General features: G+C 49.7%; 4 protein-coding genes across 4 annotated transcripts in view; 1 reads left to right on the top strand and 3 right to left on the bottom strand.

The window, feature by feature from the left end:
* The first annotated feature begins 1,491 nt into the window (after window positions 1–1,491).
* Window positions 1,492–19,500, top strand: LOC113893780 (keratin, type II cuticular Hb5-like). The gene is made up of 9 exons (XM_027543636.1): window positions 1,492–1,914; window positions 4,393–4,601; window positions 6,980–7,040; window positions 7,959–8,054; window positions 8,938–9,102; window positions 9,337–9,462; window positions 15,296–15,534; window positions 18,578–18,609; window positions 19,319–19,500. The coding sequence occupies exons 1-9, from the start codon at window positions 1,492–1,494 to the stop codon at window positions 19,468–19,470; spliced, it is 1,503 nt and encodes a 500-aa protein (XP_027399437.1). The 3' UTR covers window positions 19,471–19,500.
* Window positions 19,501–24,966: 5,466 nt separating this feature from the next.
* On the bottom strand, window positions 24,967–33,032 carry LOC113893171 (keratin, type II microfibrillar, component 5). Its single transcript, XM_027542946.1, has 9 exons — window positions 32,014–33,032; window positions 30,105–30,313; window positions 29,471–29,531; window positions 29,232–29,327; window positions 28,410–28,574; window positions 28,022–28,147; window positions 27,410–27,630; window positions 26,650–26,681; window positions 24,967–25,967 (listed from the first exon to the last, which is right to left on the bottom strand). Exons 1-9 carry the CDS (start codon window positions 32,431–32,433, stop codon window positions 25,774–25,776), a joined length of 1,524 nt encoding a protein of 507 aa, XP_027398747.1. The 5' UTR covers window positions 32,434–33,032; the 3' UTR covers window positions 24,967–25,773.
* Window positions 33,033–43,243: 10,211 nt separating this feature from the next.
* KRT84 (keratin 84) lies at window positions 43,244–51,077 on the bottom strand. Its single transcript, XM_027542947.1, has 9 exons — window positions 50,317–51,077; window positions 48,903–49,111; window positions 48,239–48,299; window positions 47,677–47,772; window positions 46,589–46,753; window positions 46,346–46,471; window positions 45,627–45,847; window positions 45,167–45,198; window positions 43,244–44,391 (listed from the first exon to the last, which is right to left on the bottom strand). The coding sequence occupies exons 1-9, from the start codon at window positions 50,836–50,838 to the stop codon at window positions 44,042–44,044; spliced, it is 1,782 nt and encodes a 593-aa protein (XP_027398748.1). The 5' UTR covers window positions 50,839–51,077; the 3' UTR covers window positions 43,244–44,041.
* Window positions 51,078–58,334: 7,257 nt separating this feature from the next.
* KRT82 (keratin 82) overlaps window positions 58,335–68,890 on the bottom strand; it is a 13,168-nt gene continuing 2,612 nt past the window's right edge. Inside the window, exons 3-9 of the mRNA XM_027543638.1 lie at window positions 66,612–66,672; window positions 65,949–66,044; window positions 65,417–65,581; window positions 62,772–62,897; window positions 60,780–61,000; window positions 60,539–60,570; window positions 58,335–59,573 (exon numbers count right to left, since the gene is read on the bottom strand). Coding sequence (XP_027399439.1) covers window positions 59,344–59,573; window positions 60,539–60,570; window positions 60,780–61,000; window positions 62,772–62,897; window positions 65,417–65,581; window positions 65,949–66,044; window positions 66,612–66,672 — 931 coding nt within the window. The 3' untranslated portion in view covers window positions 58,335–59,343. The remainder of the gene's footprint in view (window positions 59,574–60,538; window positions 60,571–60,779; window positions 61,001–62,771; window positions 62,898–65,416; window positions 65,582–65,948; window positions 66,045–66,611; window positions 66,673–68,890) is intronic.

Genomic DNA, 68,890 nt, shown 5'->3' on the forward strand with positions numbered 1-68,890 from the left:
GGAGGTGTCATCTTATGAGGTGGGGGCGGGAGGCCAGGACTGAAGGCCTTGGTTTGTCGAGGGGCCTCAAGTACTGAGCAATTTCTCTGGGTGTCTGGCTTGCCCAGTGCCTCTGCCTGGCACCCCTGCCTCTGTTCTCTCTGCCAAATCTTACTGTCTTCCAGGACCTGCCTTGGCTCCCACCTCCTTTGTGGTCCCCCCACCCCACCCCAGCCTACCATAAGTAAATGGCCCTCCTCAGAATGCCAGGAGCACCCCCTTTGCCTGATCGGTCATCTTTCCCTCTCTTGCCATCCGTCTTTCCTGCCTCTGTCTGGTCTTCCCGTGAGAATGAGGTTCCTCATGGCAAACTCTGTCTACTCTCCTTATTTCCCACAGCATCTAGACCGGGGTCCTGCTCTGGTGGGACATCAGCACTCACCCCCAAGAAGGAAGGCACCTCCTCCAGGCTGGCTCCCAGGCTTGGCACACAGCGGAGGGTCAGCCAGTGTCTGTGGACTAGATGGAGGAGCTCTCCACACATTGGCCCTTCCCTCTGTGTCCGGGCTATTCAAACAATGCTTCCTGAGGAGCTAGTATGTGCTGGTTGCCATGAGGGCTATAAAAGTGGATAAGGCATGATTTCTGAATCGAGAGGCCACTACTAGCTTCAGTAACTCTACTATAAGAGGGGATGTGGCTGTGCACTGAATGACCTGCATGACCCCGCAGTTGTCTTCCTTGTGCCAATGGAAGGGATTAGTGGCTGGCCAGCCAGCAGCACCTAAGAAGAGAGGCCAGCACCTTCATCCATGCCGGGCTTCCCTGGTGGCTCAGCTGGTAAAGAATACGCCTGCAATGCAGGAGACCTGGTTCGATCTCTCTAGGTTGGGAAGATCTGGAGAAGGGAATGGCTACCCACTCCAGTATTCTGGCCTGGAGGATTCCATGGACTCTATAGTCCATGGGGTCACAAAGATTCGGACATGACTGAGAGATTTTCACTTTCATCCATGCCAGGCAAAGGCTCAAAGACCACCCCTCACCCGCGCTCACCTGGAAGGATGCTCCAGGCATCACGTGCTCTGCTGGGAAGGACAGGCCCAGGGACCTTAGTGGGACATGGGACCCTTCGAGTCTCAAGAATGCACTGGTACAGGCCTCCACTCGCCCATGTGGGATCATGATATCAGGTCTGACCCCAGGGCTGCAGGGGAATTAGGGGCTTCATGGATGTGTCTAGGCCTGTGGGGCTGAAAAGGCAGGGGCAGGTTTATTGTGATGCAGGGTCTCCTTGATACATCTATTAAGGGAGGCAAGTTTCAGCTTTCTTCTCAGCCTGCCTAGCGGGAGATTCCCACGCTTGTAAATGATGTTAATGACTTTCTCCTGACTTTTATGTTGTCTGGAGGCCTGCTGTCTGCCTGATAAAAGGCAGGAGGGGTAGCGGGTCCTAGCATCCTTGGATTCTCCCCACTTCCCCATCCTGGCTCTGGCCTGGCGAGCAGAGGCATGGCGAGCCATTCCTACCACAACAGCTCCAGCTACAGGGTCAGGGACTTCAGCTCCTGCTCAGCCGTTGTGCCCAAGCCTGGGGTGCATGGCTTTGCCAATGGCCTGGCCTTCCACGGGGGCAGCCCCGGCGGCCCCGGCTACCGGCGTCTCGGGGGCTTCGGCAGCAGGAGCCTGTGTGCAGTGGGGTCCCCACGGATCGCAGTGAGTTATGCGTGGCCCCTCCGAGGAGGGGGCAGCTTCGGTTACCGGGCAGGGGGCCTCTACGGGCCTACCCCACCCTGTATCACCACTGTGTCGGTTAACGAGAGCCTCCTCACGCCCCTCAACCTGGAGATCGACCCCAAGGCGCAGTGCGTGAAGCATGAGGAGAAGGAGCAGATCAAGCGTCTCAACAACAAGTTTGCTGCCTTCATCGACAAGGTGGGTGTCTGGGTTGTCCCCTGGGCTGCGGCTTAGGAAGGGAAAGGTACTTGGAACCTGGTGACAGACTGGGTTCAAATACCTGGGGACTGCCCTGTTCCGAATTAGCACATGGCCCTGAGAACATGACTGAATCAGGGTCTCAGTTTTCAAATGTTGCCATGAGACTCCAACGTAATCATGGATGTGAAACCACCAGAGAGAAAAGAAAGGTTTATCGCTGCTGCTCACCTTGCCCAGCAGGAGCTGATTGTGTGTCTGGGGCCCCATCTTCTGGATCTCAGCCATCAAGGGGGTTGGGCGGGGTGGGCCTCTCTACTAAGGCTGGTGTCTCACCCTCTCCTAGAGGAGATGCTGCCATCTCCCTCGTGGACAGGGGAACCACGACACAGAGAGAGGCCAGAAGCTCCTGTCCTGCTCCTGTCTGGTGGGCACCTTGTGGGAAGCCTGGGAATTTCTAGGACTTCAGGCCCTGATGCACTCCCCTACTCAAAATATGCACAGATTAAAGACAGTGAGGTGAGAAACAGGAGATCCATGGGGGCCAGGTTGGGGGATGTAGCACGGTGCTCTTCCGATGTTGCAGTCTCCAAGCCGGACTTCTGGTTGGATATGTAGCTCTGGTTTCTCAGTGAAGCTCCCTCTGTGAGTCTGATGGCTCTGGGAAGGATAGCCACCCATGTCCATTGGAGGAAAGCCCCCCTTTCCAGGGTGATTCCTGTGCACATCTGCACCTTGGACTTTGTAGTAAGGTGCATTCCAAGGGGATGGGGGTGGGAGGGGTGGAAACTTTGTTCTTAGACAAATGCTCTCATCAGGAATAGGCAGGTCTGTAAGCAAAAGTCCTGGACACCCGTTCTTAACATGCTGTTGGCTGTCCAAACCATTCTTCCCTCACATCGGCAAAATGAAGGTGACGTTGGATCATGCAGGTCACTCTTTGCCCAAGGCCACCCACCAGGGGTTGGGCAAGGTTGAAATCCAGCTCATACCCAGCATTGTCCAAGTTTCAGGGTTGTTAAGGTGAGGTAAAGCTAGATTCTTGCCCCAAATCACTCTCTTATTAGATGCTGGTGATGAATCGAATTTTTATAAAACAGTGTGAAGACCAAATAAAACATGCCTCTGGGCCAGATCGCACCTGGGGGCTGCCAGTGTGCCATTGCTGATGTGTTCTCACTGCCTCAATTTAAAATGAGGCTCAGAGGACTTCCCTGGTGATCCAGTGGTTAAGAACCTGCCTGCGAGTCCTGGGGACAGAGGTTCGATCCCTGGTCCAGGAAAATTTCGCATGTCTCAGCACAGCTAAGCCCGTGTGCCACAACTACTGAGCTCAGACTGTGGAGCCCATGCTTTGCAACAAGAGAAGCCACCGCAAGGAGAAACCACACACTGCAACTAGAAAGGAGCCTCTGCTCACCACAACTAGAGAAAGTCCTCGAGCGGCAGCGAAGACTGAAGGCAGCCATAAATAAATAAATAAAAATTTAAAAAATGAATTGAGGCTCAGAAAAAATGAGGCACAATGACATGGTGAATGGCAGAGTTAAGCAATGAAAAATCTTCAAATTCCTGATCCAGTCCCTCTGGACCCCTTGCCTTGGGGTCAGAGCGAAGGAGAGTCATGGTAGGTGCATTTTTGAATCACTGCCATAAAAATGTCCACAAACTTAGCAACTTAGAAGAACACAAACCTATTACCTAATGAGGCCAAAATCAAGGGGTCAATAGGGTTGTACTTCCTCTGGAGGTCCTGGGAAAACTTACTTTCAGGGCCATGCAGATGTTGTACAGAATTGAGGTCTGTTACTGGAGGACTGGAGTCCCTGTTCCTTGCTGGCTGACTGCCAGAGGTTGGTCTCAGTGTCTAGGGGCCGCCATATTCCTTGACTCAAGGCCTGATCTCTATCTTCAAAGATGATAGTGGTCCAGAGCTTCTCATGGTTCAAATCTCTCCTCTGCTTCCTTCTTTTGAGGGTATCTTTTACGCTTCTGCCTTCCCTTCCAGTTTAAAAGGCCTGTGTGACTATCTTGGAGCCACCTGAATAATTCAGGCTCATCTCTTGATCTTCAGTTTCATAACCTTAATTCCACCTGCAAGGTCCTCTTGCATGTAATGTGACCTATTTACAGGTTCTGAGGATTGAGACATAAACATCTTTGAGGGGCCATTTTTGTCTTGTCACATGAGGTCTGGGATATTTTTGCAGGATGAGGAGTTATTTCATTCTGTGCAGAATAAATAAGTCACAAATAAATTGTGTATTCTTCCTGGAAGGAGAGATGGAGTGAAGGGAAGTTTTTTTGGGGAACAATTGTGTCTTTCATTTTCTGACTTGGCCAGATCATTTGGCCTCTGGGGGAAGGTCATGGGCTGCTGCGGGTCAGGGATCCATCCCCAAGGGCAGAGGGAGCTCTAGGGGACCAGTCACCTCCTGGGGCTCCTCCTGAATCTCTTTCTACCACTCTGGATGGCAGGTGCGCTTCCTGGAGCAGCAGAACAAGCTGCTGGAGACCAAGCTACAGTTCTACCAGAATCGCCAGTGCTGTGAGAGCAACCTGGAGCCCCTGTTCAATGGCTACATCGAGACACTGAGGCGGGAGGCCGAGTGTGTGGAGGCCAACAGCGGGAGGCTGGCCTCAGAGCTCAACCACGTGGAGGAAGTTCTGGAGGGCTACAAGAAGAAGTGAGTGTGGCCAGGCTGGGAGTGGTTATAGGTGTGCAGTGGGTCTTGACTGAGTTCATACAACCTTCCCGGAGATGGAGGTGGCTGAAGATTAGGGTCATCGCAGCCTACTTACCAAGGTGCTTCTGCTTTATTAGTCTGCTCTGTCTTGTCTCAGCTCTCAACACTTGCAGCCCCATTCGGGGAAAGGGGGAAAGCTTTGCAGGGAAGAAGAGCTCCCAGCCTGGGAGAGGTGGGCACACATCCAGAGCACAGACTGACCCAAAGATGGAGAAAGTGACAGTGAAAGTGTTAGTCACTCAGTCGTGTCCAACTCTGTGTGACCCCTGGGCTGTAGCCTGCCAGGATTCTCTGTCCATGGAATTCTTCAAGCAAGAATCCTGGACTGGGTAGCCATTCCTTTCTCCAGGGGATCTTCCTGACCCAGGGATTGAACCCCGGCTTTCTGCATTGCAGACAGATTCCTTACCATCTGAGTCACCAGGGAAGCCCAAGAGAGATGGAGAGTGAGGAACAAAGGAAGCAGGAGGATGGAGAACAGACACTTGGGAGCAGTCAGCGCTAGGACGGGAGGAAAGGAGAGGTCTCTGGGGAGTTACCTTGAAGATGATTTGGCAGATACCATTCAAGTGTCTGATGACCTTGGATCATTCTTCTATTTATTCTGCAGATAAGTTATCAGCTCTTGTTCTGCCAGGCTCCACAATTCAAAGGTCCATGTAAATCTTTTGTTTTCAGACCAGATCAGATCAGATCAGATCAGTCATGTCCGACTCTTTGCGACCCCATGAATTGCAGCACGCCAGGCCTCCCTGTCCATCACCAACGCCCGGAGTTCACCCAGACTCACGTCCATCGAGTCAGTGATGCCATCCAGCCATCTCATCCTCTGTCATCCCCTTCTCCTCTTGCCCCCAATCCCTCCCAGCATCAGAGTCTTTTCCAGTGAGTCAACTCTTCGCATGAGGTGGCCAAAGTACTGAAGTTTCAGCTTTAGCATCATTCCTTCCAAAGAAATCCCAGGGCTGATCTCCTTCAGAATGGACTGGTTGGAGCTCCTTGCAGTCCAAGGGACTCTCAAGAGTCTTCTCCAACACCACAGTTCAAAAGCATCAATTCTTTGGCGCTCAGCCTTCTTCACAGTCCAACTCTCACATCCATACATGACCACAGGAAAAACCATAGCCTTGACTAGACGAACCTTTGCTGGCAAAGTAATGTCTCTGCTTTTGAATATGCTATCTAGGTTGGTCATAACTTTCCTTCCAAGAAGTGAGTGTCTTTTAATTTCATGGCTGCAGTCACCATCTGCAGTGATTTTGGAGCCCAGAAAAATAAAGTCTGACACTGTTTCCACTGTTTCCCCATCTATTTCCCATGAAGTGATGGGACCGGATGCCATGATCTTCGTTTTCTGAATGTTGAGCTTCTTTTGTTTTAATTCGATTTATTTAGTCTGGCCATTACCTTGTTTAAACTTACTGGGTCACTTGCTCATCTTTACATGGCAGATATGGACAGAGTGATGAGTGATTTTGACATAACCGGTGCTGGTAATTTCACTGGGAAGTAATTGAAATTCTGGTCTTGGAAGATCAGGCTCTACCATCCAGATGGATCCAGCAATGGGTTTTTAAACTTTGCCTGGGGGGATGCAAATGCAGACACAATTGTGTTTGCAGGTGTCAGGGTCTGTCTCCCACTCTGGGGGTGTGAGGGCTGGTAATTATAGAGCTCAGAGTTTATAGCAGTCCCAATTACCCTGTCATTAAAAAGTTGTGAAAACCATGTTCTGGGAACTCTGGTGCTCCTTGTCAGGTTGGGGCAGGACTGCTCCAGGGATAAAACCTCACAGGCAAGAGAGAGAGACTAGACCAGGCTGGCAGAGGAAGGCTGTGGAAATGCTCCCAGCAATCTGGGCACCATAGATGACTTCTCTGATTTCAAGGTCTTGGATGGTGGGGGAGGAGGGAGAGAATGGCCTCCCGGTCGCTACATTTTTTACAGTTTTAGAGTTGAAGGGCCCCCTGGAGCATCTTTCATTCATTTGAAATGAACAAATAATTACTGAGTACCTGATCACACATCGGGCAATTTATCCCAAGACCAGAGAGATTCAGTGACTTGCCTGAGGTTTTGCAGCGACTAAAGCCCAAACTTGGACCAGAAATCAGGTATCTAGACTCCATATCCGGTGTCCTTTGGTGGTTTCTTTGTGGCTGAGAAACAGAAGTATAGAGAGGCCCAGACGCTTCTCCTAAGACACACAGAAAGTCCAGGGCAGGACCAGGGAGTTTTGATAACCTAGGACTCGGCTGGCTAGCCCGAGGCCCTTACCCCTTGGGTGGGGCCTCTCCAGCTGTGCTGTCTCTCCTCAGGTATGAAGAAGAGGTGGCTCTCAAGACTACGGCCGAGAATGAGTTTGTGGTGCTGAAGAAGGTGAGTGACTCGTTGCACGTGGAGAGGAATTAAATATTGGATGCTGCATGCTCGGACACTGGGCATCTTGCTAATTTTGAGTCAGTCCAGTTGTGGTCAGACCAGGTTCCTCGGCAAACGGAGGCTTGTCGGTGGGTCAGGCTGCCAAAACCATCTTGGTGCCGTGCAGGAACCTAGCCTGTGCTGATGGAAGCTTCTTAAAAAGAGACCTCATCATGCTGCTGTTTGGCTTTTTGTAAACTTCCCGAAAGCTGAAATGGTCGCTTTCAAATCAGTTTCACTCTCCTATGGCCTTTGCCTCCCAGATTGGGAAGTATTAGTTCTCAGCTTGGTAGTGACTATGGGAGCTGTGGTCCTTATTCAGTGCAAGTGGAGACGGTGGAAAAACCAGGGGAGAAAACTATTAATGATTTCTCTTTGATTTCAAATTGGTGAGTTGAAGTGTATGCTAATGCTCTTCATAAATACTGTGCTTACCTTACACACCTCATTTGTTAGTAATCACGGAATGGAGAGAGGGCTGGTAGAAAATCTGCCAGGACAGGTGTGGCCTTGGTTTCAGATGGGAGAGCCAGCTGCTTGGGTGTTGAGTGGTGCCTGACCTGGGCGCCAAGGACCACCCCTGGCTCTGTGCTCACCACACGGCCATGCTCTATGGACCAGTTTGGCTTGGCGGCTGCAGCCTGACATGTTGGGTTGTCATCTTAGGCTACCTGCTTCTGCGGGATCCCTAGTTCCGGAGGAAGTGGAAAGAAGTCTCTAGGAGTCTGACTCTTCCCCACTTCTATCCCAGGGGGTCCCACTGATGTTTGTGTGATGGCAAAGGGGTGGGCTGGGAGATGGCCTCAGGGCCTCCACAGAGGCTGACGGCTCCCCTGGCCCACTCTCCTGTCCCACCCTCCTGTGTGTCTCCACCAGGACATTGACTGTGCCTATCTGCGCAAGGCTGACCTGGAAGCCAACGTGGAGGCCCTGAAGGAGGAGATGAGCTTCCTGCAGTCGCTGTACGATGAGGTGAGCCTCTTCCCATCTCCAGAGGAGGGTTTTCTAGGTTTTCTGTCACGGTTCCTTGGTTCTAGGAAAAGTTATGCATTCCTTACACTTCTAGGGCCTCAATATCCTTTCCTTTTATGACAAGAGATTTTTCTCTTGCTCAGATCTTTCAAAATAGAAATGAGTAATGCCCTACCTTTTTGGAGTGAACAGATATACACTACTATATCTAAAATAGATAACCTACCATAGAGCGCAGGAAACTAAACTCAACATTTTGTAATAACCTATAAGAAAAAAAAATCTGAAAAAAGATATATATGTATGTATAACAGAATCAGTTTGCTATACATATGAAGTGATCATAACATTGTAGATGAACTATACTGCAATTAAAAAAGATAAGAAACAAAAAATAATTTGAAAGACTGTGATTCATTGCCTATCTACACAGCATAACATGGAGATCTGACACTGTAAGTTTAGGTATATGAATATAATAATCATATCTTATTAATTCAAATAGTGTGAAAGCCCAATTAGAAAATTCAGGACTCCAAACCTATCTGTTATTTGATGGATTAGGTTTATACAGACAGTCACAGCTGATCTGGGTAGTTGGGGCCCCAAGTGGAGTGACCCACTTTGACTTTATCCACAGAAATCTACCTCTGTTGATCTAGGCATTAATGAAATTCCACCTTACTCACTGCCTTGATATTATGATTCAAATTCTAGCCTTTTATTCTTAAAGCAGCACTTAAAAAAAATTTCCTGACTTGTCAGAAGTTTCCTAATTAATTTTATAAAATTTCAGAGTTGGGGTTTGTGTTTTGAATTACCTGTGGAGAGGAGAATCGGTGAGGGCTTTGGAGATGAGGGCAATGGTTGTTGTCTCCTACAGGAAATTTACCTCCTTCAGTCGCAAATCTCTGACACCTCGATGGTGGTCAAGATGGACAACAGCCGGGAGCTCAACATGGACTCGGTTGTGGCTGAGATCAAGGCTCAGTATGATGGCATCGCCAGCCGCAGCCGGGCCGAGGTTGAGTCCTGGTATCAAACCAAGGTGAGCTGAAGGGCAGACTTCCCCACTGGGCAGAGAGGACCACTGGAGCTGGAGCTTCCCTGGAAAATGCACCCATGCACTAAGAGGGGCTATGGTGGAGGTCCACGCAGAGCAGGGCAGGAGGTGGCACAATCCCAGAAGAAATGTGGGTTGACTCTGCATGACAACATCTCAGTACCTGCAGCCACCTTGCAGTCATTGGTGCTTTCCTCCTGTCTGTCTCCCAACCTGCAGTGCGAGGAGATGAAGGTCACAGTAACACAGCAGGGTGAGAACCTCCGCAGAACCAAGGAGGAGATCAATGAGCTGAACCGCATGATCCAGAGGCTGACAGCCGAGGTGGAGAACGCCAAGCAGCAGGTCGGTGGGCTGCTGCTGGGGTCTGCTCTCTGCTTTCCTCCTGCTGCTGCTAATTTTGGAGGGGCAAAGCCTATATATAGGCTTTCCAGGTGGCGCAAGTGGTAAAGAACTCACCTGCCAAAGCAGGAGATGTAAGAGATATGGCCTCAATCCCTGGGTTGCTAAGATCCTCTGGAGGAGGGCATGAAAACCCACTCCAGTATCCTTGCCTGGAGAATCCCATGGACAGAGGAGCCTGGCAGGCTATAGTCCATAGGGTCGCAAAAGAGTTGAACTGAAGCAACTTAGCTCACATGCACAAGCATATAGATTTCATTTCCATTATGGTTTATTAAAGGATATTGAGTATAACTTCCTGCACTATACAGTAAGACCTTGGTGTTTATCTATTTGATACACAGTTGTTTGTATCTGCTAATCCCAAATTTCTAACTTATCCCCTTCCCCATCCTCTTCCCTTTTTGGTAACCAGAGTTTGTTCTCTATGTCTGTGACTCTTTTGTAGATAAGTTCACTTGTGTCATATCTTTGATTCCACATGTAAGTGATATCATATGGGATTTGTTTTTGTCTGACTGACTTCACTCAGTATATAGCCTCTACGTCCATTCATGTTGCTACAGGTATTATTTTACTCCTTTTTTATGGCTGAGTAATATCCCGCCCCTCCCGCCCCCCGTATGTATGCCACATCTTTATCCACTCATCTGTCGATAGACATTGAGGTTGCTTCCATGTCTTGGCAATTGTAAATAGTGCTGCAATGAACATTGGGGTGCATGTATCTTTTCAAATTAGGGTTTTCTCCAGATACATACCCAGGACCGGGATTGCTGGATCACATGGTAACTCTATGTTTTGTCTTTTAAAGGTGTCTGCATACTATTTTGGGCTTCCCTGATGGTAAAGAATCTGCCTGCAATGCAGGAGTCCTGGGTTTGATCTCTGGGTTGGGAAGATCCCCTGGAGAAGGGAATGGCTTCCCACTCCAGTATTTTGGCCAGGAGAATTCCATGGACCGTTTAGTCCATGGGTTGCAAAGAGCTGGACACAACTGAGCAACTTTCACTTTCCATACTGTTTTCCATGATGGCTGCACCAACTTACATTCCCACCAACAGTGCAGGAGTGTTCCCTTTTGAAGAGTCTTGTGTTTTAACAACCTGCATCTGAATGACCAAGAGTGCCCAAGACTTCAAAGATAGGATGCTTGGTCTCCCTTCTCTGAATTCTGTTCTCATTGCCCTCTATATCCCTTCACAGTTCCTTTCCTCTAAACACACCTTAGACAACACAGTCTAGTGCTGTGCTTGCCTCCTGCTTTTTCTCTCTCCCCCCACTTCTCTTGCCGGACTTGGGGTGCACAGGCCTGAACTAGTGACACACCACTCTGTTCAAACGGAGCACTACCACCCTCTGCGCATTTCTCTCATTTAAAACTGTCCATCCTTTATCTTCAGTTCCATTCCCCTTCATCCCAGCACTCATTCTCATGCAGTTAATATAGTTCTTTATAGTCTCTCTTTCATCTATTTATTTCCTATGTATATTAGATTCATTTAAACCTCTTAGCGTTTTAAGTTTACAAAATGATATTATACCATAAATCTCATTCAAATTCTGCCACTTGCCAGTTGGAAGTTTTTGAAATCCATGCACATCACTATAAATTGTCTGTTTCATTATTTCTGTCCTATTTATAAACCATGGTTTCCTACCCATTCCCTTATTGATGGATGCTTGCTAAGTTTGCCTCCAAGACTTTGCTGTTACAATCAGTTGTATCATGAACATTTATACATATCTCTAAAGGTTTCCATGTGTAACCACATGAGGGATGTTTTGAAGGTGTAAAGCAAGAAATGGAATTGTTGAGTTGTAAGATATTCACTAATTTACTTTCCATAAGTGCCCTCGGAGTTCTGGGCCAGAGTGTGCTCCCAGTATGGGCAAGCGAGGACTTCTGTTTCAGCATTTGCTGTTACCAGACTTTGGAACTCTTGTGGATCTAATAATGTGTAAATGGCATCTAACGGTTAATTTTCATTTCTGTCATTAACTAGAATGACTCTCTCTTCATTCACTTACTACTCATTTGCATTTTCCTTTCTGAGAGCTGCCTGTTCAGATCATCTGCCCATTTTTTTATTGATTTCTTTTTTCTTCTCAGTGATCTCCAGTAGTTCCTTGCCCATTCTATGTAGACGTTACCCTTTATATTTATACATTTTCCAGTTAATCTTCTCTCAACCTGTCACTTGTCTGTTTTGCTCTGATTTCCTTCACTGAATAGAAATCTTTAAACTGGATGTAGCCAAATCCATCACTTTTTGCTTTAACAGTTAATACTTAAAAGGTTTGAGGTCATAGAGGCCTCCTGTTACAATTTTGTCTTCTACTGATTTTATACTTTTACTTCTCAGATTTAGGTCTTTAATCCATCTGACCTTTATTTTTGGTATATACAAGGAGTAGGTTTTTAATTAAATTTTTCTACATATAGTAAGAAAATGTGTTCTGTAATCCATTTCTTACTCACTGGTTTGTGATACCACCTGTATCATAATACTGAGTTCCCACATATTCCTGGTTTAAATTCTGTCCTCTCCCCTCAGTTTAGCTGTTCTCAGCCACTGTGTAAGAGGTATCAGAAGTAATTTGTTACTATCAGTAGCCAAATAATGGAATATGAGAATGATTTACTTTCCAGAAGTGAAGTTAGAGAAAGTTAGAAGTTTTCCTCACTTGCATTCTGATATGCTTTTAAAAAATATTTATTTTAATGTGGTTAGAATAAAAATTTATAGGTTTCTGGAAAGCTCAGATGGTAAAGAATCCACCTGATATGCAGGAGACCCTATCTTGATTCCTGGGTGGGGAAAATCCCCTGGAGAAGGGAATGGCCACGCGCTCCAGTATTCCTGCTTGGAGAGTTCCATGGACAGAGGAGCCTGGTGGGCTACAGTCCATGGGGTCACAAGAATTGGACATGGCCGAGTGACTAACAAGAACACTTAACATGAGATATATCCTCTTGACACAATTTTAAGGTGTACAATACATTATTGTTGATTCTAGGTACAGTGTTTTATAATGGCTCTCTAGAGCTTATTTGTCCTGCTTTATGCCCTGCTACTGCTAAGTCACTTCAGTCGTGTCCGACTCTGTGTGACCCCATAGACGGCAGCCCACCAGGCTCCGCCGTCCCTGGGATTCTCCAGGCAAGAACACTGGAGTGGGTTGCCATTTCCTTCTCCAATGCATGAAAGTGAAAATTGAAAGTGAAGTCGCTCAGTCGTGGCGGACCCTCAGCGACCCCATGGACTTCAGTCTTCCAGGCTCCTCCGTCCATGGGAATTTCCAGGCAAGAGTACTGGAGTGGGGTGCCATTGCCTTCTATGCCCACTTATTTGTGATTCCCTATGTCCTCCTCCTCCTAGCCCCTGGAAACCATTACTCCACTCTTCATTTATTTTTTAATATGTATTTATTTGACTGCTTCAGGTCTTAGTTGCCGCACGTGGAATCTTCGTTGCCTCATTCAGGGTCTTGCGCTGCATGGACTCTCTAGTGTGTTTTGCAGGCTTAGTTGCTCAAGACATATGGAATCTTAGTTCCCCAACCAGGGATTGAACTCGCTCCCCTTGCATGAGAAGGCGGATTCTTGACCGCTAAACCACCAGGGAAATCCCCACTCCACTCTAATTCTATGATTTGACTATTTTAGATACGTCATATAAGCTGAATTGTGCAGTGTTTGTCTTTCTGTGTCTGGCTTATTCAGTTCAGTTCAGTCGCTCAGTCATGTCCGACTCTGTGACCCCATGAACCGCAGCACACCAGGCCTCCCTGTCCATCACCAACTCCCAGAGTCCACCCAAACTCATGTCCATTGAGTCGGTGATGCCATCCAGCCATCTCATCCTCTATCGCCCCCTTCTTCTTCTGCCCTCAATCTTTCCCAGCATCAGGGTCTTTTCAAATGAGTCAGTTCTTCACATCAGGTGGCCAAAGTATTGGAATTTCAGCTTCAACATCAGTCCTTCCAATGAACACCCAGGACTGATCTCCTTTAGGATGGACCGGATGGATCTTCTTGCAGTCCAAGGAGCTCTCAAGAGTCTTCTCCAACACCACAGTTCAAAAGCATCAATTCTTCAGCACTCATTACACTTAGCATAATGTCCTCAGGGTACATCCACATTGTCACACATTGGAGAATTTCCTTTTTTTAAAAGGCTCAATAATATTCCATTGTATGTATATACCATGATTTCTTTATCCATTCACCTGTTGGACATTACACTGTTTTCATTCTTGGCTATTGTGAATAATACAAACATGGGAGAGCTAATATCTCTTCGAAATCCTGCTTTAGATTCTTTGGGATAAAATACCCAGAAGCGCAATTGCTGGATCATATGATAATCCCATTTTTTTAAGTTTTTGAGGAACCTTTAAACTGTTTTCCAGAGCAGCTACATTATTTTGCATTCCCACCAAAAGTATACCAGAGGTTCAATTTCTCCACATCCTTAACACTTGTCTTGATTTTATAATAGCCAAACTGACAGGTATCAGGTGATTCTCACTGTGGATTGGATTGCATTTCCTTGATGATGGGTGATGTTGAATGTCTTTTTCATGTATCTATTAGTTATTTATTAGTCTTGTCTGGAGAGATGTCTCTTTATGTCCTTAGCCCATTTAAAAAATTGGGTTACTTTTGTTTTCTGCTATTGAGTTGTAGAAGTTCCTTATACTTTCTTAAGTTGGACAAAAGGAAGGCGCTATAGTTAGTGGACAAAAGCATTGGAATGGGAGCTTCTTCCAGCATGCTGATCTCAGGGGACCAAAAATGAGATTCCCATACAGAAGCCTCTGAAAATCTGGGCTGCTGCTGCTGCTGCTGCTAAGTCGCTTCAGTCGTGTCTGACTCTGTGCGACCCCAAAGATGGCAGCCCACCAGGCTCCACCATCCCTGGGATTCTCAAGGCAAGAACACTGGAGTGGGTTGCCATTTCCTTCTCCAATGCATGCAAGTGAAAAGTGAAAGTGAAGTCGCTCAGTCGTGTCCGACTCCTAGTGACCCCATGGACTGCAGCCTACCAGACTCCAATGTCCATGGGATTTTCCAGGCAAGAGTACCGGAGTGGGTTGCCATTGCCTTCTCCGGAAAATCTGGGCTTGGCTCTCACTAACTGGGTAGCTTGGAGCAAGTCACAGCCTCTCCGACTGAGGTTCAATGTCTTCATCTGAATAATGGAAATAACCACACCTGTTCTGATAAGCTCAGGAGTAACTTCAAGGTCAAATTAGATACCATCTGTGGAAGTGACTTGTAAACTAACAGCAGTACAAAAATGTGAGATAATTATCTAATATTAGCATTAGTCTGATTCTGCTAACATTTCCTTCCCCTAACAGCTCACCATGGACTTGAGTCTTACAAGATAGTTTTAAAAAATGAAGGGAGAAAGCTCCAATTGGCTGTGATTTCCCTGCCTAGTTAATTTAAAAATTGACCATTTTGAATTGAGGTAAACAGTCCATGGGGTCGAGGAGAGTCAGACACGACTGAGCGACTTTACTTTCACTTTTCACTTTCATGCATTGGAGAAGGAAATGGCAACCCACTCCAGTGTTCTTGCCTGGAGAATCCCAGGGACGGGGGAGCCTGGTGGGCTGCCGTCTATGGGGTCGCACAGAGTCGGACACGACTGAAGCGACTTAGCAGCAGCAGCAGCAGCAGCAGCAGCAGGATGACCAAGGCCATGGGAGATCTTAGTCCCCACAAAGACCCAGAGTCCCCACAGCCTGCACTCTTCTTAAGCTCTTTTCCTCCCCACTGCGCTGCAAGCTGGAGACCGCCCTGGCCGAGGCGGAGCAGCAGGGTGAGGCGGCCCTTAACGATGCCAAGTGCAAGCTGGCCGGGCTGGAGGAGGCCCTGCAGAAGGCCAAGCAGGACATGGCCTGCCTGCTCAAGGAGTACCAGGAGGTGATGAACTCCAAGCTGGGCCTGGACTTGGAAATCGCCACTTATCGCAAACTGCTGGAGGGAGAGGAGAGCCGGTGAGGACGGGCCCAGGGCCACTTCATATCACCACATGGGGCTAGAAGAGTGTCTCACTGACTCACCTCCAGGCAGAGAGCGTTCAAACTGGCCAAGTCTCTAGAGACCTAGAGAGACTAGCCATTGTCTTATTCCCAGATAGGGAAACTGAAGCTCAGAGAGGAGAAAGGCTTGTCCAAGACCATAGTTTGTTGTTGTTGAGTCGCTCAGTCGTGTCTGACTCTTTGCTACCCCATGGACTGCAGTATGCCAGGCTTCCCTGTCCTTTACCATCTCCAGGAGTTTGCTCAAACTCATGTCCACTGAGTCGGTGACGTCATCCAACCATCTCATCCTCTGTAATCCCCTTCTCCTCCTGCCTTCAATCTTTCCCAGCATCAGGGTTTTCTCTAATGACTTGGCTTTTTGCATCAAGTGGCCAAAGTATTGGAGCTTCAGCTTTAGCATCAGATTGCAGCTAGTTAATGGCTAAGCTAGAACTACACCAGCCTCCTGGCTAGCCCTCCAGTGATCTCTCTCCCTTCCTGTGCTGTCCCTCCAGTACAGCTCATTCCCAGGCAACTTTTCATCTGTTGGGTGAAAACATGTTTTTGCAGTCATATCTCTTCTGCTGCTTCTACTAAGTTGCTTCAGTCGTGTCTGACTCTGTGTGACTCCATAGATGGCAGTCCACCGGGCTCCTCTGTCCCTGGGATTCTCCAGGCAAGAATACTGGAGTGGGTTGCCATTTCCTTCTCCAAGTCAGATCTCAGTGGGTTGTGAAAGCTGGAATCATTCAGAAGCTTTGTTAAAGGCCATTCCACTCAGTTTGGGATGCACAGAATGCAAGGAATTCTCTCAGCCCAGAGAGTCTGGTGTTCAGAACGGCGAATAGAAGCAGCACTGCGTCCTTGCCCAGCAGAGAAGACAGGGGCAGGCATGCGTCCACCCATCCTCTAGGTGATTGGGCTTAGCGTCCCAGGAAGACTGTCAGAGGCTTCTCAGGGGAGGAGGCAGAGGAGCCGAGGCGGGGTGGGAAAGGGATAGGTCACCTCAGGCAGTGCTGACAGTTTGAGCCAAGAATTGGGGCCAGGGGATGTCAGCGTGGGAGGGAGCAATGCAGGTTTACTTCTCAGGTGGTACAAGGGTCCCTAGCCTTGAGATGGCCACGTCACCATTGCCTCTGCGCTGGGTCCCATCATGGGCAGCAGGCCAGACTGGGGAATAGAGTGTAGAGATTACGATAACAGGCTGTGAGCCAGATCACCCGGGTTTGGATCCCAGCACTACACGTACTAGCTTCAAAATAATGTCCTAACCTGTAAAACAGATAATCATAAAATCCACTGCTTCAGGCTCTCGCAAAGATTCAACAGGTAATGGAATGCAGTAAGTTTGTGCAGGAAGAAGTTATTATCAGAATTAGAATAACTCTATGGTGGGGTGGCCCGACAGGGCTGCACCCACGGATAGACTCCATATGAACACTGTTAGTGTTAGAAGTCTGACAAGTGTGGCACCCAAGGCATCTGGCCATGCCTGACCAAAGCTGGTAAATTTCCTGTCAATTTCTGAGGCCTTTGGATGAAGCCAACTGTGCTATCACCTTCTTTGCAGTCCCTAAGCCACTTGCTAGCACTCAGTGTGCAATGTGAAACTTCCTTTCATTATGGTAATCATCAACCATCATTAGCGTGTTGATAACTCCGTCATAATAAATGATGCACTGTTCCCTACACATGAGCTTTTAAAAGGTTGTTTAGTGTATTTGCATATGGTGGCCATTGCCCTTTTGATAGACTTTCTTCTCTTACATATGGGGCTTCCTTGATAGTGCACATGGTAAAGAATCCGCCTGCAATGTGAGAGACCTGGGTTCGATCCCTGGGTTGGAAAGATCCTCTGGAGAAGGGAATGGCAACCCATTCCAGTATTCTTGCCTGGAGAATTCCAAGGACACAGGGGCCTGGCGGGCTACAGTCCATGGGGTTGCAAAGAGTCAGACATGACTGAGCGACTGGCACTTTCACTTTCCTCTTACATATAACATATGTAATTAGATTATATGCTCATTCATTGCAGAAAACACAGAAAATAAGAAAATAAAAGCAGGCCTAATTACTCAATTTGGAGAGAGCTGCTGATGGGCATTGGCTAGAATCTTCTTGGAAGGGCACAATTCTGAGACTGTAGCAAAGCCAGGTTCACGTAGCAGGAAGGTGAGCTGGAAGCATATATCCCCTGAGAAGACAAGGAGTGGGGAAGGGTTCTGAGTCAGGCAGAATGAATCAGAGTAGAATATTCCTGGAGAAAAAGTTTTGAAGTTGGGAGTTTAAAAAAAGTGAAGGAGACACAGAACAGAAAGTACAGGTGTTTATGAAGCATGCAAGGTCCTGGTATAATGACACATCGTAACGAGTGTTCAGCAAAGGGTACCGAAAACCCTTACATCAGGTTTACTGCCTGCCAGGCTCTGTCTGCAGATGCTTTACACACAGAACTTATAACAGTCTTATTAGAGCTGAGGAAACTGAGGCTTGGAAAGGTGAGGTGACTTGCCCAAGGTCATCCAGCTAGTAACTGGTTCTGCCGGCTCTAGGGTCCAGGCTCTTAACTACATACCCTCCAGCCTCTCTCTGAGTTTATCAAGTCAGGTGTGTGTCTGGGGTAGCTTTTAAGAATGCGAGATAAAAATGGATCCATCCGGATGCTAGGCAAGCTTTTTCCCACCCAGAGGTGTCCAGTTAGGCAGTAGCTGCTCCCATCACCTATTTTTTGGCTTTGCCGGAATTTTAGCAGAGGGATAAGAAGGGTCACCCCACCCCTCCTTTTCAGTATCCCAAGTTTCCATAGCCTAGAAGCAAACAGGGAATAAAGTGGCCTTTTGGATCCTGCAAATTAACCTCCCCCTGTCCTTTCAGGATCCCAGGGAACAGTGCTAGCATGGCTGCCTCTGCAGAAGGGCCCGCCCCGCATCTCCTCCCTGCCTTCAGGATGGAGAGCGGGCATGCCACAAGCGCAGAGCAACCAGGTTCTAACTGCCTCCTCTCCTCTCCCCTGCAGGCTGTGCGAAGGTGTGGGCTCCATCAACATCTGTGAGTTTGAGGGTGTCCGTGGGCGTGCTTCTTTGGGTATCTATGGTCTTCATGGATTGCTTCGTAGGTTGCTTGTGATAGGGGACTGAGCCTCTGTCCACAGTACACTGAGTGAGAGGGATAGGAGCTGAGAGACATGGATAGCCCCAAATAGCTGACCACCACCCAAATATGGACCCGTCTGGAGCATCCATGAAGCTTAAGCTTACGCCTGTGGCAAATTCGGACCTGCTAATTGGTTCTTTAAAAGCCACCCAAGTCTTTCAGCCACGAAGAATACGCCTCAGGTGGTACAATGTTTTATGAGAAAACAAACAAACAAACCATGAGCTATATATTCGGATCAGCTGGGGCTACTGAAAACATCTCTTAAATCTGTCTTAAACAATTTGACGTGTATGCCGCCCCTAGCCTAGATGTCATCCGTTCCCCTCACCTTTCCAGCAGCATAATTTCTAGATGATTCTGTGCTCAATCAGTTTTTGCCTAAAGATTTCAACATTGCAGTGTAGTCAAGCAGAGTTCGGTGTCCAACTTGCTAACCATATTCCTTCAGGAAGATGGCAATGGGATTAGATTTTCCTGTAGTTTAAAAGGATTCATGTCACTAGTCCCTCAGTGTGTAAAGAGTTAATCACTGGTTCTAGAAAAATTCTGGGTCATGCCATGTCTGAAATGGAGAGAATTCTGAGTTGGTATCTCCTTACAGGTGTGAGCCGTTCCCAGGGAGGCGTGATCTGCGGCGACCTTGATTCCACCGTCCCTCGTGGCCTGGGTGGCACGGCCATCAGCAGCAGTGCTCTTTGCTCCCCCTCTGTAGGGGGATTCTGTTCCAGTGTGAGATCTGTGAGGTTTGCATAGTGGGGGTTAGGACTCTGGACAGATGGTGTCTGAGGGGGCCAGGGTAGAAAGTGGGGAACAGGGAAAGCTTTTCTGTCTCAGGCCCAAATGTCAGTTTAGTGATTATCCCTTACTGGGGAGCCAGAACTAACTCTCCAGGTTCCTCCTCACTGGAGTTATGGTTTACTCTTTGAGTCTCAACCCTGGGTTTGGCATTCTTGCTGCCTCCATTGATTCTCCCCCCTCCCTGTGGTCCAAGAAAAGATGTAAAGACTCTTTGATATAAACTGCTTAGTCATTTTCTTCCCTAATTTCAGGTTAGTAGACATTTACTAAGAACTGACCATGTGCCAGGCCCTCTGGGCAGGGGCCCAGGTAGCAGGTGGCAGGGCATGGACGCACCCTTGTGCTTTGCCCTTGGACAACGGACTGTTTGTGGCCCATCAGCATTGAGGGGGCAGCAGTGGGAGTGGGGCTGGGGCTCTGGGAGTCCCCTCACTTGATCTGAGAGATTGTATGTTTCCAGAGCATCCCTCAGCCATGTAGCGGTCAGGATGGAAAGACTGAGGCTAATCCTCCCAGCTTTTTATTATTGGTGGTTTGTAATTTTATTATATTGGGGTGATTCCTGTATGGCTTCTTCTCTTTTGGTTGCATGATTAAATGTCGTGGTAAACATTTTCTCCTGTAACCAAGTCAATGTCTGTACCCTTCCTTGTTTCCCCAATTGTTTCAGTGGTTCTCCAAGTGTGGACCATGGACCACCATCTACATCAGGGTCCCTGAGGAGCGGGGGATGAAGGGATTGTTAAATATGCAGATGCTGGGCTCCATCCAGAACCACTGAATCAAAAGTTATGGAGATGAGTCCAGGAATCTGAAGTTAAGCAAGCTCCCAGGGGATTCCCATAAGAATTAAAGATCAAGAGTACACTGGTTTGTGTGGGTGGCTCAGATCATTCTGGCCGTGGACATGACTTTCCCTCTGATTTTCACAGGATCAGATTCAACTCTTTGCCTTTCTCCTCTGACTTTGTTAAAAGATCAGAGCCAGTCTTGGCCACCCACAGTGGGTGGGGTGGGGGCAAAGGTGAAAAAGAGGAGGAGAGGGGAGCCTGTGTTGACTAGCACTGGTTAGATGTCTGGAACATCATATATGTATTTCATTCATTGCTTACAGCAACAGTATTATACTGATATGGAAATTAAGGCCGTGAGAAGTTGAGTAACTTCTCATACAGCTAGTCCAGTATCCAAACTGAGGGCTATGTATGTTAGTCACTCTGCTGTGCCGGACTCTTCACGACCCCACCGTCTGTCCATGGAATTCTCTAAGCAAGAATACCAGAATTAGTTGCCATTCCCTTCTCCAGGAGATCTTCCAAACCCAGGGATCCAACTGGAGTCTCTGGCATTAAAGGCAGATTCTTTACCATCTGAGCCACAAGAGAAGCCCCAGTAGGGAATGTCAATGCTCATATACTTTCTGCTCCCTTGCCTCAGTTTTTCCTGAAGAATAAAATCATGGCCCATGCCGTTCTAACTGATCCTACCTTACTGACACTCCAGAGAAAAGAGAAGGAAGGTGACATTAATGAGCCTCCTGGAAGTGTTTGTAGGAACATCTCCTCACAGCTTCTGTTCTCTAAGAATCTTGGACAGACCTTAGTATGGGGCAGTTAACACAGGCCTCTTACGTGGGGATCCAGAATGAAAACTCAGACCTCTGGTCAGAGGATATTTGCCCCGATGGCCTGGACAGGGACAGTGGGCTCTGTGGGGACCTCTGGTGTTGCTGTTTAGTCACCAAGTCATGTCTGACTCTTTGTGACCTCATGGACTGTAGCCTGCCAGGCTCCTATGTCCATGGGATTCTCCAGGCAAGAACACTGGAGTGAGTTGCCATTTCCTTCTCCAGGGGGTCTTCCCAACTGGGGATTGAACCCACGTCTCCTGCATTGGCAAGGTGATTCTTTACTGCTGAGCCACCTGGGACTCTCTCCCCCCGCTATTCCTGCACTGACAACCCCCAAGAAGTGCCCCCAGGGAAGTCGGTTCAGAGTCCCCTCAGATTCGAGGGTGTCCTCCCTGGATGTGATGAGATGGAGAGAGGGGTTTTGGTGGATGACTTTCTTTCCCTTGTTTTACAGGAAGAACACTTATTTCTGACACCTTATGTTATTTGGGATTTTTAAAAAAAGATTTAAAAAAAGACCCAATTGGGTGGAAGATATCTTGCCCCAAGAATACATATTTGATCTCAAAATACAAAGACCTTTGAGTAGTTCTCCCTGGCATTGCCCTCCTGGTGCCTTTCAGAATGTGTCCCCACAAGACTCACTGGTCCCTGGGAAACCCGGGAGGACCCAGATGTTTTTTAGTGTGGTGGCCCCCTGGTCTCTCCTCCTGGGCTTAAAGGGTCTTTCAGGGGCTTCATCTTGGGCACTTCCTTGGTCTAGATTCCACCAAGTCTGAGCAGGGGAGAAAATTGGGCTCAGGGAGCCACTAGATCGCCTCTGTGAAGGGAAAGGAGTTGTACCAGGCCCCTTCTGCCCCAGAATGGGGTAGGGGAGGTGGGGGGTGGCAGAAATGGGGGAAGCTCTGCCTTTCCTTTCTGATGGTGATGGGGGGGGGTGTGTATATGCACATTTGTGTCTCCAGAGTTTCCTTCATTTTCAATGCAACAGCTCAACCTCTGAGTGCTGCCTTGACCCGCTCCCTTCCCTGGCAACTGACCTCTCACCACTGCTGTCCACTGCCCACTGAGGGAATAACAGCGGGGCATCCAGACAAGGGGTGATTCCCAGAAATGGTCATTTCTCATGTCCATGTCCATTCCAAAGAGGGTTAGACTTCGTGATTTCCTTGATCATGTGGTTAATCTGTTTTTCTCACCATGCTTGGCTTCAGTTTCTGTTTCCCAAGATCCCAAGGACTGAGGCAGAGAGCAGTTGGTGACATTGGGGCTGGGAGGAATGGCCTGGGTGTGGGTGTTTGTGAGGATGGCCCAGAGCAGAGAGGATTTGCGACTCGGTGAAGGAGCGCTTGTGGCCTCCAGAAGGGACAGAGAAGACCCCGAAGTCTAAGCAGATGGAGAGCCTTTGTATTTGAGGGAAGGGCACTGAATGTTTGAATAAGAGTAGAAAATGGACAGAAGGTCTGATTTTCTCTTGATGGAGCTCTTAGCTTTTGTGGAGTTTAAAGAAAAAGTGGCGGGGGGGAGATTCCAGGAAAGCTCTGGAACCACCCACATGGGCCTGCTTTATTGTCTGGGCCCCTTGCTCTTCTGGCTTTTTCTTAATCAAGAGATTTAGATCACTTGACTTTTCCTTAAATTTTTTTTTTTGTAATGAAACTTTAATCCTCAGTTACTCTTGGAGTGTATCCTTGACTTTCTGCAAGGAATAACTCCTTTCCTTTGAAAAGAGAAGAGATGGCTCTGCATTTTTGCTGTTGAACGCAAGGGCGGGGGAGGGGAAGTTTCATCTTCATAAGCTGATGGCACCTCGGGCTGCTATGCACAGAACATGGAAACTTATTAAATAGCTGCTAACTCCCAGATTCTGGTTGTTTGACTTTTCAATGCATGATGTTATATTTTTATTTATCAGATTTAACTTTTTAGTTATACTTGAGCCAGACCCATGGTAACATCAAGGCATTTTTCCTAAAGCACAGGCTACTGCAGAGACCCAGAACCACAGGAAGTGGCAAGGCTGGAAAATGCTTATCTCACCCACCCTTAAGCTGATGCCCAGAGCATGGAGGCCACTTCTTGCACAGCGCATTACTGAGACATGGCAGAGCTGATGCTCAAATTTTGATCTCCTGACGTTTCAGCCCTGGTGACTTAACCTTTCTTGTAGATGGATGACGTGCCCTAAATTGAATGTTGGCCTACTGTGACTACGACCATGCCCTGGAGACCCATAGAGGTGGGAGAAAGAAGGGGAGGGGGCCAGAAACTTGGAGGAGTCCTGTCTGGTATCAGCCAGCAAACCGTAAACAGCAGCCGCCTCGGCACTCAGGAAGGGCCAGCAGTCTCCCTGGAGTTGCAGCCCTTTGGGCCTGAAGTGAGGATTCATCAGAATGCAGGGGACCTTAACTTTCCTTCCAGGGACAGGCTAGGGGATGGGGCAGCAGAGGAGGCCAGCAGGCGGAATAGTGATGGCTAATCTGTTCTCTAATGGAGAGATGGAGATGAGTCCAAGAGGGCTGATGTCTACACCTCTGCTCGACCAGCCTGAGTTCACCCAAACATCCCAGGCCTGACATGTTCTGGAATCCCATCTGGAACTTAGTTGGGGGCAAAGCCAGGAAGAGAAATTGCCTGGAACTTCTTCCAGAAACTTCCAGCTTGATCTAGTGTCCAGACACACCCAGTGATAGCCATGGTCTGAGCCACAAAGAAAGAGTCAGAAGTCCTCAGGGTTTGAGACGCTGTCGGGCAGGAAAGGGAAACGTGTGTGTGTGTACGAAGCAGGAGGGAAGGTGGGCAGAGGGAGCACTGAGCAAAGGCAAATAGGAAGAAGGGTGTGGAGTAGCCGATATGTCCAGGTGGGATGGTCCCTGGAGGCCTCAGAGAGCAGTCTTTCCACAAAGTAGAGCCTGAATCTGAGAAATTGAGCATCCAGGTGGAGGGGTTGTACAGGAGTGAGAAGCAAGTGTGGGAAGACGAGCTGGAGGAGACTGTGTCTGGCCTAAGGAGCACGTGCATATGCTGGGAAATTGTTTGAACCAGGTGGTAGGGGATAAGAGCCATGAGTTTGGGATTCTGGCTGTTGGGGGGAGGTGTGTGTGAGGAATGAGGAGAAAGTGGTCATGTGGGAATCTGGAGCTGTGGTCCAGGACTGAGGGGTCTGAGCTGGAATCAGGCTATGGAAGTGGAGAGGATGAGGCAGCACCACTGGGGGGCTGGGGCTGGAAGGGGCTGGTCAGCTAGAGATGGAGCAAGTGGGAGCTGAGCGTCAGACATGTTGGAGAGTTGGATGTAGTGGGAATTCCTAATAATGTGCTTTCCCAACCTTGAGAAATTTCACAGAAGTAGCACTTGGAAAAACAGCAAATGTTACAAAACTGTGCTGTGATTTTTCTTCACGTTTTTCTTAGAATAATAGCCTTGTTACAAACCCCAAGGCCAGACCCAGAAGGGAGTATGACTGGGATCATGAAAGCATGGACCTTGGAACACCAAGTCAGTGTCAGGTATGAACACTGCCTATGCACTTGCTGACTGGTCCTGAGACTATCCTAGAGGAGAATGGCCTGGGGTAAAAACAAGGAGATTTGGACTATGTCACGGTAGTGTCTTGGGGAAGAAAGATCAAAGAAAGTTTTGTAGTCTGCCATTAGAAATAAAAGCTGGACTCAGAGTGGACTCTGCACCTCAGTCCAATAGAGGCTGCAGGTCCCCTGACCCATTGCACCAGATTTTGTGTTCTGTCTTCATTCTTGTTGCTCACTCCCAGGCCATTAGGGCAACAGTCGGAGACATTGCCATTCACAAGATCACATGTCTTTGCATCGCAGCAGCATTTATTGAAACACAGATTGAGACAACCCAGAAGGCACGGCACCCACAGACAGTCATAATAAGAGGGAGACCCAGAAAGTGGCCTCCCCTTCTCCAGCCCACCTGCTCTGGATTGGACAGATTCCCCCTGCGCCGGCAGGGGGCGATCTGGAGCAACCATGGCGTTTTCTTTGAAATCTGTTAAGGTGTATTGAATAGCAAGACCTGTCCAAAGTCAAAAGAATTCCCCCCACAAGAGGCCTCTCAACTCGGACGTCACAGGAGGATTTTGGCTGGAACAGGTTAACCCAGAAGAAGGCAATCAGTTAGAGAGACAAGCAAAATACAAACTCAAATGACCAAGGGGCAATTCCTGCAGAGAACTTCCCAGCCAGGACAAGGGATCTGCTGGAGTGGGGGCGGCTTCCTCTCTGATTCTAAGGTTGAGGGAGACCTGACTGGATGGTTCGGCTTATTCCTTGTGCCAGAGGAAGACTGAGTTTTCATGATGCCCAGCTGCCCTGGGTGATTGGGAGGGTCCCAGAGAGCTTGGTGAGTAACACAAATTGGCCGCGGGAATTTAGCATTCAAATCGGAGTTGAGTGAAAGGGCTGGGAATGACTCTTTCTAACTGAAGCCTGTTGGAGAACCAGGAAAACAACTCCCTAAAAGGAGAAGGTGGTGCGGAGAGCGGCGGAGGGTCCTTCCCTTGTAGGAACACATGGAAGATTCTGGAAGCAAGCACACAATTTTTTTTTTTTTCCATTCACACACCCTTCCGTGCTGGGGGGATGCAGGCGGGGCCTCTGACTCTACGCAAAACGGACAGACCGGCTGCTCCCGCAGCTGAAGCTGGAGGCACGGGGCTGACAGGGGACGCAGGAGTCGGGCGCCAGCACTGTGATGCTGCCCCCGGTGGCCACGGGGCCCGAGGCGATCTGGCGGCCTGCGGTGGTGCTATACGTGAGGCCCCCACAGGTGACTCCACCGCGTGAGCTGCTGACACCTGTGGGAAGAGAGGGGACAGGGAGGGCTGAATGGACCGCAGTGATGTCACCAACCCCAGGACAGGCCCCCAAGGGCTTCTGCATGCATGAGCTTCCTCCTCCCCGATGAGTTTAGTGGTTCATAACTCAGATCCTGTTCTCAGCACCTCAGCCTTCTAGGGCACCCAGGCGAGAAGGAAGCAAGTACCCCCAGATTCAGTGGCAAAGCTGAAGTGAAGTGAAGTCGCTCAGTCGTGTCCGACTCTTTGTGACCCCATGGGCTCTAGCCTGCTAGGCTCCTGTCCATGGGATTTTCCAGGCAAGGGGGTACTGGAGTGGGTTGTCATTTCCTTCTCCAGGGGGTCTTCCCAACCCAGGGATTGAACCCGGGTCTCCCGCATTGGAGGCAGACGCTTTGCCATCTGAGCAACCAGGGCAGCCCAGGGGCGAAGAGGCTGCCTTATTTCCCGGGTATGCAGTTCACACATTCACCAGTGGAGGGCGCCCAAAGATGCCTTTGCTTAGTGCCTCCAGGGAGAAGGTAAGGGGGTCGTGGCGGGGCGTAGTGGGGGAGGGAGCAGGGGGCATGAAAGGCCCCCTCCCAGGTCTGGAACTTTCCAGGTCCTGTAGGTTAGGCTGTCCGGCTCAAATCTGCCCATCAATAAAGCCAGTTTTCTAGGGGGGTTTCAAGCAGGTACTTACAGACATTCACAGAGCCCACTCCTTCGCACAGCCTACAGGAAAGAAAAGTCTAATTAATTCTAAGCACTGAGCTGGATTCCTTGAGGCAGCTTCCTTGAAGCTTAGGCACAGAGAGGGCCCTGCTGTGTACAGATCCAATTCCCCGGAGGCAGGAAGTGCTCCCTAGAGTTTGCCTTAAATGCTCACACTCCTTTAACTATTCACTGACCACAGAGACAAGGCCTTCTGCTTTTCAGCAGAGGTGAGTGAAGCTATGAAATCCACGTGCTGCTTCCAATCGGAATGACTTGGCCCACCCTGGATAGTGCCGATCAGGCTTACAGAAAGCATGTGAAAGGGCCTGGTACCAATGAAGAGCTATAGCATAGACTGCATCGACCTTATAATGTACCGGCTTCCAGGGCAGGCCAAGCGGCAGCCTCCTGTAGGAAGCTACTGGAAGAGAGTGGATTTCAGAGCCACAAGTCTTGCATGAGGGTCCTGGCTCTTCTGCTTATTAACTGTGTAGCCCCGAAAAGGTCGCTGAACGCTGGGCCTTATTTCCTTATCTTTGGATGGGAAAAACAATACCTGGTTTGTGAGGATTAAAATGAGCACGGAGCACAGGCCTAATAAAGTGTTCATAAATTATTATTTCTATTGAAGCCTGAGCTGTACTAGCAGTGGGCAAAGATGCAGTTCCCACTTGGGTTCAGGGAAGTTCACCCCCAGAGGACCAGGGCCGCCTCCTTCTAGACTCCCAAGGTTTCCTCAGCCTCACCTCTGCTCCTCGCCCTCCAGCAGGCGCCTGTAGGTGGCGATCTCGATGTCCAGGCCCAACTTGGAGTTCATCACCTCCTGGTACTCCTTGAGCAGGCAGGCCATGTCCTGCTTGGCCTTCTGAAGGGCTTCCTCCAACCCAGCCAGCTTGCAGCGGGCATCGTTAAGGGCCGCCTCACCCTGCTGCTCAGCCTCAGCCACTGCGGCCTCCAGCTTGGTCCGCTGTGGGGAAGGAGATGTGAGGATGGGAAGGCGCAGCTAGGCTCATCTGAGCCAAGGGAGCTGGGGCAAGGATCCCAGAGAAAAGTTAGGTTAACCTCCTATGAGCAGGTAGTTAATGGGACTATGAACACAAGGGAGGTGATGGACACTTTTCATCATTTCTTCTTGATGGTGCTGCAGGGTGGCCAGAAGGGGGATATCAGTGATCTGGCTCATCTCAGCTCCTGTGCTGTGTGAAGTGCCAGGGCCCCAGCCCCCTCTCTGGGCCCCTGCTTCCTCACGGGCACACTCTGAGGCCTGATTAGGGCTAGACCTTTGTTCTTCTGCAGGCAAAGGGCCTGGTGCTACAGTTTTCCTGTGCTGGGTATTCAAGCCCTCCCAGAACCCATACCTGGCACTTGGCATTTTCAATCTCAGCTGTCAGCCTCTGGATAATGCGGTTCAGCTCGTTGATCTCCTCCTTGGTGCGGCGTAGGGTCTCCCCATGCCGGATCACCGTGGCCTTCATCTCCTCACACTGAGAGGAAGCAGAGAGGCTCCTGAGGCTCAGGATGGGACAGCTCATCCACTCAGGACAACTTGGATAATTGTGCAGGTTGCACAGTATTCAGCGTGTGCAACTATACATGGCCACCTTGCTCTGACACCCAAATTGAGATCTGTCTCTTTCTCGACATCCCTAAAGATCAAAGTCCCCAGGCAGAAGAAGCCTTTTCTAATCCACACTTCATATCCTTTCCAGTGCCATGTCCAGGAGGCAGGTGTTCTGGACCACTCACCTTGTTGCGGTACCAGGACTCAGCCTCAGCCCGGCTGCGACTGGCAATATCATCGTACTGAGCCTTGATCTCGGCGACAACACAGTCCATGTTCAGGTCTCGGCTGTTGTCCATCTTCACAATGACCGAGGTGTCTGAGATGTGGGCGTTGAGGATCTGGATCTCCTGGGGTGGGTGCCAAAAGCCAATGCATTTGGTTCTGGTGTCTGGTCTGGGTCACATGCTCTACCCCTGGGGGCTGTCCACTCCCTGGGGGACCCACTGGTCATGCATGATTCATGACTCCCACTCGCCTTCGTTCACACACAGGTACATCATCAGTGAAGCTGGAAGGGGCTCTAGAGATCAGCTGGGGACAGACTTTACAAATGGGGAAACTGAATCCCAGTGTATGAAAAAGGCCTGACTCAACGTCATTCAGCAGGGAAGCTCGGGTATGAATGCCAGGACTAGTGATCTGTCCAGGAATTAAGACCCCTCTCTCACTGGAAACCCACCCTACCCACCCCCCGCACTCTCCACCCCACGTATACACTTTCATATCCATGTAGAGACCTATACACACTCAGACCAGCCACAGGCACACACACGGCAACACCCAGAGACCACAAGCACAGAGAAGCCCAAGCACACACGTGCTCCACAGTCCTCGGTGCTCACGTGCACGTGTCTGTGACAGCCTCACAGTACGCCCACTTGCATGTGTGTGTGTGTTCCTTACATGCTGTCATCCCTCAGGGGGTGAATGTGCACACAGTCTCCGCTCTGGGTCCCCTCACCTTCCCTCCCCTCTTCCAGGCTGGTTGGCAGGGGCCCCCTCACCTCGTCATAGAGGCGCTTCAGGAAATTAGACTCCTCCACCAGGGCCTCCACGTTGGCCTCCAGGTCTGACTTTCGCAGGTAGGCACAGTCCACATCCTGGTGGTGGGGTAGAGAGGAGGGGGCGAGCGTGTGGGAGGAGGCCCCGGGAAGGTGCTCTGGGTGGGTGTGGCGACCAGTCCCACTGGAGGTTGTGCGCACAGAGGTGCCGCTCCCTCCCTCCCGGAGCCCATCCCCTTTACCTTCTTTAGAACCACGAACTCATTCTCCGCTGTGGCCCTCAAAGCCACCTCCTCTTCATACCTGTGTGTGAGAGAGTCAGAGGCTGGAGCTGAGGAGTCAGGGTTTGGCAGCCATCCTGGGCAAGCTCTTCTGGGAGTCAAATGGGGTGAACTCTGCAAACGTCATCCCGTTCTCTCCCCATTCTATTTGTGCATTGTTTGTGGGCTAGCCCTGTCCCAGCCTGGCTCATTCCACCTGAGTCCTGCTGCCTCTGGGATGAGATCAGAGAATGCACATTCCATGCCCAGGTCTACACTCATCTTTCCATCCATCCTAGATCCAAAGAGAACTGGTGCCACGGGCAGAGTGGATGTGGAGCCTGGGTCAGGAAGGGGAGCAGGAGGAGCAAGAAAGCCATGGAACCCCACTGGGCTTCCTTACTCCTCTGAAACCATCTCTAAGACCCATGGGCCTCCAAGGAGTTGAGGTGGAGCCAAAGAATCTGAAGAAACCTAGGCTCCTACTGCCCATCCTCTTGGGTAGCGGGCAGCCCCTCTTGGCAGACAGGCAGGAATCTTAATGAAGCTGCTTCAAGAGGGTTGTGGGCAGAGCCTTCCCCCTTAACCCTGTTACCACAGGTGGTGCCACACTCACTTCTTCTTGTAGCCCTCCAGCACCTCCTGCACGTGGTTGAGCTCTGAGGCCAGCCTCCCGCCGTCGGCCTCCACATGCTCAGCCTCCCGCCTCAGCGTCTCGATGTAGCCATTGAACAGGGGCTCCAGGTTGCTCTCGCAGCAGCGCTGGTTCTGGTAGAACTGCCACTTGGTCTCCAGCAGCTTGTTCTGCTGCTCCAGGAAGCGCACCTGCCGCCCAGAGTGGGAGAAAGAGACTCAGGAGGAGCCCCGGGAGGTGTCTGGTTCCCCAGAGTTCTCTCTTCCCCTGCCCTGGTGCCCGCTGAACAGCCGGGGCCAGGCGGGGGTTGAGCCCTGGAATCCCTACGACTCAGGGGGCCTTGCTCCCAGCCCCCCAGGGAGGCACTGTGGGTGGGAGTGACCCAGGCTTGAGGCCAAAGGTCAGATTCACATCCCAGGTCTGCCACTGTAATGGCAGCTGTCTCACCTCTGGGTGCTTGGTTTTCTCATTCCAAAACAGAGATGATAATAGTACCTTCCTTAAAGTTGTAAAGATTGAACAAGTTGCTACATGTAAAGTGTTTAGAAGAGTTTCTGACACACAGGAAGTACTCAACCAATTTAACTATGACTTTAATTACAAGTTCTTCATTTATTCATGTAAGCAACAAACATTTATTGAATACTTACTGTGTGGTCCCAGGGCTTGTGCTAAGATACACACACACACACACACACCTTTATCTATGACTGCACCTACCAATCAATTTTATTCAATTCTCACAACCCTATGGGGGGAGATCTTATTTCCCCTATAGTACAGGAGGGGAAAAGGAGACCCCAAGGTATGAAATGACTAACTTATCATCTCATAATTAGTCAGGAGTCAGGATCCTACGTTCCTTGAGCCTCCTTCACCTGCCTGTCACCATGATTTATCTAGTTCAGTTCAGTTGCTCAGTCGTGAGAACCCTATGAACAGTCTGTCTAAGCAGCTCCCTAAGCTCTCAGCTTCAATTTGTTATTAAAAAAATAGAGATGGTAATATCTACTCCAGTGAGTCATTTCAAGGATTAACTGAGATCACTAAAGAAAGTGATAATAAGAAGGTCCCCCTTACTGTCCTTCACCCCAGGTCCCAGACCCGAGTCTGGTCCTATCTCCTCTGCTGGAGTAAGGCCCCATGGACAGAGCCCACACGAAGGGAGGTGCAGCTGTGACCTTTGTGGGAGGCAGCCAGAGGGCAGCTGGGGATTTCTCACCCTCTGCACCGGTGGGTCTCTTCTCGCCAGTCTAGTGGCCTCCCCTCCTCCATTCCCAGCTCTGCACCCATGAAGCAGCCTGGCAAGCCTGGTTGGTTGCCTACCACATCTCCTCGCCCACTACTGTCCTTGGAAGAATGCTAACAGCTAACATTTATCACTTTCTATGTGCCGGCACTGATTGCACAGGAGCCCAGTTAATCTTCAAAGCAAACATATGAAGCCGGTTCTATCAAGGGGACAAGCAACAGGCCTGAAGATTAGCACTGTGAGCAGAGGCGGGGAGGTGGGGAGGCGGCAGGGCTCTGAGCAGAGCTCCAACTGCTTCCCAAGCTGCCCCACCACGGGCCTTCTTTTCTCCCCACTGCCCCTCTGCTCGTCCAGCACCCAGCGCCCAATGTTTCACGGCAGCTCGGATATTCCCATGTTGTCTTGTCTCTGGAAGCGCAAACCCTTTACAGCACAGACTCAATTTCTGGACCATGCTGGGCTGCGGGTATAGATACACTTTGCTGGAATTACATGAGAAAAATAAATCCTTCTGTGAAGATTGGCCTGCATTTCCCTCCGGTGGCTGGCAGCCATACGCTGGCTCCCCTGAAGACTGGGACCTTCCTGAGGGGAAGGCAGGGCCGGGGCCATCTCTGGACCATCCCAGGCCTCACTGACCTTGTCGATGAAGGCAGCGAACCTGCTGTTGAGGTTCTTGATCTGCTCCTTCTCCTCGTGCTTCACGCACTGCGCATTGGGGTCGATCTCCAAGTTGAGGGGCGTGAGGAGGCTCTCATTGACTGACACGGTGGTGATGCAGGGAGGGCTGAGGCCGCCCACGCCGCCGGAGCGGTACCCGAAGCTGCGGCTGCAGGAGCCAGCACGGAAGCCGCCCACCGCTATGCGGGGCCCACAGGAGCCCAGGGCCGAGACGCTGCGGCTGCCAAAGCCCGTCAGTCCCCGGTAGCAGGACACGCCTCGGTAAGGGGCGGCGGTGATGCAGCAGCGGCTGCCCGTTTTGGGGGCCACAGCCGAGCAGGAGCTGAAGGTCCTGGTGACGGAATATCCTGGACTGATCCTGTAGGAACGGCACGACATGGTGTGGGTCTGAGTGGATGGAGGTTTGAGCAAGGGAGTGTTGAGAGCGGCGGGTGCGCTACGTAGGATGCTTCTGGACCCTCTGATCCTCCTCAGTCCTTTTATTGGTGGAGAGAGCTGGGGTTGGCTACATGAAAGAAGTGAAAAGTCATTTTATGTTGTTTATTGGCTTGGGGAGTTTGCCAACAACTCTCCAAGGACTCGTCTTAAAGGTGAGCTCAGCAGTGACTCCCGGCCTCCGTAAAAGTATTGAAGATGTTATTAGGGACACTGTGCGTTTGCACTTTTCATCTTCAAAGCTCGTTTACATACATTAGGGTAATTAATTTTCCCGCAGTCTCCTTGTGAGATGGCCTCAACCCACACCTGGAGACGGGTTTGAACACAACAGTCTGGAATGGCTGAGTGTGGGGTAGGGACTGGGGCCACCATCTCCAGGAAGAAGCTCTAGGGCCCCAGGTTGGGGGAGACCACCAGAGATCATCACCTCTGTCCTCGGGGCTCCATACAGGATACATTCTCAGGTATATCGTTGTGTTTCAGGGGCAGATAGATCAAGAGAGCCCAAACCCATTCAAGCAGCATGGCTTGGGGGTGGTTCAGGTCCACAGAGGCTGTTTTGATCATGCTTCCTGCAGGGCAGAGGGTTGAGCCCATGGTCTCCTAGAACCTTCTGGATTCCAGCTTGAAAGGTTCTGTTCCAGGGCCTTCATTTCTCACCCACAAAACTACAAACCACTTAACTCTCAGTGGCCACAATAATGGCCTCTTGTGGATAATGGGGAGACTCCCTTTAGATACTTTCTCCCACTTGACTGAAAGGATGGGAGAACCCAGTTCCGGGAAAGCCTTGATGCTTCAAACTTGCTCTGGACACTGTCTCTTGGCTCTTTAAGAAGAAACAGGTCCTGTGAGTCCCAGTTCCTTCCAAGACCACCAGCCAGGGGAGGGGCTCACCCTGTTTGCCAGCCCTGGAATTGTCACTCCTGGAAGAACATTCAGAGACTGCTCTGCGCAGAGACGGGGGAGGAAGGCAGCTTTTCTTATTCGAGGACACTGTGATTTCTGGCTCCCACAGGTTCTGAACTCTTGGTTCTTTCCAAAGTCCCCTCTTTCCTATGTGTCCTGGGGCCACTTATTAACATAATGATGGCTATTCTTTAATGCTCATTGAGTACAGACCTGGGGATGTCGTCTATACCCCCAGGGAGGCTCGCCAGGCCCCTGAGAGGTTAGGAACTTCAGGAAGAAGGGCAGAGGAACTTCCTCTGAGGGTGGCAACTCCTCCAGGGAGCCTGCCAGAACCGAATGCTGTCCCTGTGCTGCTGTTCCTGGATCCTCCCTGGACGCCCCACGTTCTATCCGGGGTCTGCCCTTGTCTTCACAGCCAGAGCCACTGCAGGTCTTTGCCCAGCACCAGGCTAGCTGGTTTCTATCTCCACATCCCACACCTGTCCTTCCGAGTAGGGCAGAGGCCTTGGGGAAGCGAGGAGCAGGTGGCCTCAGCTGGCACCAAATAACCTTCAGATCATAGTCACCCGTGGTGAAGCAGCAGGTATTTAGCAACCTGGGCAAGGGAGTCCAAATCGGAAGGCCTGGTTTAAATGCCAGCTTGGACACTTCCTAGCTGTGTGGCTCTGGGGACGTTCTTAACCTCTCTGAGTTTCTGTTTCCTTGGCTGTAATGTGGAATTCATTCTTATCTTCCAGGGTTGTTGGGGGGATTAAATGGATAATACACAAGAATGTACTTTGGGGACCAAAAGGGTTTGTGTAAGGGAAAGGGATCCTTGCTTCCTATCAGAAATACCCCTGCTGCTCCGCTCCGCACCCTCTCACTCAGCAGAGAGTGGGCCTGCTCCTTGCCCCACCCACCGGCTTCACTTCTTCTGCACGTTTATGATTTCATAATCCTTTCAAGTCTGCTTTTAATGTTTTCTTTAACCTGATTTCACTAGTGTAAAAATTTGAGGTGGAGTCTGGGGTGGATAGAGGAGGCCATACTGGGGATCAAGGAGGGGATGGTTTCCCAGCCGCCACCCCTGAAGCAGGGGTCCTGCTGGCCTGGACCCAGGGATGTATTCTTGTGCCTTGGCCAGATGGTGGTGTAGACCTGGAGTGGCGGGGTGGGGCCAAGAGGGTTTTGGGCCCTTTGAAGGGGAGGAGGGTCGGAGCCGAGCATGGGAGATGGAGGATGGGTGGGTCCTCTGCTCTGTCAGCCTGGACAGCCCATTAAACCTCACCTGCTGTAAGCTCAGCTCTCCTCAGCTTATTGAAGAGGATGGAAGACCCATTTCTGCCTCTTGGCAGCAGGAGGGAGTGGAGGCTTTGGTCCAGAGGGAGATGCCTGTGTCAGTGGTACCCCATGCCCCTAGCGCGTGCACACATACACACACACACACACACACACCCCTCCACCTCAAATTGGGCCTGGGCACTGAGGATGGGAAAGGGGAACCAGGGACTCAGGAGACCTGGGAATGCCACACTGCCTTCAGAAATAAGAGACCCATCCAGGACCAGCGGGACCACTCAGAACAAGGGTGAGAGTCCCTGGGCAGGTGTGCTGGGAGTGAGGGCAGGCCCTGCCAGGTACAGGGATGTGCCTGTGGCTGCTGGGTGAAGTTTGCATTACTGCAGGTGGCAGCAGAGCCCAGGGCTGGTGGGGTCTGCTCAGGAAGTCCATCCACATGGTGCTTTAGATTGAAGGGACTGGGCTGGAGGGGGAGGCTGAGTCCTTATGGGACTGTTTCAGGGTCATCCCAGGCAAGTGAGAAACTCACAGATCAGGTCAGTCTGGCACAACACCCTGGGGAGTTTGTGTAGACCCATGGGGAAACAATGGAAACAGTGGCAGACTTTATTGTTTTGGGCTCCAAAGTCACTGCAGATGGTGATTGCAGCCATGAAATTAATAGACGCTTGCTCCTTGGAAGAAAAGCTATGACCAACCTAGACAGCATATTAAAAAGCAGAGACGTTACTTTGCCAACAAAGGTCCGCCTAGTCAAGGCTATAGTTTTTCCAGTGGTCATGTATAGATGTGAGAGTTGGACTATAAAGAAACCTGAGTGCCGAAGAATTGATGCTTTTGAACTGTGGTATTGGAGAAGACTCTTGAGAGTCCCTTGGACTGCAAGGAAATCCAACAAATCCATCCTAAAGGAGATCAGTCCTGGGTGTTCATTGGAAGGACTGATGTTGAAGCTGAAACTCCAATACTTTGGCCACCTAATGCGAAGAGCTGACTCACTGGAAAAGACCCTGATGCTGGGAAAGATTGAAGGCAGGAGGAGAAGGGGAGGACGGAGGATGAGATGGTTGGATGGTATCACCAACTCAATGGAGATGAGTTTGGGTAACTCTGGGAGTTGGTGATGGACAAGGAGGCCTGGAGTACTACAGTCCATGGGGTTGCAAAGAGTCGGACATGACTGAGCAACTGAACTGAACTGATCGGACCTGGGCCTTTACCATCTGATTCTATCCCAGGGCGGGCAGAGAATCCATAGAACCACACCCATCTCTACCGTCCCCCGAAGCAGTTGGCTTAGTGAGACCAGATCCTTATCTGGGTGCTGGGGTGGGAGCCAGACCTCCTTTTACTGGCCTTCTCCTGCCTTACTGCCCACATATGCCCTATAGTTTTCCCACACCCCTTTCCCTATCTCCAAGCTTTCTTGCCTGTCACACCTTTGCCTGAAATGTCCCAGAACAGTTGGCCACTTCCTCCAGGAAGCCTTTGGGGACTCTTCAGAGGGAGACTGTGATTCCTTCTCCTCTGTCTCCACAGCAGTGCACCAGTACTCTTCCTGGGGCTCCCCAGGTAGCTGCAGTTACTGTCTTGCACATCCTTTTGTCCTGGGTGCTGGCTTTCATCAGCCCTTCAGTTCTGTCCCCTCCTGCACTCACACCTTGTGAAGGCCACACCCAGTATCAGGAATGTCCATTTGAGAACCCGTGGCCCTCCCATAATTTAACATGCTCCTGAGAGGCCACTTCTTCCAGGAAGTCTTCAAGAGCTAATTGGGTGAGAGGTTTTCTGCTCCACCCTGGAGTCCCTGGCAGCTTCCTCGACTCTTGAAGTCCGTCTCCCAGGCTTTCTGCAGAGGCGTCACTGCTCAAATTCACACCCGCCACAGATGCTCCATCTTCCTCCCACATGTTATCCAAGCTTGGATACTTGCTGGGGGACACACGTGCTGTTCTCCATACCAGGAGTCATGACCTCCCTTCCCTTCTGCTCTCTTTCTTGTACTTACAATTCCCTTGCTGCTAAGAGGGCTTCCTGGACTCATCCAAAGATAGAGGAGTGCTGATACCTTCTCATCCTACCCTGTCTGTCCTAGAGCTGCCTGTTGACCCTTATAGTTTCATATATGTATCTGCTGGGGTTCTCAGAGACCATCTCACTGTTCTCCTTGGATAGTGGGATCCTCTGGGATTGATCCTGATGGCTGTGATGAGCAAGGCCTCGATAGTTTCCCACTCAGATAATCCACCTTGGGCATTGCCCATCACCTCTGCTGGTCTTCTCCACACTTTTATTATGTGTCCAGATCTACGCCACCTCCTGGTGGTGGGACACAGTTCTGAGACGGTCTTTTGGCACTAGGACAGTTTCTCTGGCTTTTGCAAGACCTGGGTGTCACTGAGAGACCCTCTGTGAGAGGAGTGAGGCCAGAGCCACAGGGAGGCATTGAATGAATGCCAGACCCTCCCCAGTGCACCCGGGGCCGGGCGCTTCATCCAGCTGGCAAAGCCGCTCTTTGCACCTCCCCATCTTTCCTCTGATGGGCTTCCCTGCTAGGAACTCTAGACTTTTCTCCCAAACCCTGTCCACATGCCTTCCTGCAGGCAGCTTTCTCTGGTGGCTTTACTGTTTCCTGATGGCTACTTTGGGTCAGAGCAGATGCTCAGTAAACACAGAGCCTCGAATTTCAAAGCTGGACCACATTAATGGTTTTGAAGTTTTCTTCCTCTCCTCCTCCTTGTCCTCTTCTACCTCCTCCCATCCCTTTCCCCTCTCCTTCTCTTCCTCGTCCTCCTTCTCCTCTCCTTCTTCAGCAGTAGAATCATTTCTCTAAATCTTAGGAGGAAAGCAGCTATATAAATCTCTCTCTCTATTTATCTATTTGGTTATAAAAACAGGTAAGATGGACATGCTGGTCTCTTTGCTTGCTTTGGCCCCCTCTACTTCAGTGATCCCCTTAAGACATTGAGCTGTGTCACTCCTCTGTTCAAATGCCCAGATAATTCTCCATTTCACTCAAAATAAAAAGAAAAAGAAAAAGTCTAAGGCTGCACTGCCTGTCCTTGTTATTACAGTTCTCAACTCATCCCCTTGTTCTGGGCACCCACTCTGGCCTCCCTCTGCTCCTCACACACACACACTGCCTACTCCTGACCCAGAGCCTTTGACTGGCCCTTCTTCCCTGAATGCTCTTCCCTCTGCCACATGGCTTGCCCTGTTGCCACCTGCCTTGCGGGTCTTTGCTCAGATACAGCCTCTCAAAGAGGTTTCTCTGGCATTTCTTTTAAAAACGGCAGCCTGCCTTTCCCTCTAGAGCATTCTCCACCCAGCTTATCTGGCTCTAATTTCTTTTTTCTGTAGCACTTAACACCTTGTAAAATACTGTAATTGACTTGTTTAGTCTATTTCTTGGTTATTGTCAGTTTCCTCTCACTCCAAAATAAACTCTATGGAAGCAGGGATTTTCAGTCTTTTTGTTCATTGATGGTTCCCAAGCACGTAGAACAGTGTTGGGAATATAGTAAGTGCCCAATAAATATTTGTGGGCTGAGTCAATGTGCAAATGAATAGATGTTTTGGATACTTTGAATATTTTGTGCTTGGCAGAAAATGCCGCAGACGGGAAGCGCTGGCCCTTGAGCCCCAAGGAACATAGTTGGTATGAAAAGCATGGAACTCAGAAGCCTCCATGGCTCTTTTCTGCTTCGGGGTTGTGGTTTTCTGAGCATCTCTGAGAACCAAGACGGACAGAGACGCAGCATGGTGAAAGCGACGCTGTGGTGGGCTGGTGAATGGGGGGTGGGTTCCTTTCCTTAAAGTTGCCATTCAGAGTTGCAGTGTTTGTGTCCTAAACACAATTTTGGAGGAAAAAAATTTGTTTTTAAAAGACTCCCCTCTGATAACACAGGGAACTACACTCAACATTTAGATGGGGAAACAATGGAAACAATGACAGACTTTATTTTCTTGGGCTCCAAAATCACTGCAGATGGTGACTGCAGCCATGAAGTTAAAAGACGCTTGCTCCTTGGAAGAAAAGCTATGACCAACCTAGACAGCATATTAAAAAGCAGAGACATTACTTTGCTGATGAAGTTCGGTATAGTCAAAGCTATGGTTTTCCCAGTAATCATGTATGGATGTGAGAGTTGGACTATAAAGAAAGCTGAGCACTGAAGAATTGATGCTTTTGAACTTTGGTGTTGGAGAAGACAGACTCTTGAGAGTCCCTTGAACTGCAAGGAGATCAAACCAATCAGTTCTAAAGGAAATCAATCCTGAATATCTAGTGGAAGGACTGATGCTAAAGCTGAAGCTCCAATACTTTGTCCACCTGGTGTGAAAAACTGACTCATTGGAAAAGACCCTGATGCTGGGAAGGATTGAAGGCAGGAGGAGAAGAGGATGACAGAGGATGAGATAGATGGCATCACTGACTTGATGAGCATGAGTTTGAGCAAGCTCTGGGAGTTGGTGATGGATAGAGAAGCCTGATGTGCTTCAGCCCATGGGGTTGCAAAGAGTTAGACATGACTGACTGACTGAAATGAACTGAATTGCTAAGGGAAAAGACTCTGAAAAAGAATCTGTCTATCTATCTCTCTATATTGTGTGGTGTGTGTGTGTGTGTGTGTGTGTGTGTGTGTGTGTGTGTGCGCGTGCGCATGCGCGCTTAGTTTGTCTGACTCTGCAACCCCATAGACTTGTAGCCTACCAGGCTCTTCTGTCTGTGGAATTCTTCAGGCAAGAATACTGGAGTGGGTTTCCATTCCCTTCTCCAGAGGATTTTCCTGACCCAGGAATTGAATCTGGGTCTCCTGTATTGCAGGCAGATTCTTTACCAACTGAGCTACTGGGGAAGCCATATATATGCATATATATATATATATATATATATATATATATATATATATATGTGTGTGTGTGTGTGTGTGTGTACACACATAAACAAGTTGCTGTGCTGTATACCTGAAACCATTGGAGAAGGAAATGGCAACCCACTCCAGTATTCTTGCCTGGAGAATCCCAGGGACAGAGGAGCCTTGTGGGCTGCTATCTATGCGGTCTCACAGAGTCGGACACGACTGAAGTGACTTAGCAGCAGCAGCAGCAGCATATCTGAAACCAAGATGATTTTGCAAACCAACCATACTTTAATTTAAAAAATAAGCGTAAGGAAATTAATAACAAAAGGAGAAAAAAAAGACTTCCTTCTCTCTCTCCATAATACCCTGCCCTGGAAATGCTTTGAAAAGGCCCCGGGGAAGTTGGTGGCCAGCAGAGGGCAGCAACACCCCACAGGTAGCCAGGCAGAGGCCCAGTCCAGGTTGCAGGAGCAGGAAAGGCTGGGGAGCTGCCTGCCTGCCTGCCTGCAGTTCAGGGCTGAGGGCTTTGCGTGCAAACACTGGCAACAGCCTGCTGACCCTTGGGCATCCACCCGTGTTTGGTAATGGGATGACTGAGCTGCTGAACACAGCTCTTCTCCATTAGCAGTAGAAGTAGACCTGCCACCACCATCACCATCACCATCAAAACAATAGCAACCGTTTATTGTGCACCACTGTGTACCAGGCTATGGCTAAGCACTGTGGTTATGCCATTGTGTGTAATCTCCAGAACAACTTTTTGATATAGAAGCTATTTTCCTATTTTATAGATGAGGCAAGAGACAGAATAAATGACAGATCGAACAGCGTGGTGGTGATGAGTGTGGGTTCTGCACTCAGAATGCCTTTGCTTTGACCACTGGGCCTTGATTTTGTCATTTGTCTAAAGTGCAGTTATTAAGGTGACTACTGCATAGGATTGTTGAAAGAATCAAGTAAGTTAAAACACAAAACACACTAGAAATCCTGCTCAATTCAATCTATATTAAGTATCATTCTTGCCTGTTATTACTTTTGGCCACACAGCTATTAAGTAGAAAACCTGGGATCTGAACTGGGGTTTGCACAAACCAGAGTTCACAAGTTTCATTGAACCTTGTGTCATCTTTGTGGGAGAATCAATGTCTTAACAATATTGAGTCTTATGATTCAGGAACATAGTATATATCTCCATTTACTTGTCTTCTCTGATTTCTTTCATTATTGTTTTGTAGTTTTTAGCATATTGATCATTTTTAAAGCCTTATGCTTAGGTATTTCTCTGTTTGGGTGCTATTATAAGTGATACTTAAAATGTTTAATTTCTAACTGTTTTTGCTAGAATTTAGAAATGCAATTAGTTTTTGTATATTGGCCTCACATCCCTTAATCTTACTAAACTCACTTATTAGTTCTAGCAGGTTTTTTAAAAAGAGAAATTCCTTGGGATTCTCTACGCAGAAAATAATGTCTTCCAAAAATAGAAAGAGTTTTATTTCTTCCTACCCAACCCATTTGACTCCCCCGCCTTTTTTTTATATGACTTTTATTTCTTCTTCTTGCCTTAGTTCATCGGCTAGGCCAGCTTGTGTCATACTGACTAAACATGATGTGAGCAGATACCCTTATCTTTTCCCAGTCTTAGGGAAGACATCATTCAGACTTTCACCATTAAGTAGGTTGTTAGCTATGGGATGTTACTTTGTTGATGAATTTAGTAGATGCTATTTAAATTACTGAAGTTCTCATCTATTCCTAGTTTGCTGTGAGTTTTTTTTTTTTTTAATTGCGACCAGATGTTGAATTTTGTCACATCCTTTTGTGTGTCTGTTAGGTAATCATGATTCTTCCTTTTCAGTCTGTGTGGGTTTTTTTCTTGCTGCACTGGATCTTTGTTGCTGTGTGGGCTTTCTCTAGTTGTGGCGAGCGTGGCTGCTGTCTGGTAGCGGAGTGTGGGCTTCTCGTTTCGGTGGCTTCTCGTTGCGGAGCATGGTCTCTAGTGTGCGGGCTTCAGGAGTTGCAGCGCACGGGCTTAGCTGCCCTGTGGCATGTGGGGTCCTGGTTCCTGGGCCAAGGATTGAAGCCGCGTCCCCTGCACTGGCAGATGGATCCCTAATCACTAGAGCACCAGGGAAGCCCCCCTTTTCAGTCTGTTGATATCATAAATTACATTAATTACATTAGGTTTTTGAAAGTTGAACCTGCCTTGCATTCCTAGGATAAACTCTACTTGTCATGATGCGTTATCCTTTTCTTTGTTGCTGTATTCAATTTACTAATATTTTATTTTTTACATTAAGTTTCATAACATGTATTGATTTGTAGGTTTTTTTTTTTCTTATTACGTCTTTGGCTGGTTTTGGTATTAGGGTAATGCTGGTCTCATGAAAGGAGTTGGGAAAATTTCCCTCCTCTTATGTTTTCTGGAAGACTCTGAATTTTTCCTTAAATGTTTGGCAAAATGCACCAGTGAAGGTATTTGGGCCTGAAGTTTTCTTTGTAGGAAGATTTTAAACCGCACATTCAATTCCCTTAGTAGAAATATAGCTATTCAGGTAGGACTGGCTCTACAGTTTATGGGGCTTAATGTAAAATAAAAATGCAGAACCCCTTGTTAAAACTATTAAGAATTTAATGATGATGAGAATAGTCATTAAACCTAGTGTGGGGACTTACTATGGTGTGGGATCCTCTGCTGTTGCACAAGACACACACTAAGAGTTCTGGTCACAGTTCCAATGTGTGTGCGTGTGTGTGTGCACACACACACAGGCACATGGGGTTTCTTGTACCAGTGAGCAGCTGGGTGTCCTACAATTCAACTCAATTCTGACACTGTCGACCTGGAGACAGCATCAGATTCCACAGGTCAAGGGTTCAGTCCTACAAGACTGCCCACCCCAACTCTGCTTTAGATGCTAGTTGCAAACCCAGGTTATCATCCAGACTTCTGATCAACTGGTTATAGATTGAAAGTTTCAAAACCTCTCCTTGGGTTTGATTACTTTGCTAGAGTGGCTCACAGAGCTCAGAGAAACATTTTACGTAATAGATTGCCAGTTTATTACGGAAAGATAAAACTCAAGGTCAGATGGGAGAGATGTATAGGGCAAGGTGTGGGGAAAGGGGCTGGGGGCTTCCATGGTCTCACCAGGCACACCCCCCCTCCATATCTCCACATATTCACCAACCTGGAAACTCTTGGAACCCCTAGTCCTTTTGGAGTTTTTATGGAGGCTTCATTACATAAATCATGATTGATTGATTCAACCTCCAACCCCGCTCCCCTTCCTGGAGGTCAGGGAGGGTGGATTGAAAGTTTCAACCCTCTAACCACATGGCTGGGTCTCTTGGCCCCTACAATGATCCCAGAGGAACTGGGGGTGGGTGGGACCTGGGAAACAAATGGAAGGGTTTGCCTTGGTGGAAGGAGGGTGGAGGGCAACACATGGAGAGAAGTGGGCTGCTTGGCATTCTTTTTCAGAGCTTTTGCTGTATGTCTCATCTCCCTTGCTGAACTATGTGCCCCTCCAGGGAGGGGCCTGAGGGCTCTTTTCTTAGTACATCCTCTGTCCCAGGACACCAGTCTCTGCCCTTAGCAAGTCCCCAAGGGATTGAGCTAGTGGAATCTAGGAGGCAAGATCCCCCACCCCCAGCATGACTGGTAAAGAGAGGCCAGAGTCCTAGACATGTTAGCTTGCAAGTTTATTGAAATTCCAGCAACACAAAGAGTAGTACAAACAGGCACCCACCCCAGCCCAGGCCTCCTTGGAGCTTGCAGACATAAACCCTCTTGCAGTGGAAGGCTGGACTTCCCTCACAACACCAGCAGGGGCATGGAGTGTTGCAGGGCCCGCCTCTCCACCAGTACCCATCCACCTCGTGGACTCGCATGCTGGAGTTAAACCAACACCCCAGGAAGAGCAGCAGTCAGGACCGATGCCACTTGGAGAAGAACCATCTCTGGGGACTCAGGGATCCCTTGGGCCACTGAAGATTGTGGCTCCTTCTGGGTCAGGAAGAGGAGAAAAGAACCTTCTGCCAGGGAAAGTTAGGAGAGGGAAGCAGAGGCTGGTGGGCTGAGGACCCCTGGTCTGTGGACAGCCAGCTCTCCATTCTTGAAGTTAATCCAAAGTTAGGATGGTGATGGTGCCCAGGCACATTCTTTCTGGCATTGAACTGGTCCATTTCTCCCCCAACATACTGGTTTTTGTACTTTCTTTAGGCTGTTGGGCTGGGTGGTGAGGAGTGACCCAAAGTTAGGAAACTGGGAGTCAGGGAGAAAGCCAGTCCTTTGGGGCCTGTGGATGGAGCATCTAAGGGGTGTAAAAAATCCCCCCAAAGGACAGAGACCAGGCAGAGCAGCCCGTGGCTTCCCCGCAGGAGGGGTACCTAGAGCACCCTCCAGCCTGACTCAGGGCACCCTGGGGACAGAAGCAGAAGGCGTGGAGATGGTTCTTCTGAGAGCGGTGGCTGGCCAGCACTTGCTCTCAGTGCTTGGTCCGGTGGGAGGTGGTGGTGGACACGAAGCGGACTGTGGAACTGCGGCTGCTACGGCCGCCACTGCAGCTGCTGAAGCCGCCCTCGGTGGGCAGTGGGCAGGGGACGCTGGGAGCGCAGACTTCGCCCACCAGCACCGAGCCCCCTCGGGAGCCAGCGCCCAGCAGGTCCCCACCGCCCACGACCCGGGCCCCGCCCACGCTGGAGCTGCAGAAGCCGCTGGACCGGATGTTGCTGCTGCTGCCGCTTCCGGAGATGATGACCCCGCCACGGCAGAGGCTGGAGCTGCTGTACAGGGACTCGGGCCCGCACACCAGGCCGCCCCGGGAGCTACTCACCGCTGCAGAAGGAAGAAACCCTCAGAGAGGCTGCCTCACCCTCCACGCTCGGAGAGGACAGACAGAAGTGGCCTGGGCCCCAGGGGTTCCTACTATCTACGTAGTCAATACCCACTTTTCCGTCCTTTTGCCTGGGTGACTCAAAGGTTGTGACTTCACTAAAGTCCAAATGGACTTTGACTTTAGTGGAGTCACTAAAGTGACTAAAATGGAACATTTGGACTAAAATGGAAGAGTTCAGCCAGTTCCCCAGGTGTTGGCATACAGCGGTAAGTCCACTGTTATTTATATATGGCCAAAGTCTGGTTGGGTTGTGTGAGGGTGCTGGTGAGCTGAATTATCCAGTAGCCTCCATAATAAAGCCACAGGGCTTCTTCCAGTTACATCTTGCCCCTTGGAAATCTCCACATTGCCCACCCCTAAAGAGGGCCTGTTTTCAGTTCCTCCTGACTCACTAAATGGCTGTGCTCTCTAGCCCTCTAGTCTCCACTGGACACACCTCCATGACCCAGGTCTCTAGTCTGATTAAGCTTTACTTAGCTCAACCCCAATTGGTGACTGATTGCTTAGCTCTGGGGAGGCAGGCGCTGGGCATGTCTTAATACCTAAGTCAGCTAAGGATGTTCTCAGTCCAAGGGCCAGATGATCCCTGCTCCTCTGGCTGTCATGGCCAGTCCAGCCATGGGCTCCTGACCACAATGTGGGCTTGAGTTTAAAGGAAATTTGAAGGGTTCTAGGAGAGACATGTGTGAAGAAGAAGAGACTGAAGGGTCTTACCTATGTCTACTGGTCCAACACCTTCACAGATCCTGAAAAGAGAAAGAAGCAAGTCAGTTCACAACCATGTTGTTCTCTGAAAACCTCCCTGCTATGAGAGGGCTTTTTTGGCTGTGTGGACAGTGGTTCTCACCCATGTCTGCATAAGCATCTGGGGAGTTTTTAAAACTCACATGTCCCTAAACCCTCCACAACTATTGAAGCAAAATATTTGAGAGAATGTCTTCTTTTTCTTTTTTTAAACAAGCTAACCAATCAAGCAGAACTCTCTATGATTTGATGCAGTCTGTCTACAAGCTTGCACTTAGAGGCACAAGAACTAGAGGCATCTTCTAAACCCCTGCCAAGGGCAATCCAATGAGGTTTGTAGGAAAAATTGTTCCTGGTTCCTTCCCCCACTTAGACTTTCTAGAAGCTAGAAGTCTGACCTCACTCCAGTTGCTGCACTGAAAGCACTCACCGGATCTCCTCGCCTTCCAGCAGGCGCCTGTAGGTAGCAATCTCGATGTCCAGGGCCAGCTTGACATTCATGAGCTCCTGGTACTCCTTCAGCTGCCGTGCCATATCTTGCTTGGCTTGCTGCAGCGCACCCTCCAGTTCCGCCAGCTTGCATTTGGCATCATTGAGGGCAGCTTCTCCCTGCTGCTCGGCCTCAGCCACGGCGGCCTCCAGCTTGCAGCGCTGCGGGGAGGGCAGTTTGAAGATGGGCTCTGGCAGGAACTAGGGGATCCTCAGGTTGGGCTAGAAACACTGCCCCTGTCTGTGGGGACACAGCCTGGTGCCAAGCCAGGAACGGAGCCCATGGAGGGGCTTGTCATCCTGTAGTTTGATGTCGCCAGGGAGTGGAACATTGCTTTTCTGCCATTTTCATCCTCACTGATTTTGCACTTACTGATTTCTGTTGCTCTTAAGACCCAGGAGGTCCAGAGAATAAAGCCATTCTTTTTGCTTGCCTGCCCCTTTAAGTGAGCCCAAGAACTTTCCTTGTACATTTTCGGAGATTAAGAGTCTCTCCTTTCCTTCCACATTTTCCTTCTCCAGGAAGTCTTCTGGGACTAATTCTTCCCATCCCTCTGTTTCTGGGTCCCAGTTGCCTCCCCCACGTCATCCACCTTGGGCTCCCCAAAGCTTGGGGCTCTGCCTGTGTTCCTTATGGGGCTTTCTTTTTCCTTTGCCCACCTGAGCCTTGGCATGCTCGATCTCTGCCTTCAGCCTCTGGATCAGCCGGTTCAGCTCATTCATCTCATCCCGAGTGTTGCGCAGGTTGTCACAGTGCTGGCCAGCTGTCACTCGCATCTCCTCGTACTAGGGGTTGGTGGGAGAAAGGGATGATTCGAAGATTGGGTCAAGATCACAACCCACTTTGTCATCTTTGTCATCCCAGGGCTGCCTGCACCCCTTCCCCATCACCCTCCTGCCCACCTTGGTCTGGTACCAGGCCTCCGCATCAGCTCGACTGCGTCTTGCGATCTCTTCATACTGGGCTTTGATATCGGCGATGATCCCGTCAACATTCAAGTCCCGGCTGTTGTCCATCTTCACAATGACTGATGTCTCTGAGATGTGTGACTGTAGTAACTGGATTTCCTGTGTTGGAAGATAAGTGAGACAGATGGACTGACTCCCATCAATGGGTCCCAGCAATGGCCGGGGCTTTGTCACAGGGTCCCCAGAACTTAGAGTCAGGAGACAGAGCATTGCTTATTTCTTCAGGGCAAAGCAACAGAGCAGATCATGCAAACTGAGGGCAAAGAAGAGGAGGTGACCCCAAACCATTTCAGCTTGACTTTAAACCCTTGTTGTATACTAGGAGACATCCCTTCAACACCCTAACTTGTTTAGGTGACTAGTAAAACTGGGCGGGGGGCGCTAAGGATTTGTGGAGGGGAGTAAGAACCATGATAAAGCTTAAACATTTCTTTGGTTTAGCCACACAGTGACTGTGCCAGTCGTGGATCATTGAGAGCTGACGACGTTTTAGAACATGGTGATCCAGGAGTTCCTGTATCCCAGGTCCTTAAGAGACTTGGCAGTGGGGATGGGCGAGGGCTGAGAACTGGTCTGCAAGGCAATGGCCTCAAAGGGAGATTTCTTCAGCCTTTCTACTCAGAGCCAGACATTCAGTTCTGAAATTAGGTCTATCCCAGACCAAAAAGACCTTATGAAGCAAAAGATAGCTAGTTCATTTGACTAATTAGGTAACACATCTTACATGTCCCAGCAAGTCAGTTTTCCAGTCTTCTCATCAGGAGATAGAAGTGACATTCCTAGACCCAAACCTTTCCTGGCCATCAGTAGATTGGCCAAGAAGGAGTTGATTCATAGACCTGAGTCAGGCTCCCCTTACCTTCTCCACTTGTATATTTATCAGCATTTACAGAATATAGATTTGATGGGAAGAAAGATGTATGATACCAAATATTAGAAAATACACTAGTCCAATGAATCCCCCAGGGAGTCCAGGCCACACAATGATCTCCTTGGATGGCTCAGAGGGGATGAGCCCTTACCGCCTCATACAGGGTTTTCAGGAAGTCGATTTCCTGAATTAGGGTATCCACATTGGCCTCTAGATCAGCCTTGCTTAAGAACGCTGTATCCACATCCTGCATCAAAGAGAGAAGAATAAAATGCTCATTATCTGTGTACTGTTTAACCTCCCCACCTTGGCAGGGTCTGGAGATGGCTGGGAAGATCAGACTAATCTCCACAGGGGCAGGCCAAGTGGGAGAGGTGGGAGAGTCATGGGGTGGAAATACAGCTTAATGACTCTTGTTCTCCCTTGGGCAACGTCAAACCCCCAGGGATGCTGGACCTTTCTCGATGCTTATTTAGAGGCAAGAAGAATCTGGATAATCCAAGACTCCTAAAATGTCATCTCTTCAAACCTCTCTTCTCATGAAGACCTTAAGTCATTGGAGACCAAATCAGAACTTCGAAGGGAAGCAGTTGTGGCCTTCGGGGGTCCACTGTGTGTGAGTAGTCACAGGGCTGCCCGGGCAGCATCCTGGGATGTGGAAAACATTTGTCTGTCTGGAGGGAAAGTCTGCCTGTACCTGTTATTCTCCTTACCTTCTTCAGAGCCACGAACTCATTCTCAGCACTGGCCCGAAGACCCACTTCCTCTTCATACCTGAGTGGTAAAGATGAAGAGGGTGCGTTCTCCCCCTGAACCCAGAGCTGATTACTCCCAGCTCCCCAGTTATCACCTTTTATGACCTCTCTTGCCCCAGCCAGGAGCCTGGCTCCCTGTTTCCATCCTCATGTTCTCCACTCTGCCCCATCTTTAAGACCTTTTAGACTTTGGTTTCTCCAAATCCCTTTTACTTTCTCAAATTGGGTGTGGGATCTGAAAATCTGAACCTTGGCTGTGGTTCTCTGCTGGAAATGCCTTAGGGTCACTGCACTTGACCTTAGAGGAAGTAGCATCCTGCTTGTGGCTGGACCTGGGCACTGTTTACAGAACCAGGGGTTTCCTTTTTCTGGGGTCAACTCACCCATGTGCACAGGCAGGATTAGGGACAGACTGTGCCCAATCCCAGGTCTCTTTATTCCTCAGGACCCGAAGGGGCCTCACCCTCCCGTACATATCACTGCCCTGCTCCTGTCTCCAGGCTGGGAATTGAAACCAGCATTCAACTCTGATCCTTCCAGGGGCTCCAATCTGAGCTTGGCTGCTGCACTGGGGACCAGCCCTATGCCTGTCTTTGGTCCATATGGTCCAGATGCCACTCACTTCTTCTTGAAACCCTCCAGGACATCCTGCATGTGGTTCCTCTCAGCCTCCAACCGGGCCTGATCACTGTTCACTACATCCAGCTGCCTGCGTAGGTTGGTGATGTAGTTCTCGAAGAGGGGCTCCAGGTTGCTCTTGGCACATTTCTGCTCTTGGAGGAAGTTCCACTTTGTCTCTAGGAGCTTATTCTGCTGTTCCAGGAACCGCACCTAAATCCACAGAGGCAAGGACATGGCAATTGAGTGCTCAATATGATCACCTATGTATGGACTAGTTGCTCATATGGTCAGAGGTGACAACCTCGTGGTGACCATTGTTCCCTTTTTTGTTTGACTTTCAGTCCTTCAAACTCAGAAGCATCTGGCAGAGCAGGTCTGGGACTCCTCCTCACACCAGGCTGAGCTACAAACAGAAGCTTTGAAACCAAAATCTTCAACCATTTCCCCTTTAACACTCAGAGAGGGGAGGGCCAGCTCACTGGGAATTCAGAAATCGATTCTACCTGAGCCGAGTTGGCCTACATCTGAAAACCAATGTCAGTTATCTCTGGCAGGGAATGAAGAACAGAGTAAAGTATATTTGGGCTGGGATGTGGCTTTAGGAGGTGGGAACTCTCAGGTCGTAGGTCATACCCATCACCCTAAATATTCCATCAGCTGAGACTTACAGAGCTGGAGGAGAATGCAGAGACCATTTACTCCAACCCCTCATTTCACATGAAATGAAGCTCACAGAGGTAAGTTTACAATCTCAGGCACAATCAGAGAATCCCCACTTCATGGAGACATAAATCCCCGCTTCTGGGATGTCAGTTCCACCTCTTTGTTCCTCTCATCAACCTGAAGATCAGTGACCACTAGTGATCATTCCCTACTCAATCTAGGCGACTTGGCTGAATCTGGATATCCCTCTTAGGGGGAGGGGTATGAATTCCTTGTTTTGTATAAATTTTGTACAAATTACTCAACTCCATTCTCCATTTCTTTAAGCCTGAACAGGTGTGGCCACTCATCCTCAGAAACCATGAAAACTTCAAAGAGAGCATGAGGATATCAAAGGACAAAATCTTTTAAACCTGTCCCAGCCAACACCTGGCGGAGGTGTTCGTGTTTCTAACCTGTTTGGAAGATATTTCTGAATGACTAGGTTGTTCAGATCCCTTTAGGCATCTAGTCAGTGGCTGGATGTTCCACCACCACCGTCAATCTCTCCCTCCATGTAGTGCTTCCTCAGGCTCATCCTTGCTCTGCAGCAGAGTGACCCAGAAATCGTACTGCATACCTTTGGTTGATCCCAAAGGATGTGGGGTCAAGATCTGTGTCCTGGGTCTAGAGCAGTTCTTCCTGAGGGAAAGTAACCCCAGTGCATTTAGCTCTCATCATCCCAGACCCAGAGGCTGAGCTGTCTCAAGTACCTTGTCAATGAAGGAGGCAAATTTGTTGTTGAGGGTCTTGATTTGCTCCTTCTCATCCCTCTTCACTCTCTGGGCATTGGGGTCAATCTCCAGGTTGAGCGGGGTCAGGAGGCTCTGGTTAACAGTCACTGCTGTGATGGATGGGGCTGCTGGCCCTCCAATTCCTCCAACTCGGTAGCCAAAGCCAGGGTTGCAGAAGCCATAGCCAAGACCACTTCTGGCTCCAAACCCCAGGCCAACACAACTGCCGACCCCAAACCCTAGACCAGCACCACTCCCATCACCGAAGCCAACTCCATAGCAGCTGGGTCGAGGGCACACAGCTGCTATCCGGGGTGAGCATGATCCAAAGCTGATGACGCTCCGACTGCCAAAGCTGCTAAGACCCCGGAAGCTGGGCCCACTCCTGCAGGAGACAGAGCTGGCCCGGAAGCGGTTCAGGTTCTGAGGTGTCACTGCTGAGCAAGAGCTGAAGTTGCCCACACAGCGACCAGAGCTGACTCTGTAGGAGCGGCAAGACATGATGGTGTCCTGGGCAAGAGCAGAGCAGCAACTGCAGAGCGGGGAGAGCTGGAGCTGAGAGTCCTCTGGGGCTAGTGGATCCCTCTCACCCCTTTTATGTGTGTGGGGATCTGAGGATTGGTCCCATAAAAGTGAAAAAAGCCATTTGGAAGCATTTATGAGCTTGGGTAGTTAGCAGAAACTCTCTATGCCTGTAACCTCCTTCACAGTGAACTAATCTCAGACACACCTATTCCCCTCAGAATCAGAGCCATAACGTCAAACCTATAAACATTAAAAACACATAAACACATAAACATTATTGTCCTATTTTTCCCGCAGGTCCACCATAATTGCCATTATGGGGACATTAATTTTCTTTGGTCTTAAATCCAATAGACTTTCCATTGCAAGTGCGGCTAACCACCAGAAAGTTAGACTGGTAACAGCTCCAGCAAGAGGCTTGCAAGGAATGCAGCTACACAGATAACCCCTAAATAGATGAGGAGTGTATAGAAGAGAGGCAGGGTCTTCATAGCTCTGAGTAAGAAATGATATGGTGAGAATACAGTTTACTGCATCCTGTAGATGGATTAAGCAGTCCAAAACCCTTTTGCAGTGTTTCATCTATCTTCTGTAATCTGATTTGACTGTTCACATAAGAATTGAATCATCAGTGAAGCTCATCTGGGTTAATGTAATACATGTCTGATTTGAGACTCTCAAAGGACATTCATTCATTCATTCAGCAATTACCAAATACTCTATCTCAGGTAATGTGCTTGGTGCGGAGGTATAGAGATAAAAAAGATGGTTTCTGTATTCCTGCTGGTGTGGGGAGATTATCTTGAAGACTTCCACCAACCAATAGTTTTGTGACATAATTTGAGGCCAAAACATGCCGATGATTTGGCCATGTATCTGTGTGGAAAGTTAACCACATGATTTTGAACCCCTAAAATACACATTAGGGATATCTGTAGTAGTACCTATGTGGATTCCTTGCATTATAGATGGAGAGACAAATGTTGACCTTTTCTGTTCTAGAAAGTGGCATGATTTGTCCTGCTTGTCTGGGTCTGAGGGAACTTGTGCTTGCTTGGATGCTTACTCAGGATTCTATCCATACTTTGGAAGGGAATATGAGCTTTTGACTAGAGTCATCCATCTCAGGTCTTCACTATTTCCTTCCTTCTGGTCTCTATACCTTTTATTTCTTTTTCTTGTCTTACTGTATTAGCTAGGATACCCAGTATGATGTTGAAAAGCAGTGGTGAGAGAGGGCATCTTTGCCTTATTCCTGATTTTTGGTGGAAAAGCTTCAAGTTTCTCACAGTTAAGTACAATGTTAGTTGTAGGTTTTCTGCATATATAAATTTTTTATCAAGTTGAAGATGTTTCCGTCTGTTTCTAGATTACCACTGTACTCCATAGATCCAGGTATCAGGTGCATGTCTCAAAGGGAGAAGTAGAAAATAATAATAACACAGTAGTTCTTGTGAAGATAGCCAGCAACCTCCATGTTGCTAAATTCAGTGGTCCATTCTCGGCTATTATTTAATTTAGCAGAATTTGACATAGTTGATCATTCTCTTTCCTTGAAATAATTTCCTTTTTTGGTTTCCAGACACCCATTCTCTTGATTTTCTTTACATATTATTGACTGCTTCTTTTCATTTTTCTTGACCAGTTTAGCCTCATATCCCTGATCTGCACACATCACAGCATCCTTGGGCTCAGCTCTTGTACCTGTTCATGTCTTTACACTTGTCCCCTATGTGACATCATACAGCCTCATGACTTTAAATACTATCTGTCTGCTGATGGCTGCCAAGGTGTATCTCTATCCTGAACATCCCTTTGAATGTCCCTTCTGTGCCCCCATGCACGTATTTGGATCAACATCTCTATTTGGTTATCAACTATGTATCTCAAATTTAATCTGTCCAAAACTGTTCTCCCGATTGCTTGTTCCTGTGAAATTCATTCTACTTGCCAGGCTTGCTATCTCTGTACTGGCTCAGGCAAAAAACTTGGGGGCCATCCTTTGTTCATCCACTTTTTCCATATCCCACATTCAGCCCATTGACAAGTCCTACCTTCAAAATATACCTGGAGCCTTACTGCTGCTCACCACACCATTGCTCCCGTATTGGTCCAAGTTCACCACTCCTCACAGGGTCTATTGAAGTATCCTTCCAGCCAGTCATCCTGCTTCCTCCTCTGCCCCCTCTGTCTTTCCTTAATACCATGTTCAGAGTGGTCCTTTAGAAACAAAACATGTCCGATCATGCCATTTCTAAGTTCAAACATCCAGAGTAAATGCCATACAGGACTCTACATAGTCTGCCCTCCTCTTTCATTGACCTCCCTTCCGTCTGTCTGTCCTTTGCTCACTCTGCTCCAGCCACTCTGTCTGCCTGTATGTCCATCAGACAGGTAGGAAAGCTCCTGCTCAGACACTTTTCGCATTTACTGTTTTTCATTTGTGCTGGGAAATCTTTTTTCCTCAAATGGCCGCATGGCTGGGTCCCTCAACTCTTCCAGGTCTTTGCTCATAGGTCCCTTCTCTTTAAATTCCCCTCCTCCACGTACTCTCCATCTCCTCTCCCTGCTTCCTCCTCTCCTTAGGAGTTCTCACCATCTGAGGTCCTTGCCTGCATGGATTTGCTGTTTAACATCATCATCCCAGGCTGTAATGTAAGCTCCAGGAGGCAGGCACCCGTGTGTGTGTGTGTGTGTGTGTGTGTGTGTGTGTGTTTCTCCTCTTCATCCCTCCTTAGGAGAGTGGAGGCAGGTGGTAGGCAGGATGTGTGTTTTTGCTGAATGAATGGAGACACTGGAAAGATTAAAAGCAGGAGGAAAAGGGAGACAGGACAGGGGGTAAAATTTTATTATCACTGTGCAAACACTCGCCCTCCTTGGTACATAAATGACCTGGGGAAATTTTCTAACCTCTCTAGCCTCAGTTTCCTCATCTGTAACATGGAATTATACCTACTGCATAGTATGTGAAGGACACATGTGGAAATGTTTGGGCGGGGTGTACGTTGTGTGGAGCCTCGTGTGGTTATCCATTTCTCTCCTCTCTTCATCCCCTTCTTTTCATCTCTGCCTCTTTCCCCCTTTTTTGCCTCCCTTCACCTGTAAGCTGTCATTCCTGGTGTGGTCCAGAACCCCACCTCATTCCTGCTCCAGTGGTTATGGCATCATTACCCCACCAGTCATTACTGGGGCTGACCCGTGTCTCAGCTTCCTTCAACCCTAACAGCTGGGGCGGGATGGGGGTAATTGAGACCAGTCATGCATGACCCCTGTTGTGAGATGAGCTGTCACCATTAGCAGTTTATAGTTCTGAGGTATTATTTCACCAGACGATGCAAAATACAGTCCTCAGCCATTTTTAAAGGGTAGCAGGTGGGGAGAGGGGAGGAGTAGCCCTGGAAACTCTGGGCTGGGGCTTTTGCTGCTCTGACAGTTTCTTCTTCCTGTTGAGAGTTGGTCTGGATGTAATCCTGAGATCTGCTGGCTGAGCTAGTGTAGATAGATTGCTGGCTCATCTTGATGCTAATTGCCCTGGGAGGAGGGGGAACTGCTGATGAGGGAGGGGGCCATGCTGGTTGGCTGGGCAGAGCCTGGGAACCTTGGCTGCTCTGTGTGTGTGTGCATGCCTGTGGGTGGGGAGGAGGGTGACAGGGAAATCCCAGAGGATGAGACGACTTTCTAAAGCCACCGCCTCCTTCAGAGTGTTTCCATTCTGCCTGGGGACAAGTCTGCACTGGAGAGAGGCACTCACTGGGATGTGTTCATGCTGAGACCTGCCCCAGTGGGAAGGGAGACTCAGGAATCTCCCTGAAGAAGGAGGGGGTGATGGGAAGGAGCCGAGGCCCTCTAGCCCTCTGTCCTGTCAGGTTAATGATGCTGAGATAGAATCTAAACACCTCTCAGGAGAGACAAAGCACCCCTCTTACTTGAGCCCATCCCCACCCTTTCAAGCAGCATGGCTTTTCTCTTTTTTTCAGGTTTAGCCCAAATTCCTCACTTGCCCACACAGTTTCAGGGCGAAATGATGCTCTTCATAGGCATGCAAGTCAGTTCACATCAAAAACCCTTCACTGGGTGCTGATGTGAGCCTGGCATCGAGCTAGGTGTGGGGATGCCAGCCAGCTGGGTGCAACCCTCTTCCTTCTACCAGACACAGTGATCCTAGGTCCCCTCCTCCACTTACAGCTCCATTTCTGTGGCCATTTCCCCCAATTCAAGCTCCAGGAGGAGAGTGGCAGTAGTGAGTCTCCCTGGAACCCCTGATGGGACCAGGATGAGGAAGGGGTCCCAGGGGACCCAGAGTGTGGGGCAGAGCACAACTGAGGGAGAGGGCAGTGGGGCAAGGAAGGGTCTCCCGCGGGTAAGAGGAACAAGAAAATGGGAGACATTCTGGGGAGACAGAAACAAAAACAAGGAACCTCATTCCAGAACCTCCACCCAGGCCTCTTTGGGCTGTTCGCCACCTGTCCTTGCGGGGGTGCTCTGGGAAGGGCTGCGATTTGAACTCCGGAGACGGAGTGGAATGCAGGGAGGCTCTGGCTTCAGCAGACATCTCTCCCTTCCTCCGGGGGGTAGGGCGGGGGCCTAATCCTCCCTGTATCCCTGCACCTGGCGCAGGGCAGGTCCTGGGAGAAGCTCGGGAGGTGTTTGCCCAGCTGATGGAATGAAATTCTGGAGCACCAGCAGGAGGCACTTTCATCCCGCCTGCCTGGCGTCACCTCCTTTCTGGGGAGAAGAGGAGAGTGAGGGCGCAACTGCGCAGCGCTGAGGGGGCTGTCCTGGGGGATGCTCTGAAGGGGCATGCTGGCGCCTCTAGCTTACATCCAGGACAGGGCCACCCTGGGATGGGAATTCCCGCAGGGATGGTCACCGGGCCGGAGCCCACCTCTCTGTGAAGGTGGAGGGATCTTCCTTTCTCCTTTACCCCACTGGGGTGTTTCCTGGGCCCTGGATAGTCATCTTCGGGACAGAGGTGGCCTGTTGTCATCTCTGTTTTTGCTGACTCCAGGCTGGATTGTCTCTGTAGTTTTCAGAGCTTTGGGTTTTTAATCAGCAAGCAGCTTACTGGCTCTAGGGCAGGTCCAGGGTGGCAGGGCTTCAAGTGGGAATGGAAGCCGTAAGGCCCTTGTTGTCCCATCTTCTCTTTCCCTGGGTGTGGATGTGCGTCCCTGAAGTCCCCGGCTCTCGCCTGTCTGACTCTGCGTGTGCCCTGACTCAGGGTTGCTGATCCCTCAGCCTTGAACCTCACCCCCCGACCCTGCCGCCACGGGCTTCCTTGCCTCCTCTCAGTCTTGCTGGCTTTTGGGGTCCAGCTTAGCTGCCCCTCCTCATGCGACCTACCCGAGGCCTGTGACTAGGGTGGGAGCCTCAGTTCTGTCCTCTTTCACAACAAGCCTGACATCTATAATTTCATGTCTAAGTCTGTATCCTCAGGTAGGCTGTAAGTCCCAGAGGCCTGGATTGGAGCCAGGGCCCCATTTTTGAAAGACAGTTTTTTAAAGATATAATTCATGGATCATATAATTCACTCATTTAAAATGTACACGTCAGTGGTTTTAGTATATTCCCAGATAAGTGCAACCAACACTATAGTCCATTTTAGAATATTTTCATCACCTCCAAAGAAACCTTTAGAATATTTTCATCACCCTTACCCCATCCTCTCCTTCCTCCAGGCCTAGGCAACCACTAATCTGCCTTCTGTCTCTATAGGTTTTCCTAATCTGGAATTTCGTATGAACGGAATCAGACTATCTGGTTTCTGTGTCTGATTTCTTTATCTACCTTATGTTTCCGAGGTTCATCCACGTTGTAGCACACATTAGTACTTCACTCCTTTTTATGGCCAAATAATATTCCATTGTATGGATAGATCAAATTTTGATCACCCATTAGTCCATTGCTGGGCATTCAGGTTGTTTCACCTCTTGGGGATTGTGAATAGGGCTGCTGTGGAACATTCATGGATGAGTTTTTATGTGGACATGTTTTTTTTTGTTTTTAAATTTTTATTGGCGTATAGTTGCTTTGCAGTGTCGTGTTAGTTTCTACTGTACAACAAAGAAATCAGCTAATGTGTACATATATCTCCTCTTTTTAAAATTTTGTTCTCATTTAGGTGACCACAGAGCACTGACTGGAGTTCCTTGTATACAGCAGGTTCTCCTTAGTTATCCGTTTTATACATGATATCAGTAGCGTGTGATGTCAGTCCCGGTGTCCCAGTCCGTCCTGCCTCCCCTCTCCTCCCTTAGTGTCCATACATCTGTCCTGTATGTGCTTTCATTTCTCTTGGGTATCTACCTAGGCGTGGAATTGCTGGGTCACGTGGTTACTCTAACGTTTAACATTTTGAGGAATCGCCAGACTGTTTTCCATAGTTTACAGTCCCTACTGTGGGCTCTAGGTACCATGTCTTCTGCCCCTACAGGTAGGTGCCACATCTTCTGTCCCTAATGGGGCTGCCTGGTTCACCACTATGACACCAGTTGCTGGGTGGCCTGACCCACAGCAGGTGCTTGATAAATACATTGAGTGAATGAAAACTGAGTGGATGGGTCCTTTGGAATAAGATGCCCATAAATCAGTAACCCTTGTCTCTTCAAACCCTGTCCTTGCAGTCTTCTCTGTGAACCTCTCTCTGACACCCCTGCCCAGCATAATCATCAGTTGCTTTTTCTTGTCACTTCTGTCCTCTCTGGCTGTCACTACTTATGACTCCTCTCTGAGGCCGAGTCCCTCCAGGGTTCCGAGGGTGTATAGTCACCTCTCTTTCACCAGCTCCTAATGCAGGGCTTGGCGCAGAAGAGCTGCCCTGTGAGGCAGGGCTGTGCGGTAAGGGAGTGCTCAGGACACGGGAGCACAGGGGGGCATCTATGGTGGGGGGATTGTTACAGGGGTCCGTGAAGCAACATGGAGGGTATCAGGGCCCCTCTGAGGGAGGAACTGCTGCCACCAAGTCTCAGCTCCAGGCCTTGGGGCTGTGGAGAGGGAGAGGCTCCTCGAGGATGCCCCTCCCTGGCCAGGCTGCTACCCAGCTTCCCTGTCAGCCCCAGGCCTGACTCTGTCCTGCATCGAAGGTGGATGTGGTACACGTAGTCCAGGTTGTGGAGGCAGAGTCCAGCCCTGGAGGCTGCTGAGTACAGACATGATATAAGGGCCCCATGGGCTTTCTCTAGGACGTATGCAGGGGACCATGTGGTGAGGAGGCCTGTGGGGAATCAGACCATGGTTTTTAACATGGCAAGTGACTTCTAAACTCTTGTGGTATGATGTGCAGGCTTTAAGTGTAATTTGTATGGCTCCACACTTACTCCACAGGCCACTTGCCCATCATTCACATGTAGTTTTCCCATTTGTATAATAACCTCTGTTTCCACTCCCAATGCTCTCAACTGGCCCCCAGGCCCCCAAAGCTGTTCATCGGTTTCACTTCAACCTCATTGTCCTCAGAGCAGGGTGAACAGTCCTGATTCCTGTAGCCTGGGAACAGTTTATTGGGAATAGACAAGCCCAGAGGCTCATGGAAGAAACGTGGATCCCTGGGTGGGCAGGAGGCAGCACTACTGGGAGGGGGTGTGCTCTGGGGAGGTGAGGCCAGTTCAGCACCTTCTCCTCCCTCACAGCCCCTGAGGCAGAGCCTCCAAACCTGCTGAGGCAGCGCCTTAGCACTGTAGCCAGGAAAACATGCTCACATCAGACCCAAAGCAAGAGGAACTCAAGGGAGAGGGAGCTGGCAGGGGGTGGCTATGTACAAGAGGTGCGGGCATGACTGATTCCCTGGAACGAATAATGTCAACTCTTGATTGTCCCTTTGTTTTAGGCATTTCTTTGCCATCAGCTGCCAATATCAGCTCAGGAAAGAGATGTATTTTTATAGTGCCAGTTCAACACAGCTGAGCTGGTAAATCTATTGCCCAAAGACCATCTCCTGATTCTGTGTGCTGAGAGCAGCATTGACATATTCCCAGTGATTCTGAAATCCTGGCATTTGGCTTGGGAATTTGGGATGGGATTTTGGGGTGTCTCCTTTTGGTATTTGCAATAATGCATGTATTAGGTGGGAGCTAGAAGGAGTTAACTTTTCTCATGCGGCCAGTTCCATGGGGTGATCCACAAAGCAGAACTGTGATGTGCCCCTTTGACCTCCTGGGGGAGAGAAGTGTTAGGGGGCCATTGCCATTTTCCTGGTCACACTAGAGCCTGACTGTCAGCAGTCCAGGGAGACGGGAGGTGTGTTTTCTTCCTTTGTACCTTACCCTCACCCGAGGGCCTCGCTCAGGGTCTGCACGCAGCTAAGTGAAAAGAGACTCTTGAAGATACCTGAGGGGCAGCTCCCAGAGAAAACCCAAGGGGAATCTTCGATCAGTAGAGAAAGGTGGGATCATGGAACAGCTTTGTCTTGAACTCTGGTTGTGGGGGACAACATCCCAGCCTGGAGCTTGTGCCCTGTCCCCTGGGCTACTAGCCTCTGGGGCTATACTAACACTTGTGGCAGGAGGCGCTGCCCCCAGCCCCTAGCTTCACACCGGAGCTCCGCCTGCTCCCACAGACGAGGAGCCCCTGGGGCTCACAGGGGATGTAGATTTCACTAGTGCCCACAATGCCGCAGCCCCCACTGCTCTTGAGGACACCGGTGCTCCCTGGACAGTACACAGGTGTGCTGACCACACATGGCTCGTAGAGGATGGCACCTTTGGAGCTGCTCACAGCTGTGGGGACAGGAAGGGATGTTGAGGGCCCTGCCAGGCCAAGCCCTGTGCCCCCACTGGCCCCGCACCCTCACTGGCCCCGCACCTGCTGTCATCATGTCTAAGGACACCCCCATCCCAGTTACCAACTTCCAAGTCTCCTATTGTTGTTTAGTTGCTCAGTCGTGTCCAACTCTTCTGTAACCCCTTGACTATAGCCTGCTAGGCTCCCCTGTCCATGGGGTTTTCCAGGCAAGAGTACTGGAGTGGGTTGCCATTTCCTTCTCCAGGGGATCTTCCTGACCCAGTGGTCGAGCCTTGTGTGAGGAGTCACTTGTGTCTCCTGCATTGGCAGGCAGATACTTTAGCACTGAGCCACCGGGGAGGCCCAAGTCTCCCATTCCAGTCACATGAAATGCGTAGCAGTCCCCGCGTGTCCTTCTTCTTGCCCCAGAGCCCTGTCTTCTGCTTTACCCTCTCTTTCTATTTGTCTGCATGTGTGCATGCATGCTAAGTTGCTTCAGTCGTGTCTGACTCTTTGTGCCCCGGTGGACTGTAGCCCACCAGGCTCCTCTGCCCGTGGAATTCTCCAGGCAAGAATACTGGAGTAGGTTGCCATGCCCTCCCCCAGGGGATCTTCCTGACCCAGGGATCGAAACTGTCTCAGGCGTCTCCTGCCCTGGCAGGCGGGTTCTTTATCCCTATCACCACCTGGGAAGCTCCCTATTTGTCTGCTTCAAGTCTTGTTTCTCCAGGAAAACATCCTCTTGTCGAGATGGTGCCTGGCAGACCACGCTGGGTGTCTGCTCCTGCTCCTGACTCCCATAGACCTGGGCAGCCCTAAGGGAGAAACTCTCCATCCACCAGGAGCTCTTTCCTTTAGGGTGAGGGAGGCAGGCTAAGGTTTGGGCAGGGCCAGTGTGGTCTATGTTTGGGTGGATCCGTTCCCAAGATCCCAGAGCCCCTGCAGAGTCCTCAGTACTCACAGATATTCACGGGTCCAACACCTTCACATAGCCTGGAGGTGAGAGGGAAAGGAGACACGAGAGACCTGCATCAGAGAACGAGAAGAACACAGCACCCCATGCCCCTGCCCGCACAGTGGACCTGCCAGTGAGGAGGGGCTGCAGACTGCATGCTGTCTCAGATTTCCTGTGGATGGGCTGAGAGGCGGGCAGTGGCTGTAGCAGCAATCAGAGGGCAGGAGAACAGACATCCCTGACCCACCTCTGCTCCTCGCCCTCCAGCAGGCGCCTGTAGGTGGCGATCTCGATGTCCAGGCCCAGCTTGGAGTTCATCACCTCCTGGTACTCCTTGAGCAGGCAGGCCATGTCCTGCTTGGCCTTCTGCAGGGCCTCCTCCAGCCCCGCCAGCTTGCACTTGGCATCATTGAGGGCTGCCTCGCCCTGCTGCTCCGCCTGGGTCACTGCAGCCTCCAGCTTGCAGCGCTGGGGGAGAAGCACAGAAAAGTATTACAGGGGCCCCGGGACCCTGGGCTGATTTTCAGAAGAACAGAGAGCAAGGTCATTGTGGGATAATTGAAAATAACATATATTGGTCTCTTCCCCCAGTTCCTGGCACAGAACTCCTCCAAACCTTGTAGTTTAAGTGATGAGCACACCAGAGCATCCTTTGTCCTAACCTTTGGTCTTTGACCCTGTGTCTGATACAGAGTCCCAAAACCCCTTAGAATTTCCTGAGTATTGACAATGTCTTTCGTTTAAATAAGGTGATTCTAGGTGGGCTCCTGGGTGGGGGCTGGTCACCAGAAAAACTAAGCCTTGATTAGAAGCTGGGAATTTTCAGCCCACCCCACCATTCTCCTAAGAGGGGAGAGCAGCTGGGAATGGAGGTGATAAATGATGATGCCGATGTGAGGAAGCCTCCATAAAATCTCAATAGTAGAGGCTTCAGAGAGCCTTCAGGTTGTTGAACACGTGGAGGTACGGGGAGAATGGCATACCTGGAGTGGGCATGAGAGCTTCGTGCCTGTCCCACACACTTTACTTTATGCATCCCTTCCACCTGGGTATTCATTCATATTTCTTATCATATTCTTTTATAATAAACCAGTGTGTGCATGGGTGCTCAGTCATATCTGACTCTTTGTGACCCCATGGACTGTATCCTTCCAGGCTTCTCTATCCATGGGGATTTTCTAGGCAAGAATACTGGAGTGGGTTGCCGTTTCCTCCTTCAAGGTATCTTCAAGACTCAGGGATTGAACCCACATCTCCTGCATCTCCTGCCTTGGCAGATGGATTCTTTACTACTGTGCCAACTGGGAAGCCCATAATAAACCAAAAAAGTAAACTATTTTCCTGAGTTTTGTGAGCCACGCCAGCAAATTAATTGAATCCAAGGAGGATGGTCATGGAGCCCTCCAATGTACAACCACCTGGTCAGGAGCACAGCCTGGACGTGTGATTGGCATCTGAACTGGGGGCAGTCTTGTGGGACTTGGGGGGCAGCCCCTAACCTATGGGATCTGATGCTATCTCCAGGTAGGTAGTGTCAGAAGTGAGTTCAATTGTGGAACACCCAGCTGGTGTTGCAGAGCTGGTTGGTGTGGAAACACTCTTCCCCACTATCTGGTGTCAGAAGTGTTGTGAGTGTGACTGTGTGAGAATGAAGGAGGGACACAGAAGGAAGAATGAGTTCTTCCTACAGTCATGGTTATGTGCCAGGTTCATGTCTGCTGTGGGTTTCAGCCTAGAATTGTGACGTCTGGTTCCCCCAGGGGATGGAGGCCAGTGCTCCTGTCTGTGACACTTCAAGGAGATCTGAGAGTTTCCTCTTATGCCAAGCAATTACTTTGTGGTTAATACATTTTAAGCATCTGCCTTGTCTTCACTAGCCCAGGAGGAAAGGGTGGGTCTGATTTTATGGACTCTACAGCGTCACCTTGAATTTCAGGATCATAGAATTAGAGTCTTTGGTTGGAAGGGGGTGTGGAGGACATCTTTTCTATACCCCCATCTCGTGAAGTATTCTTGCTATTTCATCTTGATGAATATAGGCTGCCTGGTCTCTGTTGGGGGCCTCACTATTGCCTGACCCTGCTTATCCTGCTGTGGATCAGCTTTTCTGAACAAAGGGCTCGCTCCCTCTTGTGGGAAACAGTGCAAGTTTACTCCCTCCCCCTCAGGTCCCCCAGGGAGGATGAGCCTGCCCTGTACAACCAGGACCAGATGGTGGGTCAGCCTGTGATGGGCTCACCTGGGCTTTGACATTCTCAATGTCTTGCTGCAGCCGCTGGATCAACTTGTTTATTTCCAGGATCTCATTCTTGCGGTCGCGGAGGTTGTCACAGTGATTCCCGGCCGTCAGCTGAAGCTCCTCATACTGCCAGACAGGGAGGTCAGAACCTGGGCACCCACACCGTGGTGCCTCTCAGCCCTCATTCCCACTGTCCCCAGGCTCTGCTCTCCTGACCTCCTGCACTGGGTACTCTGGATTCTTATCCTTGTTATGCTTCCCCAGCCCTTTTCCACTTCTGGTCCTTTTCTGGGCTGCTTCTCATTCCCTTTTCACCTCCCAGCCCCGAACCTTCAAGCTTATCAAATTCTCCCCTAAGCTCCAAGCTCCCTTCCTCTTTTTCATGGGTTCTGTGTCTCATCCTTTTCTCTATGCCCTGGAATTTCCCTCCCTTTTGCTCCGTCTGTGCTCTGGAACTTGGAGGGGATTTCTGCCCTCATGCTGGGGTACCTAACAGACCAAGAACTGAGAATGCAGAACATCTGCCCACTCAGGGTAGATTTGCATGTTCTCCCTCAAAACAATTGAAAACAAAATTCAATGTTACTATCTCGGTTTAACACTTTTTTTTAAACCTCTGCACATAAAATCTAATTTCTTAATAGTGAATTATAGATGACATCAATAGATTTTTAAAAATTAGCCAACTATATGTTTTCTGCATATAAAAATGAGCCAACTGTATGTTTTCTGCATATAATGCATTTTCTATGCAAAACAAGATAAGCATAAGTCACTCTCTTTGGTTATTGTGAAATAAACTGGTAGTTGCCTAATCACTATCCATACTTCTTTTCCTCAGACAGAACCCCAGATAAAAGAATGTTTCTCAGCTTTCTCTACAGTGAGGTGTAGACTCTTGCAGGGTAGGGCTTCTAGGAAAGCTGTTTCAAGTCAGGGATGATTCACCTGGCATGTTCCTTTTGCCCTCTCTTCCTTCTGCTTGGAGTGGACATGGGAGACTGGTGGTATTGCAGCCATCTTAGGGCATGAGGGTACCACGAGGATTAAGGTTCTTAACAGAATGGCAGAATAGCAAGCTCGAAGGAGCCTGTGTTTCTGATGGTAACTTGGGGTCGTCTAGGCAGTGTATTTCTGTACTTCAAGTTATTTGAGAAAAAAATAAAAAATAAAATTTGTTTTAACCATTATTACTTAAAATTTCGGATCTTCACAGCCAAGTACAATTGATAAATAATAGAATTATCGTTCTGGTTCTAACTTAGAAGGATGGGTAATTAAGATTGTTTTCCTTAAGGCCTGATGGGTGGCCCAGGAGAGCAATCAGAGGAGGAGCTTGCCGGAATGAGACCTGGCCATGGATGGGCCACAGACTGACTTACAGGGAGCTGACCCCAGGTTAGGGTTTGATACCTTGATCATCATGGATCTGCAGAAAAAGGACAGAACATTTCTTGGGACACTTCCTGAAAATTGGTATCCATGGCCTTCAGAAAAATGTCTAGAGCCTTCAGGGAAGCTCTGCCGATTGCTGTGATCTAGCTGTGTCTCCAGCCCCATATCCTTCATGGTGCTTCACACTGGGGACACCTCCCCTTCATGCTTCTTGGACTGCTCCTGCTGGCTCTCAGCCAGACACCCTTACCATGCTCTGCTTATGGAAACCATACTTGGCTTCCAAGATCAGATCAAATGCCAGTGCTCCTGTCTTTCCAGACACAATCTGTCACTTCCGCATCATCATGCTGTACCCCGGGCCTATGGCTCGACTTTGGTGGCCACGTCATGCCACCTCGTATCCTTCTGGCTGTTTATACCTCTCTCTCTCCCACGGACTGTGACTTCTTTGAGGATGGGGATGGTCTGACTCTTAGTATCCTCATGGTTCCATACAACCCAGTAAGGCCCTCCTTCCCTGGCCAACCATTTAAAAACCGAATTCCCGCCGCACTCCCTGTGCTTCACCCTAATTTATTTTTTTCCATAGCACGTGTCCATCTACTGTACATCCGCTGTACTTGTATGTCCTGTTTGGCTGTCCTGCCCCTGCCTCTGGAAAATGAAAGTGACATAGAGGCAGCTATTATTGTTCTGATTCCTGTTGGATCTCAAGCATCCAGAATGCTGCTTGGCACATGATGAATGTGCAATAAATGAATGAATAAATGAGTGAGTGAATGAAGGAATGAATGAATGGTACCTTTCATAGATGGGGTAGGTGAGACTGAGATGATAGTATCTGTTAAGTCAGATTGCCCTTGGGGGACAACTGCCCTCCCAGCAAGCCCCTAATTACCTGAGTCTGGGGCCACCTTAATCACAATTTCTGCTCCACCATTAGTAACCATTCCATGCCATTACCTCCTCCCACACCCGGAAACTCTGGGCCAATTTGCCATCACTGCCAATTAGTATTCCTTGAATGCTACTTAGGGAAGCACTTCCTGTGAGTCTATGAGTGTATAAAGCTGGGGAGCTCTGATGAACAGGTCTGGGCTGTCTGTGGGGTCTCTCCCACACTCATGGGGACCTGTCCTGAGGCTTGGTCAAAACAACAGAGGCTGGAGTGGCATGGCGTACATTTTCTCTCCTGATTCCTGGAGGAGAGTGGTTCTGGGGTCTCCCAGGCCCTGCCCAAGACTCACCCGGCTCTGGTACCAGGCCTCTGCTTCGGCTTTGCTGCGGTTGGCAATTTCGTCATACTGGGCCTTGATCTGGGCAATGATGCCATCGGTGTCCAGCTCCCGGCTATTGTCCATCTTCACAGTGACTGAGGTGTCCGAGATCTGAGACTGGAGCAGGTTCGTCTCCTGGGGGTGGGGGCCCCGGGTGAGAATGGGTGAGCTCTTTGAGGATAAAGTTGGTGAGGGAGAGGGGAAGAAATGAGGAGACCCAGCCCTGACATTCCTATGGCAGATTTGCCTGGCCGTCCCAGCCTTCAGTCACCGACCTCCTCCAGCCCCCACCCTCCAGTTGCAATGAGACCGAAGAGCCAAGGTGTGGGCCCTCTGACTTCTGGGAGTCTCTCTGCCTGACACCCAGCTGTTCCACAATGACTTCTTCACTTGCCCACTTTTAAGCCACAAAAGTACCCACAGGGCAGGAGCTTTCCCTGCCCACCATCCCTCCAGAACTGGCCCCTGGCCAACCACCTCTGGGCAGCATGGCTGCAGGTACCTCGGTATACAGGGTTTTCAGGAAGTTGATCTCGTGGATCAGAGCTTCCACATTGATCTCCAGGTCAGAATTTATCAGGAAGGCTGTGTCCACATCCTGCAGCCAGGAAAGTGACAGTCATAACCTGGGGCCACCCCTCTGCTAGCTGGGCCACCTCCCAGGCAAGCTGGTAGCAGGTGACAGGTGTGGGACCCATGTGGAAGTGAAGGGGGTGACAAAGCCAAGGACCTCATGCCTGGGCCTGGCATCCCACTGGGGAAGGATCTGAAGGGAATGGGATTAAAGGAGATGGGAGTCCATTCCTCAGAGCTGCTATGGACCCTGGGCAACAGAACACATAGCTGTCTATGTGAGGGGTTGTCAGGATGGTTTTTATCTCTGGGGATTTGAGTCAGAGCTTTTGTCTTTTGATTTGGCATTTGCCACATCTCCAGCTTCTTGGACAGATGTAAATACAACACTTAACACGAGTTGGGCAGTGGAGGCTCAGTCACTGCCCTTCTGGAGCAGGAGGCTGGGCCTTTCTCTCCCTTGGGGTCAGTGGGGCTGGTATCGGGGTCAGCAAGGTGGGCTGGCTGCAGGCCGGGTCCAGGGGTTGAGTGTCCCCAGGCCCACTAGGCCAGCTCAGAGCGCCTTCTCCCTCCATGGGCCACCCTCCCTCACCTTCTTCAAGGCAACAAACTCATTCTCAGCAGTGGGTCGCAGGGAGAGCTCCTCTTCATATCTGGTGGAAGGGGCAGGGGGAAAATGTTTTAGTCACACTGGTGAGATTTGGAAGGGTGTGGGCATGGGGTCTGAGAGTAGGAGCCTCTGGGGACAAGTCACAGATTGAATGCCCTATGGAGGCACCAGGTCTGGCCCTGTCTCTGGTCACCTCTGGCCCCTTCAGCCACTCAACACAGATTTTTTTTTTTTTTATCATAGCCTCTTATTAGCCACTTTGTAAGTTTATGTTCCACTCCAATGCCTGGTAGGCTTTTCCTGTAATGAATCATTCTCTGGGAAGACGTTCTTTTTTTTCAATTAAAAAAATTATTTACTGGCTGTGCTGGGTCTTAATTGCGAAATGTGGGTCCTTAGTTACATCATATGGGGATTTAGTTCCCTAACCAGGGGTCAAACCCAAGCCCCCTGCATTGGGACATGGAGTCTTAGCCACTGGATCACCAGGGAAGTCCCTGGGAAGTCCTTCTTAAAGCTACCTTTATTCTATCTTGCTGCTGAGGAAGCTTACTTCATCCAGTCATTTCCTCTGGGAAAATGGTGAAGAGTTGGCTGCCTGTTGCTGGCACACCTGTCTTTTCTTTTTGAAAAAATATCTGTTTATTTATTTGGCTGCGCCAGGTCTCAGTGGCAGCATGTGGTATCTTTCAGTCGCAGCATGCGGAATCTAGTTTCCCGACCAGGGATTGAACCCAGGTCCCCTGCACTGGGAGCATGGCGTCCTAGCCACTGGGCCACCAGGGAAGTCCCACAACTGTCTTTTCTGAGTTGTTCTGAGAGTTGGCTGCGGTCACTGCAAGCCCAGCTGACCCGTGCCCCTCCTCGCCAGGAGAGCGCTGAGCCTGGCCTCTACCTGCAGCTCACTCGCAGAGGTAGCAATTACCCACTTTACCAGATCCTCAGAGAGAGCGGCCTATTTCCTCTAGGCTCCAGGGAGCTCTTCGCCCACTCACTGCACCCCAAGGCAACGGAATCAGGGTCAAGGGTTTAGTCTGGTCAGAATGACTCAGTTTGATGAGCGACATCAATCCATTAAAAGCTTCTCTGTGCTTCCTGACGCCCGAGCTTCCGTTTTCCTGCAGAACTCAGCCGCTGCACAGGCGCTGGATGCTGAGCCTGCTGCCTGGGTTTCAATCCCACTCTCCTGCACTTGTCATGTGACTTTGGGGGGGTGGCTTGGCCTTTCTTGGCCTCAGTTTCATCTGTAGAATGAGAATATCATTGGTCCTGTCTCACAATTACAAACATCACACAAGTTAATGTCTGCAGGACACCAGGTCAGTACCTGGAACAGGGTACGGTGTGCTTGCTATTGGTGTTAAAATACCACTTGGCCTCATCCTTCTCCAACAGCCCCACTTTTAAAATTCAAAGTCCTAATCTTGAGCTACGAAATATGTCTCCTGATCACCTTGTATCCATGAAGAAAGGCATCGCTCCTGCTGAAAGGGCTGATCTCGCCACACCCACAACCTTGCCACATCTCACCTACCAGTCCGCTTGAGTCGTCCCCTCTCACTTGCACACTCTGGTCCTTCCTTGTCACCTGCTTCTGTCTCATCTCCTTTTCTGTGGTCTAACTCTGAACTTCTCTTTTAGAAGAAGCAACTGGAATGAAACATATCCTTCAAGGCCTTGAGCAAACTGACACCTCCCCTGGGAAGCCTTCCTGGGCTGCTTCTGCTCTCTCACTCTCTTGGGCTTCCTCTTCCCTCCTGCCTTGTACCATGCTGTAGCTGTTGGTGTGCATACCGGGGTATTTTGCCGACTCTACCAGGACATCTAGAGGGAAAGAGCCAGATTTTCCCAACTTTATCAAACCCAAACTGCCCAGCACAGCATCTGACTTGGACTAGACACATGCGTGACACCTGCAGCGTGTGTCCCCAACATGGCTCCACTCTAATGAACCCTCGTTCTTAGTGTATTCACACTGTCCTTGGAGACGTGTTTCTCTCGGCCCTCTCCCACCAACATGAGAGGCTCACCCAGGACCACGAGGCAGTTTATCTGGGCCTCAGCTTCTTGAAAGAATCACTGAATCTGTGAATTCTTGCAGATGATGATTTCGAGTTGGACCAGGAAGATGCGGGGTAGAATATATTAGCCCGGATGTTACAAAGAAATGCCGAGGTGGGACTTATCAGGAAGAAGGAACAGCAGGAGTCCAAGCTGGGAGGAAGGAGGGCTTGGGAATCTGTTTGGAGGCTAAGAAGTGT

Source organism: Bos indicus x Bos taurus, chromosome 5, assembly GCF_003369695.1.
Source record: "Bos indicus x Bos taurus breed Angus x Brahman F1 hybrid chromosome 5, Bos_hybrid_MaternalHap_v2.0, whole genome shotgun sequence".
NCBI lineage: Eukaryota > Metazoa > Chordata > Mammalia > Artiodactyla > Bovidae > Bos > Bos indicus x Bos taurus.

Excerpts from the sequence above, each read along its gene's own strand:
- LOC113893780 (XM_027543636.1), top strand. The coding sequence starts at position 1,492 with ATGGCGAGCCATTCCTACCACAACAGCTCCAGCTACAGGGTCAGGGAC. Across the intron at positions 9,103-9,336 it reads AGTCCTGGTATCAAACCAAG|TGCGAGGAGATGAAGGTCAC; the intron begins GTGAGCTGAAGG and ends CCCAACCTGCAG. Across the intron at positions 18,610-19,318 it reads TGTGGGCTCCATCAACATCT|GTGTGAGCCGTTCCCAGGGA; the intron begins GTGAGTTTGAGG and ends ATCTCCTTACAG.
- LOC113893171 (XM_027542946.1), bottom strand. The coding sequence starts at position 32,433 with ATGTCGTGCCGTTCCTACAGGATCAGTCCAGGATATTCCGTCACCAGG. Across the intron at positions 30,314-32,013 it reads TCGCTGCCTTCATCGACAAG|GTGCGCTTCCTGGAGCAGCA; the intron begins GTCAGTGAGGCC and ends TCTGGGCGGCAG. Across the intron at positions 28,575-29,231 it reads TGAAGCGCCTCTATGACGAG|GAGATCCAGATCCTCAACGC; the intron begins GTGAGGGGGCCC and ends CACCCACCCCAG.
- KRT84 (XM_027542947.1), bottom strand. The coding sequence starts at position 50,838 with ATGTCTTGCCGCTCCTACAGAGTCAGCTCTGGTCGCTGTGTGGGCAAC. Across the intron at positions 48,300-48,902 it reads CTGGAGGGTTTCAAGAAGAA|GTATGAAGAGGAAGTGGGTC; the intron begins GTGAGTGGCATC and ends TTTACCACTCAG. Across the intron at positions 45,848-46,345 it reads TCGAGCATGCCAAGGCTCAG|CGCTGCAAGCTGGAGGCCGC; the intron begins GTGGGCAAAGGA and ends CCCTCCCCGCAG.